We start from the raw sequence: 66,948 nt of genomic DNA, 5'->3' as shown, positions 1-66,948 counted from the left end.
CAGAATCCTCGCAAGTTTTTATAATAGATTATTAGATGGCTAGTTTCAAAAGAAAAAAAAATGGTTTTTTACATGCTGCGGTTCTGCCATTGTAAAAGGGGGGGGGGAAGTAGGGATGAGAAACCGTTAAAAAGCAGATGGCTCCTTATCACAACCTCTGGCATGCTCAAGGTCATACCAGCAAGAGAATCAGAGGACCAAGAACTAAGGGCAATGTGGGGGGGGGGGGGGAAGTAAGAAAAACAGCTTTTGGCGCACTTTTGATCAGTCTTAGCAATGCTTTGGATCTGTACACTTATTCTCAATAAATGAACTTTCTTTTGAATCAATATTGGTTGCAAGGAAAGTTGCTGGATTTGGGATCAACAGGTGGCAGCTCGTTACATTTTGCTAAGACTCCAAGTGTAGACTTCCACCAGGGAGATTGCCCTGCGGGGAGTCCAAAGCCTCACGTTGACCGGGACCAACCGAGCAGCGGGATGGTTGACGATGTAATTGAGGAAGAAGAAGAGAGACCGGTCCCCCCTCCATTGGAAGTGAAGGTGATAACCTAGGAGGAGCCGGTGCAATCATCGCGCCAAGCCCGAGCAGGGGCGAAGGCAACGGCGACAAGGGGACGAGGCCCTTTGATGAAAGATCGCATGGGGAAATTGGAAGGGCAGATGGGGTCCCTATCCGATGATGTGCGAGCGCTTAAAGCAGTGATGGATCAACTGCTTGGAGGGGGATTTACGCCCCCCACGCGAGAAAGCAGCTCACAAGAGGACTCGGAAAGCGAAGAGATGGGGGTGAGTCCCATTAAAATTTGGGTGGAACTAAGGGTGGTGAGGACGAAGCGAAGGGCAGAGATGCGGGTGCTGATAGACTCTGGCTGCTCCCGAAATCTGATTAATCCCACCCTCGCCCGGGGTTTGGGACTGCACTTAAAGAGACTCAAAACCCCTGTGATTTTTACCCAGCTGGACGGATCCCCAGTGGGGGGAGTAACGTACTGAAGAGCTCGAGCTAACCATGGGGGACCATAAAGAGACCATTAAATTCCTAGTGACTCCCATAGCAGGCAACCCAGTGCTTCTGGGCATGAACCGGTTAAAAAGGAAGAACCCAGAAGTGAACTGGGAAGAAAAGATCTTGCGTTTCCCAAAGGAGGGGGGAGTGCAAGTTGAAGGAGTTACCAAAACGTTGTCAGATGAAGAGATGGGCGCTGTGAGTAGGGAAAAGGCAGGGGAGGCTGCAACTCAGATTCCCAAGCAATACCTCGACCTGCAGGAGGTGTTTAGCGAAAGGGAGTCAGATCAGCTACCCCCCCATCGTGCCTGTGACTGTGCCATAGAGATTGAGCCGGGGGCTAAATTTCCAAGGAAGAAAATGTATCCAATGACACCCAAAGAGTTGGAAGCCTTGCGGGAGTTCATTAATAAGAATCTAAAGAGGGGCTTTATTGTACCTACGCATTCTCAAATTGCTGCACCGGTGTTATTTAGGGAAAAGAAGGATGGCTCCCTACGTTTGTGCACAGATTATAGAGGGCTAAATGCCATTTCTGCTGACAACCGGTACCCACTCCCTTTGATGAAAGACCTGTTGGCCCATTTATCCAAAGGGAAAATTTTCACAAAACTGGATTTAAGGGAGGTGTACTTCAGGGTGCGAATCCGGGAAGGAGATCAATGGAAATCTGCCTTTAACACGCCCCTGGGGTGTTTCCGTTATGAAATAATGCCGTTCGGATTAAAAGGAGCGGTGGGGGTGTTTATGCAACTTATAAATGAGGTGTTACAAGAGCATTTATACCAGGGGGTGTTGGTTTATCTGGACGATATCCTGATTTACACTGAGACCATGGAGCAACATGTACAATCGGTCAGGAAGGTACTAAAAAAGCTACTGGAGGCTCAATTGTATGCCAAGCTCTCCAAATGTGAATTTCATAAACAGCAAATTGACTATTTGGGGTATAGAATTTCGCATCAGGGAATTGAAATGGACCTGGTCAAGGTGAGGGACGTCACAGGTTGGGAGGCTCCCAAAACCAGGCGTCAGCTTCAAAGTTTCCTGGGCTTTGCTAACTTCTATCGGCAATTCATACCCAACTTTGCCCAAGTAGCACTCCCACTCACTGATTTGTTGAAAATCAAGGGCAAGGACAAAGCGAAGGCATCAAAACCTGGAGCCCCCCGGCATGGACTAAGGAGTGCCAGGAAGCTTTTCAAAGTTTAAAGCGTCTGTTTACAGCTGAACCGATCTTAAAGCACCCTGATCCAGAACAGCCGTTTGTCATACAGACAGATGCTTCGGATGTGGCAGTGGGAGCTGTGTTGTTACAGAAGGGGGCAGGGGGGGAGCTGTTTCCATGTGCATACATATCCCGGAAATTTTCAGAAACTGAGAGACGCTGGTTGGTGTGGGAAAAGGAAGCGTTTGCAGTGCGCTGGGCGTTAGTTTGCTGGAGGCACTTGTTAGAGGGATCACCCCATCCCTTTGAAATTTGGACTGATCACAAGAATTTAGAAGCTTTGACTGCACTGAGGAAGCTGTCACCCAAGCAAATGAGATGGGCACAATATTTCCATCGATTTAACTTCTCCCTGAAGTACATTCTGTGAGGTTTGCCCCGTTCGACAGAGAAACTCTCGTGACACGTGTGGTTCACAAAGAAGGTTTACTCATGCGTAACGTAGTAGTCACAAGCAAAGCCAGGACTGGCTTGGTACAATTGCATCACTTGTTATATTCCCCCCTTCCCGCGCTTTTTTCCCGCCCCGCGATCACGTTGCTGCTGCGGATTATTGGCCCCCCCAATAATCCCCCTTGATTGTCCATGATGGCAGGTTCGGTCAGGGTCCATTGTCCTTGATGGGCAGTCCCCCCCGGCTTGGGTTGGTCCCTCCCCGTTACGTGCAAGCCCGAGGGTTCTGTGCTGCGCGCGATCTTGTTTCGCTGCCTGCGGCCCCGTTCATTGTTGGCTCGCGCCGTTATCAGTGTAGAGTTAAAAGCTTCCGCTGCGGTTTTCCTGTTTGGCTGGGCGCAGGTGGCCCGTTAATTAGCGGCGCTTTCAGTTCCTCTTTTCCTTGCTAGCTACCGCCGGTGGAGTTCGCTGGCTACGAGCTTCCCCGAAGCCCCGTGCTGACCGAACCTGACACATTCCTGGGGGAAAAAATTTTCTGGCAGACGCCCTGTCTCGATTGCCTCAACACAACAGCAAGCGAGAGGAAGTAGTCGCTCCTGTAATTCCATGTACCCAAACAGCCCTAAGGGTGGTCACTAGAGCTCAGAAAAAGAGGGGTGAAGAACAACCAGAAGGAGAATTATTGAAAAAATTAAATGCCCAGATTGCTCAGGATGATTGGTTTAAAAGCAACAGCCAATTACTAGTGAACAAACAAGGGGCATGGTGGTGGCAAGATAAGCTGTATGTCCCTGCAGACGCTAGAAAGTGGGTCTTGCAAAGAAGTCATGACAGCAGAACAGCTGGGTACTTTGGTTTTGTGAAGACATTACATCTACTCAGGCGACAATTTTGGTGGCCGACAATGAGAAAAGATGTAGGGGAATATGTAGCTACATGCCCCACGTGTGCAATGGCGAAAAAAAGAGGGGGCAAACCAATGGGGCTTCTACAGACAGTAGCAAATCCAGGGGCTCCTTGGAAGCAAGTTTCCATGGACTTTATTGTAGACCTGCCTGAAAGCAACAAAAAGACAGTTATTTGGGTAGTTACAGACCTTTTTTCCAAACAAGCACATTTTGTGGCATGCCAATCCCTTCCATCAGCACCCAAACTGGCCAAGTTATTTATACAACACGTCTACCGAGCTCATGGTGTCCCAGAACGAATAATTTCAGATCGCGGGGTCCAGTTTACTGCCAAGTTCTGGAGGGCATTCCTAAAACTACTGGGGGCATCGCAAGGCTTGAGTTCAGGGTACCACCCCCAGATGGCGGGATCATGTGAACGTCTGAACTCAGTGTTAGAACAATATTTGAGATGTTTCATTAACTACCAACAAGACAATTGGGATGAGCTGTTACCGTTTGCTGAAGTAGCTTATAATAATGCAGTGCACCAAAGCACTGGCCTCACCCCTTTTAAAATAGCTACAGGACAGGACTTTGTACCAATCCCAGAACTACCTAACCAATCCACTCAAGTCACTTCAGTTGATGAATGGGTCCAACAAATGACACAAGTGTGGCCTCAGATTGCTGCGTCGTTAAAGGAGGCCAAAGCAACGTACAAGAAATTTGCAGATGCTAAGAGTGTCAGGTTCGGTCAGCACGGGACTTCGGGGAAGCTCGCAGCCAGACCACACGAACTCCACCGGCGGCAGCTAGCAAGGAAAAGAGGAACTGAAAGCGCCGCTAATTCATGGGCCACCTGCGCCCAGCCAAACAGGAAAACCGCAGCGGAAGCTTTAACTATACACTGATAACGGCGCGAGCCAACAATGAACGGGGCCGCAGGCAGCGAAACAAGATCGCCGCGCAGCACAGAACCCTCGGGCTTGCACGTAACGGGGGGGGCCAACCCAAGCCGGAGGGGACTGCCAATCAAGGACAATGGACCCTGACCGAACCTGCCATCATGGACAATCAAGAGGGATTATTGGGGGGCCGATAATCCGCAGCGGTAACGCGATCGCGGGGCGGAAAAAAGCGCGGGAAGGGGGGAATATAACGAGTGATGCAATTGTACCAAGCCAGTCCTGGCTTTGCTTGTGACTGCTACGTTACGCATGAGTAAACCTCTTTTGTGAGCCACACGTGTCACGAGAGTTTCTCTGTCGAACGGGGCAAACCTTACAAAGAGAGCCCCAGAAAAAGAATGGAAAGTAGGAGATAAGGTTCTTTTATCTACCAAGCATCTTAAATCATTACAACCTTCCAGAAAGCTCGCTCCAAAGTTCGTGGGGCCTTTTATTATAGATAAAGTAATTAATCCAGTTTCACTACGATTACAGATGCCTGCTACCTTTAAAAGAATCCATCCAGTGTTCCACTGTGACCTGCTTAAACCCTATAAAGAGTCATCTCAGTGGCATCCCTCCCTAGCACCGCCTAAACCAATGATGGTTGAAGGAGAACAACTTTTTGAAGTTAAAGAGATACTGGACAGTAGAAAGCATGGGGGGGGTGTTCAATTTTTAATTCAGTGGAAACATTTTCCCAAATCAATGGCTGAATGGGTTGATAAGAAACATGTAAAGGCTCCACATTTAGTTAAAAAATTTTATGAGCCTTAACATTTAGAAGGGTTATTGTATTATGTTTTTCTTTGCTTTTTCTTTTTTAGAGTGAAGAAGAGGAATCATCCGACTGACATCCTCTTTTGTGGAGGGGCAGTATGTCAGAATCCTCGCAAGTTTTTATAATAGATTATTAGATGGCTAGTTTCAAAAGAAAAGAAAATTGTTTTTTACATGCTGCGGTTCTGTCATTGTAAAAGGGGGGGGGGGGGAAGTAGGGATGAGAAACCATTAAAAAGCAGATGGCTCCTTATCACAACCTCTGGCATGCTCAAGGTCATACCAGCAAGAGAATCAGAGGACCAAGAACTAAGGGCAATGTAGGGGGGGGGAAGTAAGAAAAACAGCTTTTGGCGCACTTTTGATCAGTCTTAGCAATGCTTTGGATCTGTACACTTATTCTCAATAAATGAACTTTCTTTTGAATCAATGTTGGTTGCAAGGAAAGTTGCTGGATTTGGGATCAACAGGTGGCAGCTCGTTACACAGTCTCACTGAAGTCCACAAGAACCAGTTCTCTCTGTTCCCAGCTTGGAGTTATTTTCTGTGAGTTATCAATTATATCTAAAGCTTCAGGAAACTGATACCAGTGTCTCCCCCTGAGTTCTTCTGCAGCTCCAAGACTCTCAATCTGTAGAAAAAATCTCCTGTGGCCAGATCTGGTTTCTTGTACCAAAGCAACTATCATCAATTGGAGTCACCAACCTTGCTCTTCCCACAACACCCATTCACTGCATTACATTGCTGCCTAACAGAAGAATTAATAAAAGAGTCTGAACAAATAAAGAGATCCCTATAATCAATTCAAATCTCACTTGCCTGATCATTTTTTTTTTCTTCCGTCGATGTGGACTATAGAATAAGACTTTTTCATAGAATTATCTTCTCTTCACAGAGCCAGTAAAATGGATACATAGCCTTTTTTTTTTAAGTTATCTCCATGGGAACCATAGTAAAACTAGCAATCCTAAAAAGGAATTATTTTATATCCTATTTCTGAGACATAGAAAGCAGTCCTTAAGAAAACATCACTGTAATTTGTCAGTGTCAACCCAATTTTAATTTGATTATGTGTTGCTTTTTACTGTATTGCATTTTAATTGTATTTATTGATTGGCCAATGACTGTCATAAAATTTGTTGCCGTTACTAACAGTTATGAGGTTGGAAACTGGCAGAGGCACTGAAATTGAAAAGTAAAATTCAAGGAAAGTGGAAGGTAGCCTTCAAGATTCAGAGGAAATAAGGCAAAAAGTCTCCCATCTACAGGAGGGGACAGTTTCAATCCACTTGGACTGAACTGGCAGATCAATCTTCTAATGCGGTGTTTCTCATCCTTCGCAACTTTAAGCTGTATGGACTTCAACTCCCAGACTTCCCCAGCCAGAATGTCTTTATTCATTAGAACAGTGTTTCTCAACCTTGGCAACTTTAAGTTGTATGGACTTCAACTCCCAGACTTCCCCAGCCACTGGCTGGGGAAGTCTGGGAGTTGAAGTCCATACAGCTTAAAGTTGCCAAGGTTGAGAAACACTGTTCTAATAAATAAAGACATTTTCAAGGAGGCTAGGAGCACCTTACGTGCATCTGTCAACAACACTGTTGTTCCACTATTCCACTGTACACACATACAGCCTTAAATATTAGAAGCTTCCATGCTCCATCCTAGCACAGCTGGCATCTGCTAGTTCTGGTTGTAAGATAAAAGCTTCTGGGGAGCAATGCTCCTAAAGAAACAAGGAGCATTTAAATGATGGACCTGCATGAATAAACTGATCTTCAGTTTTTCCTTCTAAAGTTTTTCTAACTTACTTTTCTAAAGGTTTCTTATTTTTCTAAATTGAGTATTTCCATAAGCAGATTGTTCACAAGGAAGCCTGGCATAGCTTTCTATTTTTAATACGAGTTTACCAAAATCGGCAAATATATTCATTCACACATGGACTAGCAAAACTTCTGTAAGAGCTAAACCAGGCTGACTGTGGGAGAAGACAAAAAGAGATTGGTACATCCAGCCAGCCAGAAGGCATTGAATGTTTGGTGCTTAAAAGTTTATTTCACCTCTGCCCCAAGCAGTGATAGGCACGGCACTGGCTCTTCAGGAATATGAGATTTTTGAAATGTATCTTTGTTGATGCTAAACTGAACAGGAGAAAAACCATCACAGTAGAAGCAAATGTAAGAGATGAGGCGCTATGGGGTGCAGAAGGGGGATTTTGATGGAAATTATGTAAAAATATTTTTGGATTATAATTCTTTATATGGGAGTATTCCATATCCGAAACTTAAGTTTCTCTTAACATAAAATCAAATATATGCAGGAAAGAACATGACGCTAAACCAGAGTAATTGCTTTTCCTCCAAGGAACCATGTAAAAATCATGAGCTCCAAGTTCAGAAGGCAGATTGAGGTAGAGTTCCTGCCAATGGAAAAACAGCTTGTTCTCAAACTGACAGACCTCCCATGTTGCAAATTGTGCCACTGAAGTTGTAAAACACCTGAGCCAGGAAAAAAAAAACTGGTTTGGCTACCTAAGGAGGAGCATGTCACAGAAGTGCGTCAGCACAAAATCAGAGTGGAATCAGTAGGATGACCTTTTTGCCATGTGTCTGCTCCTAGCATGCTGAAGAGCTAAATGAGAAAACTGTCTGGCTTCTCCCAGCTTGAGTTTTCTGTGCTATCAATAATAATGAAGCAGCAGATATCTTATTGCGCAAGGAGGAATCATGTGCAAACCAGCACTTAAAGACAGCCAAGAAAGGTATAATATAGTGTCCTTCTTCAGAAGCAAGGGATCCACAGATCAAAACTATTCAAGAATCATTTACTATATAGAATCACAGAGTTGGAAGGGAATATTCATTCTTTTGGGCCTTGCTAAGTGCAGGATCCACTACAGCATCTTTGACAGATGACCATCCAACCTCTGTTTGAAGACCTCCAGTGAAGAAGAAGCCACTATTTCAAGTGACAGCCTACTATACATTGTTGTGGATTGCGTCTGATGAAGGAGCACCACACTGAGGAGAACGGACCAGGTTTCTTGCAATGATCATTGGGTGGCTGCTTTAAAGAAAAAGGAACCCCAAACAATGGGAAGGCAAAGATTTTTACAAAAGTTGAGGGCTACAAGGCAGGAAATCCTAAGGATCTGATTGGGTGGCAACTTTGGGGGAAGCTAGGCAGGTCCTTGTCCATGTGTGTGTGAGTGCCTTCAAGTCAGTGTTGACTCCTGGCAGCTGCCTGGACAGTTCTTCTAGTTTTCTTGGCAAGGTTTCAGAAGTGGTTGGCCATTGCCTCCTTCCTAGGGCTAATAGAGACTGACTGGCCCAAGGACACCCAGCTGGCTTTGTGCTTAAGGCAGGACTAGAACTCATGGTCTCCCAGTTTCTAGCCTGGTGCCTTAACTGCTACACCAAACTGGCTCTCCTCCTTGTCCATGTACCTGGGGTTATTTCTCTTGTTAGGCAAAGTGGCCCTTTCGGGAGGGCAGCAGAGCTGGGGAAGTCCATTGTTAGAGGAGATGGAATGTGGAGGTCATCAGGCTGATTGAGCAGGCTGGGGATTCTCTGTGTGGCCCTTCCTTGGTTAGGGCTGCCCTTCTTCTGTACTGTGAGCTGGTGAGCCAGGCTTCCCTTCTTTGATTTAGATGGGATTGCAGGGGGCTTTGTCTGGGGGCAGGGAGGGTCATTTGGGGTCTGATAGGATTAGGCAAAGACAGGGGTTTGACCTTGGTCATGTCCAAAAGACAGGGAGGAAAAAGGGTGCAGCCTCCATTTAATTTGTTAGTTTTATTTTCTCCACACCTTCATCATTATTACCTTCGATTCCCTCTTCTTCCTCAGTTATAGAGCAACTTGGAAAGAGGAAAGTTCCATGGAAGTCTGAAGGATCCATTTCTCTTTCACACCTCCATAATATATATAGATAGAGTTTATTGTGAGATATAGCTTAGATCAATGTTTCTCAACCTTGGCAACTGTAAGATGTGTGGACTTCAAGAATTTAACAAGTGTGGACTTCAACTCCCAGAATTCCCCAGCCAGCAATGCTGGCTGGAGAATTCTGGGAGTTGAAGTCCACACTTGTTAAAGTTGCCAAGGTTGAGAAGCATTGACCTAGACCATTTTTCTCAACACCTCTTACTTTAGAAAAAGAACACCTCTGGGCATGGTCCAAGAGACGTTTCCCTTAACAGTAGAGTATTCACAGCCTCCAATATCCCCATTTCAAGGCAGGATTGACCCTTATTGCCTGTTATTTAAAATACGAACCATTACATTTTGCACTCTGAATGTCTTGGTTCCTCTGGCATGCACTGATCTTAAAAAATCGAGAAGACCTGTGTCAAAAGAAGTAGTTCCATAGACTGTGAATTTATTTTCTGTGTGCCTGGAGATTACAACTAGGGCTACGGGAAACTGACAGTGGCCTTGGTTCCAAATCCTTTGCTCAGATAACAACGTGCGTGCGGATAGCCACGCATGCAAATAATATAAGCATGCATCAAGCAAAATCTATAATATTAAGAAACAGCACAACATAGAGAGAGAACATGCTTACAGGAGAAAAAACAGGTTGAAACTGGAAGGCGTACTTTAGAGGACTCTTTTTACATGAATCAGGCAGAGAGGCAAGAGGGGTTTTTTTTGTCTTCCACTTAACAAACCGAGTAAAAATAGCTCACCTAACGCTTGCCTTTCTAAATCACAGAGAACAGGTACTTGGGAGACTCGAGGAGAATCACTGGAATGCAACAGATTTTCTACAATATCTGTATTACTGTATGCCTGTTTGTTTGTTGTTTTGGCTTGTTAATCCAAGGGGAATCCATCCAGGTAACCATATTTCTTTGAGTTCTGACTAAAGGGTCTTGCTAGAAAGAAACAAATATCATGTTACACTATTCGTAATTGCTGCAAGATGGCCTGATCGTGAATGTGAGAAGCCTGCATAAGAAACAGGCTACTTTTCCTTATGCAATTGTGAGTAGAGCCTTAACAAATAGGTGCCCTTAGCCATCCTTGGTTGATCTCAGAAGCTAAACAGGATCAGCCCTGTTTAATACCTGGATGGGGGGCCAGCTGTGAATTCCAGGCCTGTTGGCTAAAGCAGTGTTCCTCAACCTTGGCCACTTTAAGATATGTGGACTTCAACTCCCAGAATTCCCCAGCCAGCCATGGGAATTCTGGGAGTTGAAGTCCACATATCTTAAAGTGGCCAAGGTTGAAGAACACTGGGCTAAACTAACACACAGAGACCCCAAAAAATCTTCCTGGATGAAGGCAGTGGCAAGACTCTTCCATAACTCATCCACAAAAGCAGCGCAGATGGTGTCACCAAGAGCCACTCTAAAATTGACAGTGTCTTAATGGGAAAAGAGATTACTGAAGGAAGGATATCTCTCAAGCTGTCCATTTTACACGTCCTCTTTTAATGTTGGGTACAATAATTACAAGGATAAGATATGCACATCTGTTCCTACCTATTCCTAGCGCTAGTTCAGGTTCAGAGAAGAAGCGAAGGTACTTGGGTAAACATGAACTTTACAGCATTTTCAATGGGGAACCACATGATTCACTTAATGACCATGTGATTCGCTTAACGACCACGTGCATGTTTGTAAACACATCGTTTTTGCTCGCTCTGCTCTCAAGGATTAACATGGCTGCTCCGTGAAAAGTTGTACCCAAATTCAATATTTGAGGAATATTGAGGAATTAAAAAAAAAAAACATTTATGTCAGGTCTGTTGAACATTGCACTAAAACAGAGAAGGCCTTGGGATTTGTTAGATACTTAAGTCCTCAACATAACCTCAATTATGGTGAATTAGCAGCTTCGAAAGACAGCTGGATCATCACTCCCTGCTGGCTTTCCCTTGCTGGGGTTTAGGAACTGAGACATTCTTCATTCTCAGCTCACGTCTCCTTTTTCACCATTAGAGGGAGCCATTGGCTTAGGAATGAGATAGCTGGTCATTGTGGAAATACCAACCTCAATTTCTAAGTGAATTTGGCCAGTGCTATTGCTACCCAGATACTCCTCACATGAACAAAAGAGAAGATGCACAAATATAAACCCAAATCAAAATGGCTGCTGTTTGAATTGTTAAGAGTTCAGTATGAGGCAAAGGAAGAAAGAAATTACATAGGTAGTCCTCACTTAACGACCACAATTGGGACTGGAATTTAGGTTGGTAAGTGATGCGTTAAACAAATCATCACATGACTGGACCCAATTTTACAACCTTTTTTTGCAGTGGTCGTTAAGCAAATCACCATGGTTGCTAAGTAAATCACGTGGTCATTAAGTGAATCGTGTGGTTCCCCATTGATTTTGCTTGCTGGAAAACGGCTGGGAAGGTCACAAATGGCAATCACGTGAACTCAGGATGCTGCAACCATCATAAGTGCAAGCCGGTTGCCAAGCACCCAGATCGCAATCATGTGGCCGCGGGGGGGTTGCAACAGTCATAAGTGTGAGAACCAGTCGTAAGTCACTTTTTTAGCTTCATTGTAACTTCAAACAGTCACTAAATGAATGGTCGTTAAGCAAGGACTACCTGTATCAGTGAAAAATAAGTAGACAAAAAACAAGGATGTTGTTGTTTTGCAAAAGTGAGGCAAAATTTGCCCTATGGTTAAATAGGTCCAGAATGGGAATGTAAAATCCCCAATGCAATATAAAATTTGCTTTTACACAAAGAAGGTATATCACAAAGGAGAGAAGCTGGAATCCTCTTTTTATTCTGTTTAAAATAGCTTCAGCTTTATGTATATGAGTTATGCATGCATGCTACACAAAATATTCCCAGCTTTTGATTTTCAGGTCCCAGTTAGCCATTTTGTTTGAATGGAGATTTCTTTGAAAAGGCATAGTGAGGGGACACTCGCCTTTTAAAAATCCTCTAAGATGCTACTGTTAAATGGCTTCTCTTAATTTTTTTTCCCTAGTTATTCCTCCTTCCTGGATTGGTCACTCAGTCATCACACAGGAATCTGCATAAAGTCCTGATGCTAAACAATCTGCTGGATTTGGCCATGTCATGACGTCACCAATGGTAATTTAAAATAAGGCTAAATCAATATCCAGTTGCTTTTATGAAGTGGCCCAAAAACAGGAAAACAAGTGTTTTAAAGGAGCAGTTGGTGCTCCCAAAAGTGTTCACAAAAGCAGCAAGTTGATTTGGCTATCCTTGGTTGATCTTACAGTCATAATGTTCATTCATTCCTAACATGAGGAATGTTTGTCCAGTAAATCTCAAGAACTTCAAACAGCTTTTGACCAAAAAGCCATTTCATCCATTGTGCTATCATTGATTTGTAACTGTCAACATTTATTAAGACACATGGCTGAATGCTCACAATTAGCCTGAATGTCCAAGTGACTTCAACCTTCCACAGTCCTGGATATCTCCCAGTGTCCTTAATAATTCATAGTGTCCTGAATAAATGTTGACATTTAATTATTTATTGAATGCAGGTTGTAGTTCTTGACAGTTATCAGAAAGCCTCTTAGACATCGAGCCAGTGGGCTTGGTTTGGACATTTACCAACATGTCTTGACAAGTGATAACATTCAACAGTAAATAATGATAATAAAATGAACCATGAAAGAGACACTTTCTCTGCCTTCTTTTATAATTATGCCCTTCATATATTTTGCAAGTGGGGGGGGGTCATTGCAGCAGGGAAAGGCAACCCTTCAGATTTCAATCCCAGATGCCCAAAGCCTGACCTATTAGTGGATTCAACTAGGCATTTCTGATCCCCTGGGAGCATTTTCCGTGCATCGATTTACAAGCTGTATCACTTTATTGCTAAGTGTAGGAAGAGAAAAATAAAGGAATGGAGGGAATCTTAAAAAAAGAAAATGAAAAACCTAATGAACTGATGAATTCAAGGGAAGGGTAAAATCCACAAAAACAGAAAGAACAGAACATTTTATCTTTATACATTTATTTTCTGATTTTTTCCCCTCATCTGTCTCTCTCTGTCTTTCCAGCTGTCCATAGCACAATTGGAGAGGGACACTCAAGATCAGCCAATCCCCAAAGGCCAGGGGAGGGACTAGTCCTTGCCTCCTTTTCAACTCATGGTAAGTTGCAAAGATCCCAGGGATTTGCTGGGATCTACATTTCTAGCCATTGATCAGGAAATAACTGAGTGGGAAAGAGGGAGGAGGAGGAGGAGGAGGGGAAAAAAGGAGGAGGAGGAAGGAAAGAAGTAGCAGGAGATATCTTGACATCTCAACATCCAGGAGACAAGAAAGAGGAAAAGAGGAACCTTACAAGTGAGAAGGAACAAGCCAACCATTATTTTAAAAAAAGATGCGGAGATGCCCAGCTGCAATGTGGTAAGTTGTTCCTTGGCAAGGTGGTGTCAAGGGCAGCGCGTGATGCCTCAGAGGTTGACAGCAGCTTGCAGAGCACGATTGGACTTGATGTATCACCCCAATAGGCCAAAGTTGAGAATCTAGATATACTCATAATGTGATAACAAGGTATAAATTTAATAAATTTTACCTTGTTATAAATTTTAATAAAAAAATAAAAAATAAAGCAGTTTGGAGCTAGGAAAGGAACAGTGCTAAAGGAATGAAGAGAAAATATCAATCTGAGTAGACAGAAGGACCAGATGATAGGACTGAAACAATATGAGGTAGAAGTCAAAAGAAATCTACCTTTATGAGAGTGGTAGAAGAACAAATAATCGATGGAAGACAGAGCCTAAGGAGCCGAATATATAAAATATATCAGTATGAAAATAATACATCTTCTTATTTGAGGAATAGGGTGGCTCCTCTGATTGGGGACTTGTGGCTCCTGGAGTGGCCCCAGTGACAGGGATCCCTGGTTTTAATGTTGTGTGTTGCTTAATTTTAACGGATTTAATTAGTCATTTATTGCTAATAGGTTTTGTAGGGTCTAGTTTATTTATTTTTTCTATTGTGAAGTGGGCACCCATTCGGTATTCCACTATTCCCTTAGAGTTACCTAGATTTTTAATGTGTCTATTTGTATGTTTGTCTATTCTAATTCAATTTATATTTTTATTACTATTTTGTGCTTAGTTTTAAGTACGATATAAAGATTAATATTATTATCACATAATAATAATAACAACAACATTTAAAGAGAGATATTCCTGAGTTAATTATGTAATTGGGAAGGAGACAGAGAAATACAAGGAAGGAAGGAAGGAAGGAAGGAAGGAAGGAAGGAAGGAAGGAAGGAAGGAAGGAAGGAAGGAAGGAAGGAAGGAAGGAAGGAAGGAAGGAAGGAAGGAAGGAGGGAAACCAAGCAAGCAAGCTGAATAGAGAAAGCAACAGTGAGTTACATTTCATCCTGGCTTACAAATATTAACACAAATTTGTATCCATTGCATTGCCATTGACACCTTCGCACCTTAGTTTGTTTTCATCATCTATATTCCGCTGCTGTGAGCTGCTGTGTCATATAAGACCTCTTGAAAAGGAAAACTGTTCTTGAAATTGTCCTTGACTATTATCTGGATCACTGTTTCTCAACCTTGGCAACTTGAAGATGTGTGGACTTCAACTCCCAGAATTCCCCAGCCAGCATGGCTGGCTGAGGAATTCTGGGAGTTGAAGTCCACACATCTTCAAGCTGCCAAGGTTGAGAAACAGTGATCTAGAGACTTCAGTTATGGCAGCATGGTGTTCAGGTTGCCAGACAACCCTGCTAATATTATCAATCTTGTTGTTACTTAATTTCCTAGCACAATACAAGGTGACTTATTTATGTCAATTGCATGATAAATTTTATTGCATCTTTTTGGTGTCTACTCATCACTCATTCTACTAATGTTGATATATGCTTTTCAGGTGCTAGTTCCTGCCTTTAACTCCCCCACCCCCAAGAGTTTAGTGCTTCTGTACTCAAAGTCCTGCTTTCTCCTACATGAATCTCTCCAAATATTGGGATTGTCCACAGAAGCCCTTTTCCATCCTCCTCCAGTGTCTGAAGTGTGGCAGATGGCAATTATCTCTCTTCTGTTTTGATACTCACCCGTGGCATGGTCTCTCCCTGAAATTTTACCTGGCATTGGTTTCTGGATGCTCATTTCTTTTTCATTGCCCAGGCCATTAAGTTGATTAAAAAATTTTTTTTCAGGGCTGAGATTTCTCTGGTGCTGCAATTTTCATGCACTGTGTATTAGCCAGACTCTATTTAAATTGCCAGCAGTTCTGATTAAACAGAATGATAAGAAATGCAATGACAACAACAGTCACGGACACCAGCATTTTGTACTCTAATCTTTGTCCTACTTTATTCAGACTAATGATCTTGATGCCAGCTACAATTATAAATACAGGCAGAAGATTAGGAACCTTTCAGGGGAGAGATCCCATGGGAAGTAAAGCTTGATGTACTTCTGTAGCTAGAGGCTAAAAACAGTTACTTCCTTGCCCAGGTTCAGGTATCTAAGCTAACATGTGGCTCTCAGATGCCAGATTTGATTCTCAGTTGTGACTAACTAGAATACTGAGTCATTGTTTATTCCATTTGATAAGAATCACACAATCAGGGACTAGAAAACTTAGGTGATGGACTTGATCTCATGTTAGATTCAGTTGCTGTGAAGACAGCATTTTCTTCCTCAAGTTTGTAGGATTGAACTCCTGGATGACCGGAAGTTGCTGAAAGTATTTGTGGCTCTGCTTATTTGCTTAAGTCCTCTGGATTTATTTGCATTCTGAATACATATTCAAGTGCATTGTTCATCTATGCAAAGGGCTATGAAGGGCTGATAGGTGGATAATGATGCTGGGTGTGGTCAAGAGAATTAGTAGAATTGAATTGGTTGGCATATTGATGCTCCCTGAAGAAGAGTTCACCAAAATTCCACACCAATAGAACATTTAGAGTTCTGATTTGTCAAGCCAATGTTCCAAAACAGCTAAAATTTGCTTGCTTTCAACATAAAACACATCTCTGCAGTTTAAATTTTCTTGAAATCGGCTTATGGATCTATTCATTAGCAATATATGTCTTGGTGTTTTTACTAAAATCAAGTTTCAGAGTTTAGGATCAGTAGATGGCTACTCAAGAGTCCAGTTTCCTTAAATTTTATTTCCAATTCTTTGATTCTTACAAGCTATTTCAGACCAGTTGTTTTTGAATATCAACAGGTCCACTGATCCTTAGATATGCATTTACCCACTGATCACAAATACTGTTAGTATGACAGTTATTGAGAATTGGACTAGGATCACAGAGATATTTTAGTTTTATTTTCCACTCTATCATCACTCAGCCTGACTTTCCGTCATGATCACTGAAAAGATTAAATGATACTGTGCAACCTCTAAATTTGAAGGCAGAATTCCACTGAATACCTGCTTCTAGGAAATGGTTTGTCATGGTCTGTCAACTTCTAACTGCCCTAGCCGCTGTGAGAAACATGATCCTGGACTACTTAGAACTTTGACTTGATCACGTAGGGTCTTCTGATCCTTAGGATGGCACATATGACTAAGATCTTTCAAGGAACAAAGCAACATATATTTAATTAATACATAAATAAACATGCAATAGACAAATATTTGTATTGACCAATAAGGTGAAGGACCTTGATTACAGAGGTGTTTATTCTACCACCGGAAGACCTGAAAGGCCAGGTTGGGGACATATCATCCTGGAGAAGGGCTATCTATGTGGTAGTTAAGATTGCTCCACCGTCCATTTTTTTTAATGGATGGTGATGTCATATGCTAATGCACCAAGGTAATTTAGAATTTGTCCTTGCTCTGGTAAGGTTTTTAGACTGACTTTTGTCTGTGATAGATATTTAATTTATTTGTCTATTTGTTTATTATTGGATTGATACCCTCACAGAGAAGAATAGATAATCAGGAAAATAGTTGTCAGACAACCATCTGCTATTTTTGTTTGTTCAGTTACATTTCACCTGGCTAATAATCTCTTGCTAAAGTTCAATATAATTGTTACAAGCCATCAGACCAGACATTTCAAGTATTCCAAGGAGCCAAAAGGACGTTCTTGAAATACTTCCCATTGAGTATAGTCTCATTTGCTTCCCAAGATTTTAGTCAAAAATATTTTCATTGAACACATCTAATAACCTTTGCTTACCCTAATCACAAATTTTGCTACCCTTGACTCCAAGCTGATCTTTCTGATAATTCATGAATTCTCAGCTGGGCTAGTTCTAGAAATGCATATATTTACTGGAAATTTAATATTTTCTCTGGCCTGTCAGAAATGTTGTAGACATCGGAATGGTTCAATGGGATTTGAAATAAATGAGGCGAGTCAAGGGAGTAGACTTTAGCTGGGCTACTGTCAGGACATTTCCTGCTCCTAAGTTAAAAGTGCCCTCCACTCATCCTTGAATCAGTAGAAGACAATACCAGCATAATCTTTGCTGATCCCTATCCTGCCTCTATTTTCTCTGTTCTGCTTGTGGCCAGTTGGTGATGCCCTCCTGATGCATCTGCAGGATTGGTTTAAGCAAAGTGATTGGTTCAACCTTCAGGGTTTGCTGCCCTCCTTCTGAATGTCACCAATAGGCGGGAAAACATCCACTAAGCACAACAACAATTCTGGGAAGAGACATGTTTTCATGTTTAAGCTTTTACACCCTTTCTCTCAACAGATAAAGGCTAAGCACTGAATGGTGACCAGATTCACAAAGGTATCTGAGTTGCACAAATACTTACACAATCCCATCGCCATCCAAAGCACACAGATATAGACTTCCTTTAGCACTAGGGGCAAAGGAGCCATTTGCCCTACCATTAGCAAAACGTGGCAACCACCTCAGGCGGCAGATGCTGGTATGTATGGGTTAGGACAGAAGTGGCAGTCTCCCTGATGATTATTCTTGAGATTCATTCTCTGATCATATACAGAGACCTCTGTGTGCCACCCATCTCCTATGTGCTCTCTGGGGTAGCCTGATGCCCTCAGGCACGTGAGAGGATACTGTCCTGTCTCTAGTGTAAAATAAGATTCAACTGTCTGTGGGGCGAAAGAGATGCCATCTTCTTCTTCTCAGCCAGTGAAATGGCTTTGGCAAGCCCAAACAGAGTCGTTCTTAGAGCTCAACATGGGTTTCATGAGGGAAGTGAAACTCAAGCTCCTCCCTCAAAGCATCTCCAAATAGGTCTTACTGGACCAGGAATCAGGATGCCATACTGGAATCACTGATGAAATTTGTTGTCATAAATTGCAAGGTGATGGCCACTGGTTTAGATGACTTTAAAATGGGATTAGACAAATTCACAGAGATCTGTTAATAGTTGTTGGAGAGCAAACAACAGAGAGTGGCTGTGACTTTTCTCCCATTTTTTGTTCGTTTGTTTGTTTGCTTTGCTATTCTCATGAACAAAGCCAGTTCCCCAAAAATATATTACCAGATCCAAGAATAATATAATCAGTGGTATAGGCCATATTGAAGCCACAAGAAATTAAGCTCCATGCAAGGGAGCCTTTACTTATTTGCCCTCACAAAGCAGATATGAAATATCACACCAGCATCTCTTGTGCTTCTCATAGCCTTGGTAAACACAGTGGTATGACAGGGCAGAGTACAGTCACCCGCTCCGTTAGGTATTTGGCTCAATTTTAGGACCATCAATCCAGGTAGTAAACTGGGGTGCCATGCTTAGGGGGCAGCACTATGGCCAAGTGTATGTATCACCTTCACACAAGCAGTAGTGATTGTACAGGCACTGTAGCCGTGTGGCTCTACCAATCAGTCATTGCTCCGAGGAAAACAAGCAGCAAGACACTGCAGATGAAATGCAATAGTTACTTATGCAGTAAGCAAACTTGCCTGATCCAAAAAGCTAAGAATGGTTGGTTCTGCTTACTACTTGGATAGGAGTCCCACCAGGAAATAGTAGGACATCAAAAATCATTCTGGAAGAAACAAAAGCAAATTACTTCTGTACTCTTGCCAAAAAGGCTACATGAATGGGTCCATGTAGTCACCAAGAGTCCATCTCAACTCAAGGGAGACTTCACCTTCATTCAAAATCCAGTGCTAGCAAATTGATCTATGTTTCTAAAATACCCTTGATTTGATTTTGGGAAAAGCATGTTTAACTCTTGATGTAATGCCACATAAGGGAACCAAACATCTCTTCCAAATGCTAATTCATCTTAATCACTATCATCCAGGAAAGCACTGACCAATATAAAAAAGATGGGGATTTCTAAAATGTAGTGGGTTTCATTCAATTGTTTTCCAGAGGACAGGAATTCTAATGTGAGAAATACATACATTTTCACAGGTCCCAGACTGCAAATGGTTCAGATGTGCAAATCATGAATTGCAAAAACCACTGAAAGGCATCTTGAGCAAGAGAGAGAGAGATGGCTGGCCAGGATCCTGTCTGCCTGCACTAACCTTGTAGTTGTCCCCTCTAGTCTACTAAGTCTTCCTGCTATTACTATTAAAGACACCTCTGTCCTGAACTGATGGTATTCTTCCTATTTCTGGGCTTTGGAGAAGAACCCGTTGGCCACCAATGACACCTAGGATCCTGGACTTGGTTCAGCTGCAAGAGACTTTTTGATACTTTTATGCTGACACACAAAACTCCTCTTGCAAGATATCTTGAACTGTGTTCCTGCCTTTTTCTTTTGGCCTTTTTGCCCTAAAGCTAAAGACAACCACGCATGTCCCCAGGAGAGACCATCTAGGAAGGCTTCAAAAGTAATGAGTGCTCTAGTATTCCCTTGATGAAATGGCTATCTGAACTGATATTTTTGACCCATTAATAAGTTGCCCCAAGAAAATGTATAGCCAGTTTTTTAAATGTTTATAATATAAGTTCTTATCAAAAGTGCAGACACTAAGGCTCCATCTAAAAAGGATGCTTTTTGCCCCAGAACAATGGTGCTTCTTCATATGCAAACATATGGAAATATAATAGATAAGCTGCCTAAAACTTTTATCCTAAGACATCTTTTAAATTGGTGACCACCTAGTAATTTTGCTTGCTTGGGGAAACCCAGTATTGGGGGGGCAGAGATTGATATGGAGTTCCTTGGATGAATCTGTTATGGTCTTTTCCCTGAATGATGAAATCCCCAAACCTTTTTGACTACAGAGGTTCACAGACTAAATGCAGCAACAAATTAAAGCAGTAGAGCCAGTTGCCTGCAGAGTGCCGGGCTCATAATAATGTCAGGAGCATGCAGAAAGCCAGACCACTCTAACCAAAGTTCTTGAATGTGATGGGACAGACAGTCCTGTCTTGCACCTCCTTCTGCCTTTGGGTGGTGTCGCTGTGTTGCAAGTTGTATTGATGCAAGAGTCCAGGCCTAGCCTTCTTCCAGATTCAGTTTTTCCTCCATAAACGCTAGGAGTTAAATCTCTAAGTTCATGCAACTTTTTCTGGGCAAGAATATTCTTTTTCCTCTTCCTCTTTTAGACTGGAGCTTCTTTTAAGGAAAAAATAATAACTGTAGCTGAGTCTTACTGCCTCTATTTTGCTTGCTATTTCTTTAAAAAAAAAAAAAAAGTAGAAAATCGTGCCACAGAATTTTGGCAATCACCTGTCCAATTTCAGCGGAGCATCCTTGGGGTGAGGGATTTTGGGGGAAAAAACCCTAAAGGATGTAGATGGCCAGTGAGCCACAAATGCCCTCCTCTACCTTAGGTGACAAGTGGATCCAGCTTGCTCCAATGTACGTATGTTTAGATGCACGTGCGTGAAAATGGAGGCACTGCAGCTGTCAGATATGTTTTCAACAGCGGGACAGCAATTCCAGTCTATGGTCCTTTCCTCAAAAGGAAAAATATCATCTTGCTCCTTAAATCTGTGCAGAGTGGATTATTGCATGGTAAATGAACTTAGTTGGTAAATGCAAGTATAACAGTGCAGGAAGTAAGGGATGTCAGGAGATCCCCCTTGGATAAAAGTCATGGAGGAGATGCTGGAAGCGTCTTCTTATTTCCCTCATTTCTTAGTCAAGCACTGCCCTCTCGCCTGGGGTGGGGAACTGCTGCTTCCATTTCTCTGATGGGGGGCTGAAACACACAGCATACAGTACAAGAGGTATGTAGCTCAGTGCACATCAGCTGCTTGGCAAGGGGCTACAGACTTGACAGGGGTCAGACGTTGGACATCTAGGACTGGCACAAGAACAGGAGTTGGTGCTGCCAATTGTCTGGCTCCCAACAATTCCAAAGCAAATTAATCCCCACTTAAGAAATTGGATGTGGTCCTCTGTTGTTGTTTTTTTTTAAGCTTTTATGGTTAAGACAGACAATAAAAGAAATAGAAAGAAAAGAGAAGAGAGAGAAAGAGATTTCTCTCTCTTGTTTCTTTTTCTCATATATATGAAGGGTTTACAAAATATAAAAATTACTTGAGAATTTACAAGATGTTAAAAGAAAAAAGAAAAAACATTCCACCATTATTCTTACAAGGAATATTGAGCAAAAATGAAATCCGTAGATTTGTTTAGCGCTTTAAGAGCTAAGGTTAAAATCAGAAATTGGCAAAAACAGTCAAGATCGTCAGAAGTTTCAGACAAATTAATAAGAATATAATATAAATTAGCAAGAAATTCTAACTAATCTGAAGCAGTACCTCTATGGCCAATCAAACAAAATGTAGTGTTTTAAAAACTTATGTTAAAAGAAACCCAAACTTTGTATGTGGCAGAAGTCTGTATGTGAAATTATAGTCCACATACAGTTTCCAAATTAAGTTAAAGTTAGTATCAAACTTGTTTTTTAGATATGAAGTTACTTTTGACATTGATGCATACTCCCAAAGGTTAATCTGCCATCTTCTTATGGTGGAACTGAACAGTAGGAGGTATAGAGTACCCTACAGTTGTTATATATAAAGCCAACTCAGTATATTTAGTTGGAATACAAGGCTTGGTGATATTGTATTTAGCAGAAAAATACCTATCAAGAATGGAAAGCCAATATTTTAAATTTGTTTCTTGCTCTGATGAATCATATTTCACAATTGCTGAGCTTTGTGACATTGCCACCAGATATAAGAATGATCCAAGTGGATTATTACATTTCCAGTGGATTCTTGAATACGTATTACCCTTTTGGCAATCAACACTGCAGTAATATTCCAACAAAAAAAATCTTATACCAGTTTTCTTTGAGTGTAATATTCACAGTAAATTTGGTATTTGTCTTCCAGTGATATTCCCATTGTTGTATATCAATTGTCCTGTTGAATTTTTCTGCATCCATTTAATCATGCGGTCTTTCAGTTACTCAGTTTCTGAATCATATTTCACCAGCAACTTATACAGAAGCCCTAACAGATGTTCTAAGTTTTGTGCTATCTGCATTTCAAATTCAGCCCTATCCCTTTATTTTTTTAGCTTCTTTGGCATACTACTTATTTCAAGATACTGAAACCAATGAGTTGTTTCTGACCATTCCAAGAAAAGAGTCTCAAAATATTTCATCTTTGTTTTATCAAAGGTTAAATCTTGCAGTCTAAATGAAGTATTGTCTCTCCACTGATCAAACTGTATAGCATGTTCACCTTCATGAAATTAAATATTTTATATTGAAGCAAGAGGCAATATACTTGGGTTGATTCTTTTTTTATATTTATTCCACTGTTTTAATAAGCAATTTGTAATTGAATGGTTTTTTATGCCCTGGACATTTCTACGGGTATCACAACAGAGATGTGTAAGATGGGCGGCTATATAAATATGATAAATAAGATTTATGCAGGTCTTCTGAGAATCTTGCTCCTTCCATAGAAGTAAACCAACCATAAGATGATATTATCTGATCAGTGATCCAGGTTAAAGAGCCATCTTAACAGTATACAGTAGCCTACAATTTGGTACAGGCAATCCAATTTTAAGTTTGATCCTTGATCATTTATTTGACCAAATGAAATTACTTATTTGGCTTTGCCATTCACTCATCATTTTTTCTTCATTTCTTATTATGATTGTTTGGAATTATTTAAAAAATTGATTCCTGGTAAGATTGTCATTTTTACTGCCAATATTCTTCCCAGCCAAGATAACTTTTTCTATCTTAAAATATCAGCCATTATATGTTGCCATATCTGTAAGTAAGAAATAAGTCTTCATTGTTTCTTCTCCAATTACATGATTGATATAACGCAGATATTAAACCCTGTTGTTGTTTCAAATGCTGTTTTTCCCCCTTCAGTTAGATTCCATATAGACATCTGTGTCTTACTCATCTACTGATACTACAGTGTACTGTTCTATAAGCTGATTCTAAGGAATCCTTTAGGTAAATGTCTGTGAATTCAACATCATCAGCAGATAATTTTCATTTATGCTCTTGTTTTGCTAAGTAGATTTCTGAAATTTTACTCTCTTGTCATACCTTCCTTGCCAATGGTCCTAATTCTAATCAAAACAGAGAAGAAAATCTTGTCTTGTCCCTTTCATAATAGCACATTTTTATGGCAAAAACCCATTTTCTTAGTTCTTTGTTCATTACAAATACTCTTTTTCCTCAGAGGAAACTTGAACTGCACTTCATCTTCTTCGAGATCATGAATATGAATGGAATATATCAAATGTATCAAAAGCTTTCTCCAGATCAAGAAAAATCATAACTGCTTTCTTATTTTTTGATGAATGTTGTCAGTGACATTCAAAATATATTTGATATTATCTCTCATGTGTCAGACAATCCAGTCTGATCAGGGTGAATTATGCTGATTAAAAGATTAGTTAACCTCTTTGCAAGAATACCCATAAAAAGCTTGTTATCTACCTTCAATAAGAAGATATGCCTATGAGACTCTGGATGGGCTGGGTCATTCCCTCCTTATAAATCAAAGAAATGAATGCCTCTTGTCATGAAGAAAGAAGTACTTGACTTCACTGTATCTCATCCATTACCTGACTTAATGGTTTTGTCAACATTTCTTTGAAATTCCAGTCCTGCAGATTTATTCAATCTTAACTTCTGCCTTACTTTCTTTATTTCACCTTCTGTACATGTCTTGTTATTTATTTATTTAAAAGACTTATATGGCCACCCATCTTAAGAACTCTGGGTAGCTCACAACGGCAATAAAAGCAAAAAGCAATACGGCAATAAAAGCAAACAGCAATAGAAACAATAAAAGTGAAAAACCTGGTGCCTCAACCATCCTTCTCCAAGGTGTTCAACAATACCATCCCTGGGCTCCAACCTGACCCTACCTCAATGCTTGGGGTATGAGGAAGCTCTTCACAGCCTCCTGGAAGGCTAAAAGAGTGGAGACCTGCCAGATCCTGGGGGGAAGGGTGTTGCTATGGAAAAGGCATACTTCCTAGGTCCCACTAGATGGCAACTTGTAAGGGAAGGGACAGGAGCATGCCCACTGTATCTGACCTGGTGGAAGAGGCAAATACCCTCAGGGAGAGGCAGTCCTGCAAATAACCAGGTCCTATGCCATGTAGGGCTTTAAAGGTGATAACCAGCACCTTGAACAGCACCCAGAAAGAGATTGGGAACAAGTGTAACTCATGCAACAGCAGTGTGATATGGGTGAACTGAGGGGTGCTGAACACTGTGCCTGCCCCACATTTTGGACCAGTTAATTGAAGTGATAATGACCCCCCTATTCTTTTTTTTTTTTTAATGTAATTTGTGGAAGCAGGATCATCAGAGGGAGTCTGTGCAGAGAACACCAGAACTTCAGCAGAATGAGCAGGAAGGGACATTCACTGACCTTTTGAAGGAAGACCCCTTCCCCATTAAGATCAATCACTCCAGAGTTAACATAGCTGCAGCACTGATTTGAGGAAGTGAACCCTGCTGTATATTCAGAAAGCTCACGATGTATGAACTGAGAGTTCCCTAAAATAGCTGCTTGTCTTCTTTGTTGTCTTTGTTGGAGATTAAGGGCCAAAACAGATATAATTGTCACATAGTATGGAATGGAGTCAGAGAATGAAAGGAAAGCCACTCTGCTATCTGGCATCATTTTCCATATCCCTGCTGTGTGGAAAAATAATGCACATTTTGCTATCGTCCCTAATGGATGATAATGCCAGTGTTGACGCAGTGGGATCAAAGAGGGTCCCAAGATCAGTTGCTATTCAGTCTTGTCCATTAAAATGAGCAAAAAGGGAAATTGTTGACAGGATAATATCACTTGGCTTCAAATAAGAGGTTACAAAAGAGTAAATAAATTTGTAAGACTCTTAATCAGGTTAATTAGGGCAAAGAAAAATAGCTAAAAGGGCAGGGGAGCATGCCAGGAAAAAAGCAAGAACGGTGTCATGGGGCACAGAATAATTTTAGAAATGTAGAAGAAGTCATTTCACAATTCATATAGAAGGTAGGCTGTATGAATAGGATGACATTGTGCTGGCCAGAAAGAAAAAGATGCGGGGCTCTGCCTTTTCTCAACCACTTTCAACTGCTGAAAACCCTATTGTCTGGTGGTTTGTTTTTTTTAATCTGCCCAAGGGCCATCTCTCAAAAGCAGCAATTTGTTTCTGAAAAGAGAGGTTGGGATTCAAGTCTGTCTAGAAGCCTCACCTGTTAATCTGGAAATCACGCACTGAAGGTTTGCTGGCTCCCGATCAGAAAAATGTACATCAACCATTGTTCCTTGGTTATCTGAGCACACCTACTTGTTCCCAATTACTGTTAAACCCTTACTGATCTCCATCCTTTCAATTCCTATTTCACAAGGTTTGAGTCTAATTTGCATGTTACATTTCCTGGTGTGAGATTTTGGAAAAGCCTGTTTTTGCACTTATATTACTTTTAGAGTAAAGGGTACAAATGTTCTTACCACACATGAGTTGCCTTGTAAATGTAATGCATCTCAGCCAACGGTGCCATGCAACATCAGCTTAAAGCTACAATATAGGATGGAGACTCTAAATAGGATAACTTAATTCATTTGAGTCAGGCTCAACATCTGATGACTGTATGGCCACAGCCTTGCAGTTTTCTTGGCAGAAGTAGTTTGTTGTTGCTTTATTCTGGGATGTTTGTTTGACTTCCCAATCTGTTCTACAGCCAAGTACTACAGTTCAAGTACTGACCTGGCTTGACTCTGCTTAGCTTCTGGGCCTAGCTAAGGACCAGCAGGAGCTACTACCAAATATGGGGCTGCTGATGTAGAACACTATGAGTACAGTAAGCATTCTTCTGTAGTCCTCAAGCTTTTTAGAGTAATGTTTGAATGGGATCTATTTCCTTGGGGATCCTGGTTGTATATTCCTGGAAGAATACTAATTCAATTCCCATAAACTGATCCATTAGTATGTGTAGGACATATGTAGGATATATTAGTATATCCTACAGAAGAGAAGCTACTGCAGATTCTGAATCTTCTCCAGTTTAGGAGAGCTGGCTGCTCTATCACCTTCTGACCTTGAAAAGAGGGGTTTTCCTGGGCTTCAATGATGTATCCAGAGGCAATTTAAAACTTCCAGCAGGGCATGGTTGTGATTTGCTTCCCACTTCTGTGGATTAATAACAGATTAAAATGGCTTTAAAGATCAACTCGGGGTTTATCCGCACAGGGAAGTAAGCTTTCTCTGTATTAATTTGGAGGAGGATTTGGTATAGGCACTCAACCCCCTACGTAAAGCAAAATTGTAAAATGATGTGGGCTTCCAAACGCAGAGGGAAGGGAGAGGGAGCGAAAGAAAGGGCACAGCCAGATGGTCATGCTGAAATGCTTTCATCCACTCTGTCCTCCAGCTAAAAAGTTTGCTAGCGTAATTGTGCTGTTCTCATTGCTGAGCCCTATTTTGTCCCAGTTGGGATGCCAAGGAATGGTGCTACCTTACTGCTTTAAGGAAAGACAAGTTAAGGAAAGGGATTGACAGATTCCCTTGGCTTTGTTTCCCCTCTCACCGAGTGTCACGACCAGCAGGAAGCCCAACCATCATTGTGTGGTATGCTGAGGCTGGGCAAAGACGCTTAGAAGAGGTGGCTTGGCCACCTGTTAGTGGTGCAAGTGTCCAGAAGCATTCACAGGATCCAGCACTTTTATTAAAAAGCAGCATTGTGCTGTGGTGATGCAAACCCCTTCGGTACATCCATGCAACATCACAACACATTATTATGCAGATGGATGTCCCCACAGAAGACAGGTATCCAGTCTGTTCTGTGTCCGAAGACAAAATGGATGGGTGGGGTAGTGACTGGTGACCGGACAGGAGCGGTCATGCTTGTGGCTCCCTAAAGTGGCCAATAGGAGCTGCTGGGCAAATTCCAACTCCTGACCACCTCATCAGTGAAGTGTGTTAGATTGTCTCCATGGCAAAAACTATGTTGGGAAAAGAGGGCAAACACTATTTTCAAACTAGAACAGGTAAAGTCAACTTGAAGCTGCTTCAGCTGTGGACTGGGGTTGAGATGAAAGGAACATCAGGAGGGCATGACATAAAAATGGTTACTTATTGATATATCAAATTTATGTTCATGCTCCACTTAGGAGAATAAGGGACAGCAGAGTGGAAACTCCAATACTATCACACTATTCAAGAAAGGAAGAAGTATTTAAAAGACACTCCCCCAATTAAGTGTTTAATCTGTCACAGATCCACCTATTCACACATGTATATATTCACTCCCCAGACATGCCTGACTAGGACTACAGCCTTAAAGAGTCACAGCTGAAAATGTGACTTGACTCCATTGAAAAAAAAAACACCAGGGATACAGGATATGAAAGCCTTTCTTGCAAAATCAGTAGGACTACAGTGTCTATCCAAAAGACCTATTACAATGGAAAATATTTTTACTGACTCAAAAAAGGGCCCCTAATTAATCAGTGAGCAGATATTTATATACAGGTAGTCCCCAGTTTAAGAATGAGTTCTATTCCCAAGGTCTGTCCTTAAGTCGAATTTGTACATAATACTGTATAAGTAGTATTGTGTAATGAACTCAAACCCTTGTGTATTTAACTCAAATCATTGGGTATTTAACTCAAATTTTGCTACCATAGGCTCCATTCTTAACTATGGGTCATCCTTAAACTGGGTGTCCTTAACCCAGAGACCACCTGTATTTACACACAAACACATCTAAGCCTGAGCTCACTTACTCTGTAACTAAGTAGGCTGAGAGTAAATACTTTGATCCAATCCTGGGAAGGGATTTGAACCAGGTCCTATCTAACCACAGCACAACTGTATCTAGTAGTTACTGTATCTTACTGGCTCTGATTCATTTAGCAGTTAATCAGCAGCATCTTGGAAGGGTGGGGGGGTTGAGGGACAACATCCCTTTCACACCTTGATATGTGGATGTTGTATCTCACTCCAAGTCTCTGTGTGCCTGAGACCATCTCTTGTATTCAGCCCAGTCCCCACCTTTCCCTACGCAGCTCTAACTCTGGGATCCAGCACGGATCTCAACAGTGTCCTCTATGCAGCTGATCAAGAGCAGCTGGTCTCTGGCACCAGCAACTAGGTTTTGCTCCAGGTTTCTGGCCCCAATTATTAATCAGACCAAGAGCATGTCATTACGAGTTGGGCAGATGTTTACTCCCTCTCTTTCACACACATGCACAACGCAGATGCACCAGGCAGATAAAATGCATTTCAATCAGCTTGAATTATAGAGCGGGAGAAATCCATAAAATCCCAGCTTTTAGGATAGCTCTCTTGTCTCTAGATTTTATATCTAGAATACAAAAAGAGACACATGTATAGTCAGAAAGATGTACATGTACTATAGCTCAGATTGCTTGTCTACCAGTTATTTATTAAAATTGTTTCCTTTGGAAGTTAGGGGGAAAAAAACTACCATCCCCTCTGAAATTAAAATAAACAGACCCTGCAAAAAAGTAATAAATATAGAATGAGACATAATATCAGACAAGCAAACCAGCTGCAGTGAAGGCCAAAAATGGGAAGGGGGAAGGAAAGGGAATATGAACCCCTGGAAGTAGTTTATTCTGTATTACTGTATGACATAATTAATGTCAGATCCCAGGCTCTGAGCACAGCAATTCTTACCCTAAATAAAGCAGATCTTCAGAAAGGACCAGAGTTAACAGGGGACAACATATAGACAATTATTTTTGCCGTAGAGGTCTCCCCCAAGCAATAATTGATATCAATAATATCATATTTAAGAAACAAAGAGCAAAATCCAGCTTAACATAAGTAGCTTAAAATCCCATGGAACCAAAAAGATTGCAATATGCTTCCAAGGTGATTTCACAGATAAATAGCTATATACATTTTCATTAAGATCCAGCCAACTGTAAGTACCTGAAATCAGTGGCACATGATTCAATCTTATTGGGTCTTAATGAAAATATATACAGCTGTGTGACTGAAACACAATTAAAAGGAATGGAGAGACTGTGGCACATCATTTTAGGCTATAATGCATGCATTATTCAGCATGCATTATGCTATCTGGTACAAAGATTCCTTCTTCCAGATGGAGAGGTCTTAGTGCTACCAGACAAAAGATATTACTAATCCAGATTTCCCTTCTTAATGGGATTTCTAAAGTAGCAAAAAAACAAACAATCAAAAAAAAAAGCAAGGCCAAGATAGTCACAAACAAGAGATGCTGATGTCTGGATGTTCCACAAAGTTCAGTGAATGTCTGCAATCAAAGCCTCATCTGAAGGATTTTCCATTTCTCATGGATGTTGGACATGGAGAAGGAAGTCCTAAAATGTTAAAACATATCAAGGTTCAGATGTTCTGGGAAATACTTGGTTGTGCTATCTGCCTAGTTGTGCTACCTAGGAAGTTTAGATAGGCAGTGAACTATTACCCTATTTTCACTAGCTCCACAGAAAACAAGCTAGACATGGAAGAAAAGCAAGAAGGGTTGGGCCCTTAGATACTCTGTAGAGTCTATATGTCATCTGGATTCAGCTTGTTTTGGCCAAGTGTAATCTCCATCTCATGACTGAAGTTCTTGCAACACATCAATAGAACATTTTGTCTTTGAGTTGCCCAGAGAAAAGCAGGCAACCAGGATGTCTTACAAAAAGCAGACATTTGCATATACACTCTTATATGCATCACTTTTGAAAGTACTACAGACTTTAGTTTACATAATTATCTGGTTATGAGTTTATGGATATTAATAAAGTTGTGCCATCAAGTCAGTTGTGACTCCTGGTGATTGCCTGGACAGTTTTTGGGAGTGGTTTGCCATTGCTGCCTTCTTCCTGGGACTGAGAAAGAGAGACTGACTCAACGTTCCCCAGTTGGCTTTGTGCCTAAGGTAGGACTCTTGGTTTCTAGCATGGTGACCTTAACCACCACACCAAGCTGACTCTTAACTGCCACAAAAAATTTTAAAAACTCAAATTCAGTTTCCAGATGATCTGCCCGCTTTTTCAAGGAACCGAAAGCTACTTTGGGAGATCCAAAGGGTTAAGCACCCAAAGCTTTGAGTTTTGATCCCGGTATTGCAGGAAGGTATTCTTGTTTTTTAAAAAAAACACTAGACGAAAGAGAATTTTAAGTTCTCATCTGACAGATATTAATGGTCCAAATTTACCTTGGACAGCCTCAAATGCTCAGCATATCTGGGGAAGACTTCTTGCCATTTGTAGATGGAGGGACTGTGATTAGAGGTTCTCTTTGTCTTTTTTTCTCTCACACTCTTGCACGTAGGCACACCTGGGGCAAAACGCTCATCTGTTCAGGACTCAATCAGATTTCTGACAGATGTGCGTTTGTTCTTTATCTCCTTGGGAGTAAACAATGAACAAAAAATGTAGGCGTTACAATATTCTACCCCAGAGCTCTGAATGTTGGCCAATTACAGAAAGGGGGGATCACGTCCTTCTGATCTCAGCCGAGGCAGCAGTGGGAGAAACGGGAATCTGAAGAAAGAAAGATATCAGACAAAAAAACGGGGGGGGGGCTGCAAGACAAGGTGATTTGATTTAAGCCCCAGGGGAATCCTTTTCCTGGAGTGTGAAAAATGGCAGGGACAGTTGGATATTATAGGCCACTTCTGTTGAGCTGTGAATGATTTCATCAGATGTGTCACTACCCATTTTCTGCAAACTCAGTGGTTTAGATCCAGAGGAACCTTGCACATCTGGACAAATTCATCCAATTTCCCTGTTCTGCTACAATCTATGCCACTGTTCCCCATTCTACCTGATTCTGGAATAATTCCCAAGAGGCTGTGTAGGGCAGCAATGAGGGAGAAACCCCTTAAGCTTAACCTTTGTGATCTTCTCCAGATCTTCGCTCCTAAAAACAAGTTTCCAACCATTACTTTAAGTCCATAACATCTGAACTGAATGTGGTGTCTGGGTGAACCTTAGAGGAACTGCCTAAATGAATGGCAGTTTCTCAACCTTGGCAACTTTAAGATGCGTGGACTTCAACTCCCAGAATTCCCCAGTGCTAAATTGCTAAAAAAAGAAAACTGGCCTAAATGCATTCCACTTTCAACCTCCTCAGTTAAGCTCAAATACATGAACAAGACTAATATGACCCTTAGAAAACATTCCTCAACCTTGGATGGGGATAGAAAAAGAAAATCCTACATGTTGTCAAGAAATGCTATGCTGTAGATGAGGTTTGCTTAATACTTTGCAGCTCACATTTTCAGAAGAGAGTATTTGAATTAGGAAAACTCAAGTTTTGAGTTTTGAGTTAGGATGAAGGCCCTGTCCAAACATATATGCATGCAGGCAAAAGGGCACCTTCTCTAAAAATCCATGTCCCATTTCTGTGTGTAGTTTGCATAATACAAGCTCAAAAATTCCTTTATCCTGAAAGCACATAAACAAGAGAGTGCTGCTGTGTCTACAGTACTTCCAGCTGCTGCTCTGCTAGTCAAACCCAGCCTAATGTCTTCCAGTTGTGTTGGGAATACAACTCCCAGTATCCCCAGATAAAAAGATAGCAGTGGTTGCACTCACAATGTGTCTGGAGCAGTGTTTCTCAACCTTGGCAACTTTAAGATGGGTGGACTTCAACTCCCAGAATTCCCCAGCCAGCCTGGCTGGCTGGGGAATTCTGGGAGTTGAAGTCCACCCATCTTAAAGTTGCCAAGGTTGAGAAACACTAGTCTGGAGTGTTGCAATGTGTTGCAATTCAGCTCAACTCTAAAATAGTGCACATACTGCATATACAAATTTCAAGAATGTAGGCTTCCTGCAAAAGTCATTCCTCTCTGACGTCAAATAAATCACGGAAAGAGAGTGGGCCATACTCCTCAATCCTACCCAAGCTCTCTTCTCTGCCCATTCCATCCTGACCTTCACACGTTGGGTATGAAGGTCTGAAAGATTTCCAGTCCTCTCCAGCTCTTCTGCACACTAACACTGAACTGTGCTCTAGCTGATAGCTTTTTTGATAAAATCAGAACATTTCAGTGCATTTGAGGTCTTCAGCCATTAACTCAGGTTCCACCAGCTCTTAAAAATAGTTTTTTATTATTTCAGTGCTATAATGGGGGCATGAATAACTCCAATTATGCTAATTATAACATATTCTCAAGGTTGAATTGGTCCTGCTGTGAAATATGACTCCATAAGCTGGCCATATCTATATCTTAATCTCCAGCTAGTCTTTCCCAGCTATCATTACCTTAATCAATCAGGTCCTCCTATTCCTGCTGGATAGGTTTATCACATCTTACATCAGTTTGTCTTTACGTGTGCAAATTAAAAGGCACAATGTGTTTCCTTCTTGCCAATCAAGCAGTTCTTTGTGTCTCAGGCCAAAGGGCCATGATGGCCTTAAGGGTTAGAAACTTGCGTGCATGTGTGTTTCCCTTTTCTTTTTCAATTAAAATCCAGTAACTCTGCAAGAAACGCACACAGCTTTGAGTGTACATCTATTTACTTTTATCAGGAGCTTGATTATATACAGAGAACAAATAGCAAAAGGAGGAAGGGAGGGAGGAAGAGTGAGAGAGACAGAAGTTGAGTTGGGAGACAGAAATCTTGCCCAAGATTACATATTGACTTTGCTGTGAACTTCCAGTTATTGAAGCACCAAGCCCAGCACTGAGTGCATCTGGAAGCAAAAATTTCCTATGTGTAAGTTGCTGCCTGCAAGCAAAGACAGGGACAGGATGCTTGGTTGAGCAAAAGCTGAAAGTTATAACATAATGGAGGTCTTGGAAGTCTTTTCCTCAAGTCATGTAAAGGTCATCTTCAGGGGCCATTTCATCATTCCAACAGTGGTCCAGGAATCAGAAGGATACTCTGATACACAGAAATATACTTAGTCACAGTATTAACAAGCAAATCTGCTGTCTGTCTGTCTGTCTGTCTGTCTGTCTATCCACCCACCCATCCATCCATCCATCCATCCATCCATCCATCCTTCCATCCATCCATCCAACTATCAATCAAGAGGCATGTTACCTAAGCAATTTAAAAACAGATCACATCCATATTGATATGGATGTTGCTAGCTAATAATCCAACAAGACTACACGGCTACCTGACAGTTCATTAACAGATTAATATTATTAAGAGATGGTCTCCTAACAATTATAAACTGCTTTTTAAACATTCTCATCAGTGTGGAGGAAAGAATGCATGCTTTACCTGAAGATGAGATAATGCATTTTCTTTTCTCTTATATTTATGCACTTTTCCCCCCATTACATACATTAAGGCAGTTACAAGTGGTCTCTATAGCAAGTGGATTTGATACTAAGGAGAAAGGGGAGCATCACTCATTTGAGAAAGGGAGAGAGAGAGCCTTGGTGCTTACATGGACACATCCATATCTTCTTGGCAGTGATATAGAAGTGGTTTGCCACTGTCTAGTTCAGTGTTTCTCACCCTTGGCAACTTTAAGACCTAGGACTTCAACTCCCAGAATTCCCTAGCCAGCAAGGCTGGCTGGGGAATTCTGGGAATTGAAGTCCGCAGGTCTTAAAGTTGCCAAGGGTGAGAAACACTGGTCTAGTCCCAATACATTTTTTGACTTCCCACCGTAGCCTACAATCCTGGAATTTCCTGATAATCGCACATACATTCATGCCATCTATGTGCACGACACTTGATAAGGCAGCCACAAGCTGTTTTCAGGGAATTTAAGGAAGATGAAATCAGGGACGGAGGGAAAATCCACATTCACCTGAAAGGGATTTTTACCCTGCCCTTCCTCAGAATCTCAAATCAGCATACTTCCTTTTAATCAACAAAAGACTACCTTAGGTTCAAAGAGTATGAATGGCCCAATTTAAAACTGAACTTTATGGCTAAGTAGGGGTTTTATTCTCAATCTCTACAGTCTTAGTCTATGCTAATCTACTCTGTGTTATCCATACTTTTTTGTAGGACAATAGTTCCCAATCTCTGGTCTGGGGAGATTTCAATCTGACCATCTGGTTGGGTGGGGGGAGATATTTGTAACTTTCAGGAAATAAATATTCCAAAACAGGGAGTGGCTTGCAGGGTTCAGAATGATATTGGAATGACTTTCCTTGCTCAGAACAGAGTTTTATGAAGCCAAAATAGAGGTGCATAGATCCACACACATACAAATCTCATGAGATCACCAAATATCTCAAGACTTACATCTGGTGAGATTTGACCTTCTCATCACAGTTCAGCCATTTTCAAAAACTCAAAATTAACTTATTTCTGGGATCTCAGAGACATCTAAGAGGAGTTCCCTGTGCCATGGTACTCCCAAGTGATACGTGGCTTATATAGCGGCTCTCAAAAAACTTTCAAGGACAAATTAATATCTGCCTAAAGTAAAAAAAGTTAGGTTCCTGTATTGCAGGGGCTGAATTCTACGGAGTTGTTCAAATGTTTCACAGAAACGGGAGGGTTAAGGAAAGATAGTAAGGCAGCCTCAAAGAGGTCAGAGAGGCAGTTCCGTGCAAGGGAGGCAGTCAGGGAACAAGATGGAACTGATGATATTTGGACGCATAGTCAGAATATGAGAAGCAAAGGTCATGCAGTCACAGGGGAGCATTGGGATAAGAAGAATAGAGGTGTATGAGGGCAGAGCAAGAGCTGGATATCAAATGAAATACAACACTACACTCTAGAATTTTTTTTTTTAATTGAATCCAACCTACCTCAACAGTACAACCTCTCTGTTCTCGAGAAAGAGAAAGGAGCTTTTTAGGAAGATCAAGTAAGCCATTTTCTCTAACTGTACTCAGGAGTTCTCCTAAATTTTTATTGACTTGCAGCCTTAGTTCCGTAGGTCCCAATCAATAGGTAAAACAAAATGTTTTTAGGAGATGCCCACACGTCACAGCAGCCACTGTATTCAGGAAAGAGATTTGCTGTTGTGGGACTGAACAAGGCGGGGATGTATTTTTTACTATTTTGCCTGCCGTCTAATAAACTCTTTATTCAAAGTTGTATTGATTACCACATCAAGAAGCAACACCATTTTAATAGAATTGCAAGATAATACAAAATAAAGCACTGGATTGTAAGGTTGCAGTCAAAGTGAATAATCAGAGTACAAGCTGGCCAAAAGGCCACATTTTAATGCCCGTACTATATGCAATTTGACAATTTATGGTGTTTGTCATGCTAATTTCCATACTCCAGAAAATGTTGTCATCCTAACTGTAACAGATTTATCTTAGAAGGTTTAAATATTACTAAAAAATAATTAACAACTTTATTTTAAAAATGCTATCACATCATTATCATTTTCATTGGAATTCTGCCAATAATTCATCATAGAAGTGGAACAGGACAGAGAGAGTTGCTTCCCTCAATGGGCTTCTCTGCTTCCCTTTGATAATTTCTCTATCTTCTGAAGGAAATCATCTCGGTTTTCCTCCTTCCTGTTGCATTCTTCTTCCCCTCAGGGTGTTGAATGTGGCTTTGGCTGGTTTCTTTGCCCTGAAGGATTAACAATTCATTTTGAAAGACTGTTGGCTGGAAGACTTTGAAGGCCTCACTCTTGAGGAAGAAGCCAATCCTATTGATGGGTCTGGCCACACCCTGGGCTTCCAGATAAATAAGCAAAATGTCCCTCACTTAACTCAGGCCATCCTTTCTAGACTCATACGGTTGTGACTGCAACAGGAGCCAGGTAAAAGGCATTCCTGGGGGGCTTGAAAGCTTTCTGTAGCTGATGCCATCTTCTCAAGAAGGGGGGGAAAGCTTACTAGGAGAAATCAAGAAATGCCAGGTGCACCAGAGAGCCTTGTACAGTAGAAGAGGGAGGTGAAAAAGGGTAAGAAATCTACTTCCTGCCAAAATTATCTTGGTATTCTTTTACAAAAGAAAGCACAGGGTGAAATGGAGTGAAAGCAATGTAGGAGCTGCCTTTTTCAGAGTTAAACCATTGGTTCACTGAACTCAGAAATACTGAATTCTCTACTCATTGGTGCAAAACAGCTCTCCAGGGATGTAGGCAGATGGTCCCAATGCTATCTGGAGATGCTGGGGTTTGAACCCGGAACTTAACTGAATATAAAGGACATGCTCCACCACAAAGGTATGTTCTCTGCGTTAGGGGAATGGTGTTTCTGGACAAATCAGCTCTCTGGATACAATGGAAAACCTACTGGAGTAAATGGTAGTATAAGGGATCGGAATTGTAAAGTTGGAAGGGGCCATCCCATCCAACCTCCTGGTCAGTGCAGGAATATGAATTAATGCATCCTGGAGTGATGGCTGTCTAGCTTCTGTTTGATCATATCCATGAAAGGAAGTCCACCATCTCTTGGAGTAATTAATTCTGTTAGGAAGTTTGTTTCTTTGTTTGAACATTTAATGTTAGAAGAGAAACAGCTCCCTTTCCAAATGTTATTTTTTTCCCCATGAAGGATGCTTGCACTCTTAAGAATTGGGACAGGTTTTTGCAGGGGAAACTTTCATCATCTCAACAGCATGCCAGAAAAAAAATAATAACTTCCCCAAATTATATTCTATAGCTGTTTAGCTCGCTCGCTCTCACTCTCTCTCTCTCTCTGTGTGTGTGTGTGTGTGTGTGTGTGTGTGTGTGTTTGTGTATGTTGTGCCTTCAAGTCAGTGTTGACTCTGGTGACTGTCTGGAAAAGTCCCTGCAGTTTTCTTGGCTTAGTTTTTCGGAAGTGGTTTGCCATTGCCTCTTTCCTAGGGCTAAGAGAAAGTGACTGGCCCAAGGTCACCCAGCTGGCTTTGTACCTACGGCAGGACTAGAATTCACAGTCTCCCAGTTTCTAGCCTGCTGCCTTAACTGCTATACCAAGTTGGTAGAGAAGCTTTCTCAGAGAGAAAAAATAGGAATCTTCTTTTTTTTCCCCCAGAAGGTAATTCAGCTGAATAAAAATGGAAAGTGAGAAGAGGTTTAAAGTCATTTTCACTGAAGCTATAAGTCAGCATGTAGTGGTTAATTTGGCAGCATGGCGGAGGGAGCAGGGAGGTGCCTTTGTCTTTAACAGCTAGAGAAATGTGGAGCTTTTCAGGTATGGATGGGAAGGGATGGTGAATGCACTATTTTCTGAATGTTTGCTTTTTTCAACTGTTGTTAGAAAGTAGTTGAAGGTATAAATTAAAGATAGCCAAGCCGTTCGGTTAGAGAAAAATAAAACTGAATAGAAGGATAATATCTTTAGAAGAACTGGTAAGCAAGCTTGCAAGTTCAGCAAAATCGTTCAAGAACGTAAATGTTAAGCAAAGAAGACTTGGGGGTGAGGGTGGGGAGTTGAGGAGAGAAAAATATTTTATTCTTGGAGATAATGAATCCTCAACACATCATTTGTGACAGTCCTAAAACAGAATGAAGAACATGTTGGGAAGACTTTTGCTTTGATCCTACATCACTAACTCTCAATGATTTACGGGGATTTATCCTCAGGCCAACATGCAGAAAATTGCAGCCTTAATGAGGTCAGCACATGATAGCCATAGACAAATACACACACACACACACTCCAAATTTGTCTTTAGTGCTAACTGGGACTCACAAGAGTGAAAATTAATAAAAACAAGACTGTTGTTATATTAGCAAAGCTAGCGATTGATTTTAAGGGATACACTGACGGAAGAATCAATAGAAGCCCAAATGGGAAATGACTGAGAGTGTACTGATTCTCCAGTAGGCAACCACCCCCATTAAGTAGTAGAAAATCAGCCTTTTGATTCCTATTCCACCTCCCAGTGCCCTAAACAGGTGAAAAAAGATTGCTAAAACAAGGTGAGTTGCGTCCTCCTGAAAAGAAATAGGATAAGCCTGAACATTGTGGCATCTTGACTTGATCTGTGTGTCCTCCAAAAGAGATTTAAAATTGCAAGTATCTGGCTGCTGGAGACAAAAATCCCCAAATCACAATATTATAGCATAATATTTGCGGTAGAAGCATTTTAAAAATCACAACGCAATCAGGACTTTTCACAGAGGCTCGTTTGCCAGTTTAAAATACATTTATATATGACATCTTTGTATGAGGTCCAATTAAAAGTAGCTTTGTCTGTTCAGGTTCCAGAACTGTAATCTCATTTTGTGCCATAGGTCCACTCTTGTACATGGCAGAGCGCACTATGTGCTGTCCCCTCTATACCTAATAGTTCCATTCTGCCCTGAGGCTCATAATAGTGTAGGTTTCTATATAGGTTTGACTTCTGTCCCCCTCTCTTGTTAGAAATGAGTTAAGGATTGAAATTACCATAAACCATAACAAAATTCTGCAAACTTTGAGACGCTGAAAGAAAGCAGGCTCTCACTCTGTTAAAAAAAACTGTCTACAGCAGTGTTTCTCAACCTCGACAACTTTAAGAGGTGTGGATGCTGGCTGGGGAATTCTGGGAGTTGAAGTCCACACCTCTTAAAGTTGTCGAGGTTGAGAAACACTGGTCTACAGTTTGAGAACCTGCAGTAAATGCTCCATCTAAGACTAGAAGTGTTCTATAAGCTGAGTAAATAACTTTTGAGATGGGTGAGCAGTACTCTAGTTACTGAATAAGTAAGCCGACTATACATTTCTAAAGGGTATGTTCAGTGACTCTAAAACGTTGAGTGAAAAATCCTCTCCGTTTGGTTTAGCTTCCCACCATTCCTTTGAAAAACCAAGGAGGGAAGGATTGAAGTAAATGAAGAACCTTTTTTTTTTTTTAGGAATTAGTACCATACAAAAACTGATCGCATCCTTGGTCTCCTCTTTCCAATTCCAGGTGGACAAAAACTTAAAAGGAACTTCTGCACCATAGTATCTCTTGTTAACACCTCCCCATATCAGCTTGTTTGGTGCAGTACCCAAGCCGGGCCATCAATTCCCTCTAGTCAACCTCAGCTGGGCCAGGCCAAAGCCCCGTACTTCAGAGATGGGGGTGGCCAAAGTCATCCGCCACTTCAGTGTCGGGGGCGGGACAGGAGAACTCCAAGAAGATGAGTCAGTGGAATCCCCCAAGAGCTGCCACAATGGCAAGCTCGTCACCATCCAGCCACGCAGTCGTTTTGTGAGGAAGGATGGCCGCTGCAATGTGCAGTTTATTAACATGAGTGAAAAGGGTCAGCGGTATCTCACTGATCTCTTCACCACATGTGTGGATATCCGCTGGCGCTGGATGTTTGTCATCTTCTGCCTTTCTTTTGTGCTTTCCTGGCTTCTCTTTGGCTTCACCTTCTGGCTCATTGCTGCACTTCATGGAGACCTTGCACCTGACCATCCACCCAACTCAAGGCCTTGCTTCTCCGAGGTCACCAGTTTCATGGCCGCCTTCCTCTTCTCCTTGGAGACACAGACGTCCATTGGATATGGCTTCCGTAGCGTGACAGAGGAATGTCCATCTGCTGTCCTGGCTGTGGTCCTGCAGTGCATTCTGGGATGCATCATTGATGCCTTCATCATTGGTGCAATTATGGCCAAGATAGCCAAGCCAAAGAAACGCAACGAGACCCTTGTTTTTAGCGAGACTGCTGTGGTGGCCATGCGTGATGGAAAGCTCTGCCTTATGTGGCGTGTGGCTAACCTGCGGAAGAGCCATCTGGTAGAGGCCCATGTCCGTGCCCAGCTACTGCAGGTAAGGAAAAGCTTATGGCTAGCAGAGAGGAAGGCAGTGAGACATCTGGGGGAATTTTAAAATATATTCTTCTAGAATTACTAAAGTAGTACCTGGATAGATACATAGGAAAGGATGAAAAAAATCTAGATTGGGAAGAGAGTGGGAGAGCAAGTTGGATATCCTCCTAGGGAAAAAATGTAGAGGGGATATGTCTGGCTGGAAGATTGAGAGCAACAGCAACAAATACTAATTTATGAATGGATGCATTGCAGGATGGACAAATAGAGGGGTTCAAGGAGTGAGAAACTGAATTATGATGGATCTGGAAGAAATGATGAATACAAGGTTGGTTTCTGAGTGGCATACAGCATATTCATAAATACAGATAGGCTGTTTAAACTCTCCACACCAGATGAAAATCATGTAATGAAACCTTGGAGTGATCTAGACTGTACACAGAGAGAGTCAACAACTGCAGTGGCATTTTTTCTAATCATAGTCACAGAAATCGCCATTGGCTCCATAGAATGGATTTTATACCCTGTGCTGTATAAATAAATACAGTTTAATATATAATCTCTCCTTCTTCCCTTGTCTCCTTTTCACACAGCCTCGTGTGACCCCTGAAGGCGAGTACATTCCCCTGGACCACAGTGATGTTAATGTGGGCTTTGACAGTGGCACTGACCGCATTTTTCTGGTGTCACCTGTGACAATTGTGCATGAGATTGATGCTGAAAGCCCTCTGTATGAGTATGGTCCTATGGAGCTGGCAAAAGCTGACTTTGAACTGGTGGTCATTTTGGAAGGTATGGTAGAAGCTACAGCAATGACCACTCAATGCCGTAGCTCCTATCTGCCAAGTGAACTGCGCTGGGGACACCGCTTTGAACCTGTACTCTTTGAACGGCATGGTCACTACGAGGTTGATTACCAGCACTTCCATCGTACATATGAGGTGCCTGGAACCCCAGCATGCAGTGCCAAGGAGCTAAGCCAACGTAAATACAGGGTCTCACCTGTTGGAACCACTGCTGCTCGTTCTTCCTTCTGCTATGAGAATGAAGTAGCACTGGCCACTTGTCATGAAGAAGAAGAGGAGGAAGAAGAAGAAAGGCAGGAAAATCAGAGGGTGAATGTGGAGAATGAAATGGCCACTAACACGTGACGTGATCCATGTCCCTGAACTGAGGAGAGCTGAGGAAGGGTGGGGTAGCACCATCACCAGACTTTCCATAGTTGGGCTGTTGAAATAATTGGCCAAAGGGTCATATTTTCATACTTTGACTGTCTGTCCCCCCAAAGCCAAAGGTCTCAGCTTGATCATTCCTAGAAGAAATACCATGGAACAAACAGAAGGCTTCGTTTGTCTCTGAAGAGGGTTAAGGGGTTATAGATATATGTGTATGTGAGGGGGAAGGGGAAATTTAAACACAAGGGAAACCTGAGAGAAAGAATACCTATTTCATGGGCCTCAAAACAGTCCATGTATAATCTGATGTTTATGGTAATGTGAATTAAGATTACAGTAGTTAGATGGGAATCTGTTGGATCATCTATATGTTTATTGTACGGAGCTTGAAAGCTGTATCAGAGGATGCTTGAGGATGTTCTTCTGATGGCTGCCCCACCGCAGCTGTCTTACGTATGAAGCTCCATGAAGCACATGGAGAAAAAGCATTCTGTGAACAGTGGAAGTGATGGGTCAGTGGAACTCTACAGAATCGGAATATGTCTGGTCTGTAATGAAAATGCAGCAGAGGGAGGCTGTTCTCCAGAGTTTAGAGGGGTGCATTTCTTTTTAGGTGCACTGAGATAGAAATGTTATATCCACAGTGCAATAGCCTAAACATAAACACCCCTTTCTCAAGCCCAGATGAGAAAACCTTTTCTAATAGTCCTGAAAAAGTAACTGGAAATTCTTAACAAGCACACATGCTGGGAGGTTTATTATTGTGGTAATCATATTGTGATAATATTTGAAATAAAGGGAATCTTTCTTTATAAGAACGGATAATGTAGTGTACTGCATACAGTGCATGCAGAATAATCAATAACAAAAGCAAGTGTTTGCTTTAAAAAATGCAATGCAACCTGTTATGGCCACATGAGTTTTTCAGACCTGTGGAATACATATATATAAACTTTCAAATCAATATGGATATGAATTGCAGCCTACTCTAAAAATTAATTTTTAAAAGGAGAGGAAGGCAAACAAGAGAACTACAGATTTATAGTCAAATCTGTTGTATTCTGCTCTCTTCCCCATGGATCTATGCTGGATATGAATGATAACAAAAATAGTCAATATTCCATCTTCTGCTAATGTATTCCCATTCATTTCAGTGAGACACAAGAAAACGTCTTAAACAGTCGTGGCCCTTGGATCAAAACTTTTTCTCTCCTGCTTTGGTCAGCTCAGTGCCCATCATCCATCTACTTGCTCTATGGCCAACTCTGAGGAATGGATGGGGAGGAAGGATGGATGGATTGGGGAGGAAGGAAAGAAAGTAAGATTATCCCAGCACCACATTAAAAATCTCAGTCTAAACATCTGCTCCCCAAAGCTTGATGCATATCAGAGCTATGAAAAATCCTGACACAAACAGCTGCTACCCAAGCTGGTGGATGGTAGCAACATAGGCTGAAGGTCAGAGAGGTGAGAGCTGAGATTGGATTTGCAGCTGGGAGCTCAGATTAATATGACACAGTTCCATCACTAATCTTGTTTTATGCCAGTGACATGGGGGGAGGGGGTAGATGCAAACAGATTGGGCTGTAGCCACTTCACAGTTTTTACTCCTCTCCTATCAGCCTGGACCTCAAAGCACTGACACACAGTCTTCATTTGGGTGCCAATAATGTGACAGGATGTCAAGAACTCCTCATCAGCCAATATAAGCAGATGACAAATTCAAGTGATAAGGCATTCTCCTTAAGCCTAAAATATCCTCTCATGGGTCTCTAATCTCTGGGCCTAGGGCACATTTTAGACTGAAATGTGAAGGTTACCCCCAGATTGGGGCAGAGGTCAAATATGCATTATTTTGTCATCATTCTCTACTAAGTGACCTAACGTCTACCTGTGGCTACTCCCATTCTGCTGATGTCCTCTATCTTGACCAGCCAACCTTTGGCTAAGATCTCATCCCAATTTTGCTTCTAGTGTTTCTAGTCACATAATAATAGCTATCTGTACTTCATTCACCTTTAACATCACAGCTTATTCCCTTCCTTCTTCCCTAGGGAGGAATACTTGGTGTACCTTGAAGGGCAAAATCTGGAGATCCAATGATAGAAATATAAGTTGTCAGTCATCATCATCATCATCATCATCTTATCATATGTTCATGTGTATGGGGAAGGATCCTACCTGTATTTTTTTTCTGATGCCTCAGATTTGGGCTACCTCTTACACCAATAACTGGCTATTAATTATATGATCCAACATATTTCTTTATTACATCTAGAACTTACCTTTCCTTTAAGGAGTTCAAGGCTCATCTCTCCTCATTCCACCACACACTTTATTATCACATCAACCTTGTAAGGTTGGCTGAAAGAAAGCAAGCAGCCCAAACTCTTTAAGGAAGCTTAATAACCAAATAGGGATTTGAACCCAGGTCTCCTCAGTTATACTCTGATTTGATCCATGTACTAGTATCAGTTCTAAATTTCTTAGGGAAACTTTTGTCCCAGTTCTTTTGTCCATCATACAAGAAGGGATCTGGTTCATTTCTTGACCAAAGCCATGTCCCGCTCTAACTTGTGACAACTCTGAAACCTATGCTGTGTAAACGCTACTTTAAATGTCACAAATGAAAATACACAAGACTAGCTTAACCTTTGAATAAAAGGGGCATTTGTACTGGGCAGCTGATAGCCACTCTCTTGAGGTTCACATGTAGGGGATGAAGGGATGGAGCTGGGAAACAGAAGAGTGCCAACTAAAAGATGAAGCCTCCTGAAGCCCAATGGAGGAAGAATGGTGCCCAGTCAACCTAGGGGTAAGTTGGGGAAAAGTAGAAGTGAAAATGGCAACAATTAAAGCCAACCAGAAAGCACTCAGTCCCCTTGATTCCCAGCCCCTAACTTACTTTGGGGACCCAGAGAAAAAAGTAACACTAACACTTCCAATCAAACCCTAAAAACTGATACCCATCACTACACAGAGGCTGTGAACAGCCAATTTCTTGCATCTCTGCTGCTCATGTTCTCCCGAGTGTTCATGTTCTCCAAGCCACTTTACTTCTTTGCTCCAACAACCTCCCATATAACAATATTAGGGTTGTCTAGCATTTATGCAAAGGTGAAAGTGAACTTCGTCCAGTTTGCAAAGGGGAAGTGGCGAAATGTATTGATCAGGCCCTTGTCCAGCCCAAACACCTAGCACCTGGGAGCACCAAAGGAAGGTAAAGCCTTATGGGAGCTCTTCTTCTCCTCTTTTAATCTTTCAGGTAAACTGAGTTTGAAGAATGCTTGTGAACGAACTGAGGAAAGATACAGATGCTTAAGAAAAAGGATACAGCAAACTGTATCTCAGCTCCAAGAAGCTTCATGAACACTTGAAAACAATTAAGGTTTACTGGAAATGGGCCGTGGAAACAAGCAGGGATTTGCTCTGTCTCTGTTCTGTGTTAGCACTAAATCCATCACTGGCCAACTGATCAGCATCCACACAGAGTAATTTGTTTGAAATAGGTGATTCATAAATGACCCCTCATCCTGGCCTGCCTCAGGCTCAAAAGTCAACACTCACACACTCTGCTATCTTAGAGAGCCAGTTCTTTCTCAGCAATATCAGTGCCCCTATGACAACCACCCACAGCAGTCTATTGTCACCTCATTCATTCCTTTGAGGGAATTCTGGCAGAAGGAATGGAGACTTCAAGAGAGATGATCCAATCCCACTCTCTACTGTCCATTACTGGAATTGCAAGCCTGCAACAGCACTGCCTTTGGGTTTCTTTTTTAGATATGACAGACTCTTGTAAAGCTAACTCAGTCCTGTGACATCTGAACAAGTAAGAAACATTGTACACTACACATCCAAGCATTTTGTTGTAGACTTGTTCAGTTACTTCTAACACTTTGTGACCCAACAGATATTTCACCCAGACTGTAAGTCGGTAACTGCTTCTTTGAATTCTTTAAGTTTATCCAGGCATTAAAGAAATGTATGAAATGTGATCCTGAGTTACAACTGCATATATCCCTGTGACTGGGGCATCTCACTTTTACAGTTCACGAGGAACGTTAGATCCACTCCTGTGCTGCATAAATTCAAAGCATCATTAGATGGCAGCAAAGAGTTGCAGAATTCTGTATCCCTTTGCTGCCTTCTAATGATTGTCTGGATTTTTGCTGCCAGATATAATAAAGATACCTAAAAGCATATGGTTCAGTGTAGAGTTCCCTACTCTAGGTGTATTGGACTTCAGCTCCCAGGATGTCCATATAACACTTTCTGAGGGGCCAAGCATCAGATTAGCGTCTGTATCTTTGCCATCCTAATACAACAGGTAAGATTAAGAGTGACTGCTAAAGCCTTACCTGGCAAACTATTTTCCTTGTAATCCTAAAAAGGGCTGCTCAGAAGGATTGTTACCAAATTCTTATTTGGGAGAGGTGGTTTCTCTTAAATGAAACAAATACATGTAAACCAATAAACAATTCTCCCTATCTGGCATTCAACTTCTTCTAAGTGGCAATTAAGTACCTAAGTGAGATAACAGACAATTTTCTGCTGGCTTTACAAAGATTGCTGCACCTACTAATTAGTAAGAGGTCCTTAAGTGAATTACCAGGTAAGGATACAAGAAACAGCCTGCTCCTCCCTTCCTTGTCTGCTTCTGAGGCCAGCAAAATAACTTTCTACCAGCACAGCCAAATGGCTGTGTTAAAGGGCAAACCTTCCATCAGCAGAAAAGATGCCAGCAAGAAATGTTCTGCCCTGATAACCAAGCCCTATTCTGCACTAGCTACAAAGCCAGCAAATGGGGCCACCCTTAGTTTTAACACAGGAGGAGTCAAAGAAAGCCCTGGCTTTGCTTCCCCAATTGCTCTCCCTAATATGTGGGGATGATGTGGGACAAGTGGAGGCAGGTACTTGGAATGGCAGTTTAGCCACCAACCAAATGGTCAGACGACAGGAGCAGAAGGTCTCCGCGACACTCACCTGTCAAATGAGCTATTTCGGAACATGGGTCTAGCGCTGTTCTGAAATAGAGCTAAACCCATGTCCGAAAGCAGGCCGTGTCACAGATCACAGGCCTGCTGAGCAATGCAGGGTGACACAAGGGAGGGAGCAAGTGATAATGAGCAAGCTCTGTCCTTGACTGATCCTGCAAGGGGATAGCAGCTCTGGCTGCAATGGCCACGACCAGCAGCCTCCAGAAAGAGCCTGTGAAGTAGACAAAACATGGTGCTCCTTCCCCAACAGTGATAGTTCTTTTTGGTGAAAACAGCAGCAACCCTACACAGGTAATCCTCGCTTAACAATGGTAATTGGGATCAGGAACGCCGTTACTATATGATGCGGTCGTAAAGCACAATGTCACATGACTTACTACGGCAGGTGCAGCAGTTCCAGTGGCCGTCTTTAGGCGAATCCCGCGCAGTCGCAGAGTCCCACAGTCACGTGGTTGCCATTTGCAACCTCCTGCTGGCTTCGCCTGTCAGAAGCCAGCAGTGAAGGTCGCAAATGGCGATCATGTGACTGTGGGACACTGCAATGTCGTAACTGTGAGCCAGTTGCCAAGCACCCAAATCGCAACCATGTGACTGTGGGGATGCTGCGACGACTGTAACTACAAGGAACAGTCGTAAGTCCCCTCATTCAGCACCGTTGTAACTTTGAACGGCCGCTGAACAAATGGTCGCTGAATGAGGACTACCTGTAACGCGCTCACTGGGAGCAGAACCAACAACTGGAAGTGCCTGTCTCTTTCTCGGGGGTGAAACTCAACTTTGTACTTTGTGTTCAATTTGGTAAACACACGTCTAGCGCTCGCACTCAACCTGGGTATAAAAGTGATGACATGTGCTCAGTCGTGTCCACGGCAACCGTTGTGTCCAGAGAAAAGGAAAAGCGCTATTTTAAAACCAGAACAGCTAAAGATGGTTTTAAGGCATCTCAGCCAAAGGTGGGGATGAGATAAAGGCAATGTCACACCGATGTGGCATCTAAAAGTAGTTCCCTGGTGAGTGGTCACGGAGACATGAGCTCGATGTCTCTGGCAGGCCTACTATACCTGGCCTGCAAATTTCCAGCTGACCACAAGATGGCAGCAAGGAGACAGCTCTAACTCAATGTTTTTCAACCTGGGCAACTTTAAGAGGTGTGGATTTCAACTCCCAGAATTCCCCAGCCGGCATATTCTGGGAACTGAACTCCACGCACCTTAGTGGCCCAGGGTGGAAAACCCTGCCCTTTGCCGCATCTCCTGATGAGCAGGATTTTTGCAGCCCGTATACGGTAGGCAGACTCCATTGGGTTGCTTTTGGTTCACTCATCCTGATTGACAGTTACGCAAGGAAGGCGGAACTCGAAAGGTGACGCTTAGATGTTCGGAGTTCATAAACGTACAAATCTTAGACACCGCCAACCTCTGGACTAGATTGGAAAATCATTTGTCTTTCCTGGACAGAAACAAAACTCAGAATAGCTTAGAATAACTGGAAACGAAATACAGTAGCAACAGCAGGAGTTGGTGCAGTTTGGATCGGAATGAAAAAAATCCTTCCGCAGTCAATTGAATAATTTCTCTATACATTTGCTATATCTTTGTTGAGACGCGCACAGAATGGAACGGCTCAAAGTACAGCGTCGACTGCAAAGCCACGAAAATGATCGGGTGGGCCATTGTAAGATTTTATTGCAATACTCCGCTGTCAATATCGTGCCGAGGATGCCTATTGGCTGCTACGAGTGTACATGTAAATTAGGAGGACGTCCTCCCATTTCTATTGGCTCCTTCTCCTAGCTGTCAGGTGGTTGCTCTCCATATTCTTCTTTCCTATTGGCTACGCTTTTCATGAGGGGAGGAATGTTCCTTTCAGTATAGAACCAGGCTGCCGAAGGAAGGCATAGCTGTTGAAGCCCCGAAGAAAGGAGACAAGGAGAAACTGGGGTTCCCTTTGGCCCTGTTTGGGGGCACTCTGGTCGTCATGGAGGACGGTATCTATGGTAGGGCCCCCTAAGACTTTTCCATTGGGAAGCTTAAATAGGGGAGGGAAATGGGCAGATAGTGCCATTACGAGACCCGCCCAGTAACTACAATGGGAAAAAGAGTGGGTGGACTGAGCCATTCAGTACCAGTTGCATAGGGGGCGGGGCCGATCCTTACAAAGAGGGGTGAGGCTGGAGTAAACCATGCGAAATAAAAGGGGGATGCATGGATGGGCCATTCCCTCGTAAGGAAAGGGGGGGGGAATCAAGATTTTATCCATTTAATGACAGTCATCTGACGCGTTCCATCCACTAAGATATACCATTACGCGAATCGGGTAGGGGGTGGAATTTTTAGGCTGTACCATGACGGGGAGGGGAGAGGTTGGAATGCACCATTGTCTAGGAAAGCTGTGACTTCCAGTTAGGTAAAATGGGAGTCTATTCAAGCGGCTCTGGAAAGAGGCCGGGGGGATATTGCCGACCTATTGAGAGAATTGATGAGACAAGCCGCTTCGGCCTGATGGCTGGAAGCGAGGCTCTAAAAAACACCGTTACAATTTAAATAGGAGGCTTGTACTATCCCTCGGGGAAGGGAAGGGGCAATTGTGTGTGGTTGGACCCAACCATGCTGCGAGGGGAAGGGGGGGAATTGTCTAAATAAGTCATAGACTCTCATCCTGTAGGGGTTTTTTTCCCCACATGTTACCCCTGCTAATAATGCTACACCTTGTTAGTTTATTAATATTATTTAATTTAAATGTTTGCGAGCTATCATGGGAGCCCAGTTCTTGGTTTAAAAAGGTGTCTAGGCATAATTTGTTACAATCATTATTAATAAGGCGAATTAGCATTTATATTATGTTTCAGAGTATTCCAGATTTTTATTGCCTCGGGGTTCCTTATGTTTGTAATAAAATTAATTAAAGAACACCCTTTTCCTCTTTGGTATGAATGAAAGTTTTTATAGCCCAGAAAGATTTTGGTCATTATCCCCACCCCCCACCCCGCCGCATTGCTTTTACCAAAAAAAAAAAAAAAGCATAAGAATTACTCAGAGGACCTATGCCCACACCTGCAAGCTGTCTTCCATATAATTTACTGTTTTGGGTGTGCCTCTGAGCTGGAAGGTGGACATCCTAGAGGAAGTGGCTTGTGCAAAGTTTTTTTTATTATTTTATATCTCTTGAAGGGCTTTCCTTCAAGAAGCCCAATGCAACATAGCTGATTCTCTGCTCCTCATCCCATTTCCTGCTTGTAACAACCCTGTGACATAGGCTGTGCTGTTGTTAGTGCCTCAAAGGCACCGTTGAGCATCTGGGCTGTGCAAAGATCAACGTTCAGTTTCTTGACAACTCGGTCCCTCTTACACACACTTCGTAAATGAATGTGAAATAACCACTTCAAAGCTTGCATCTGCTAACAAGATTGGAATTGTATTAAGTCGGTCGTAAGTCCTTGTGGGAAGGAGGAGTGCGCTGTAAACATAACACGGACGATGAAAGAGTGATAATAAGCATTTATACAACATTGAAGATCAGCATTGTATGGACTTGTCAGTCCCAAAGCAGAGAGGATAGATTCCGACTGAATGGTAGGAAAGATTGTGGCTGGAGCGGTTAATGAAACCAATGATCTAACAAGGCCGGGGGCTCCCCTTTGCTGGATGTGTTTAGACAATGGCTAAACAGCCATCTGTCAGGTACGCTTTCATTTGGATCTGGTTATAGACCAGTGTTTCTCAACCTCAACAATTTTAAGATGTGTGGACCACCTCCCCATGCTGGCTGGGGAATTCTGGGAGGTGAAGTCCACACATCTTAAGGTTCCTGAGGTTGAGAAACACTAGAGAGTTGGGGAGATGACCCTAAGGGAAATAGGCAAGATTATTCTATAAGCTAATAGGGTTGAACCATTCCTTAAGCCCTGGGAAGCAAGATAGCATTGGGAAGAGACTCTGGCAGGCTCCTCCCTCGTTCTCTGGGATATAAAAGGGAGAAGAGGTAAAACACAGCCAGGCTTGCAAGTTTCTGTTATTATAGCCTATCTCTATAAAGAATAGTTGTAGACTTTCTGTGGAATCTGTTTCTGATCTAGTCTACCTTGAAGGGCTGATCCTGCCTGAGCAGGGAGTCGAAGTCTAATACACATATGTCCCCTTGTGATTATGCAACCCTGTCGTAAGTTGCTGAAATGGAGGCATGAAGATGCATGTCAGCTTTTTGGAGAAGGTGCCTCTGGCTTTCTCTGATTTGGTGCCCTCTTCCTGGCTATGGTTTCTATTGCCGAATGATCAAAATGACAAGAAGAGTATATTCTTCAATCCACTTTCTTCCTTCCATCGCAGTGCCTCCAGACCTGACACCAGAGGAGAGGCTAGAGTTGGAGAACATCCGGCGACGGAAACAGGAGCTCCTGGTGGAAATCCAACGCTTGCGAGATGAACTCAGTGAAGCCATGAATGAGGTGGAGGGGCTGGAGGCCAATGAAGGAAGGTGAGGGATTCCCTTCTCCCTAGAGAGACTTCAGTATTGTCTGGTGACTGCTTCCTTATCATTACATCATGGTTTCAAGAGAGGTCTTTCTCAGACTGTTCCAGTCTTCTCCAAACACATTGAGTCCCTGAGTCATCTCAGAATATGCCAGTTCTAATTATCTACTGTTTCCTTGACTTCTGAGATTTTCCTCCCATATATAATACATGAAATGCAGCCTAAAGTATTTTTGAAATCTCTAAAATCTGAGTGCCTATGTTTTTTTAAGGATGCCCCTGATTATTGAGCAACAGATTTTATATAAATAGTATTACAAGTAGTCCATGTTTAGTGCCCACAGTTGGGACCAGCAATTTGGTTGTTAAGTGAAGCAGTTGCTAAGTAAAACCACGACTGTGCTTACAATCTTACTTCAGCTTTCCCTTTGCTTAACAGACCTGTGACGGTCGTAAATGCAAGGATTGGTCGTAAAGTTACTTTTTCATCACCATTGTAACTGCAAATGGTCACTGTACGAGGCAGTCACTAAACAAGGACTACTTGTATCTTAAGCTTTCTGTTCTTACTTTGGAGATAGAAGGAATGCCTTTGTAAAGACAGTGCCTAGTATAGTATATAGTCATATACAGTTTTAACTGATGGAAGTTGGTTATTCAAATCAAGATCCATGTAAGTCATTGACAAAAAGTTATTTTATTGGATTGCAGCCTTAACTGAAGGGAATACTAGGCTGAACCTCTTCCCTTGCCTTGCAGGAACCATTTGTTGTTTGTGAAGCAGGCAGCTTTCTCTATTATGGCTGGGGGAACTGCATTAAGGGCTACTTGTATTATGTCATGAGAACAATGGGGTATTGTGAGGTGGCATCATTCTTGGGAGAAAGAAAATAAATGATTGCTAGAAAGGAGCTGTTTATTTTAAACAGCACCCACAAAATCTATATTATATGGAGAAGAGAAATCTTCTCCCATTTTGTATCCTCTTCCTTTTAAAAATGTGTTTTTATTTGCATCAGTGCCAAGAACAAGTTAGGATTTGGCTGCTTATGCCCAGGACTATTTAAATCTAACTTTAAACGGTTTGTCCTTCTCCTCGTTTACATTCTTTTTCTAGCTGCTCATTTTACCTTCCTTTTCCATTTATTTAAAATATATATTTTCCATTTTATTTATTTTATTTATTTATTTATTTATTGAATTTTTCAACCACCCATCTCCCCCCAATGGGGGAACTCTGTACATTCACAGTAAAATGTATATTTTAAATAAACAAAAGACAAAGTTCTGGATAAAAAGTGACAGCGAGGGCATGCTTAGGATCTAGTGAAGCCAGAAGCATTTACAGTAGTCCTTGGTTAACGACCACTTGTTCAGTGAACGTTTAAAGTTACAGCAGCACTGAACAAATGGTACTTATGCCTGGGCCCCATTGTCACAAGATCAAAACTTGAGCACTTGGCAGCCTGCCTGCCTGCCTGCACTTATGACCGCAGGGGCACGTCAACTCCCCCCATCCACCTATCTCCCCCCTGCCACCTCTGCCCTTATGACCGCCTTGTACAGCAGCACTTAGCCTTCAGCAGTCTCAGCCAGCCGCCGCCACCATGGGCCTCTACTTCAGACCCAGTGCTGCTGCTGCTGCCACTGAGGAGTGCCACCTCAAGCCCTGCACCGTGGCCAGCCATGCCAGCACCATAGTGCAAAGCCCCCACCATCCTCCACTCTGCCAGCCCTGCTGCACCCAGCTGACCTTCACTGTCTTTTTCCTCCCACTGCTAACAGGCATGTTCAGCCTGGCCCTATGCAGGGCAGTCGCTGGCCGCACCAGGCCTTCTTCCCAAGGCCATGGGTGCTGTTGTCCAAATCATGTGTGTCCTTCTCACAATGCTTGGGAAAGCCGGCGCTGGGGACGAAGGAGGGGCCCAGGGGCAGCAGTGGCTGGCTGAGGCTGCTGAAGGTCCTGGGCCCCTATTTCAGCACCAGCACCGCCACCACCACTGAGTGCCATTGTGCAGAGTGGCCAGAAAGGGAAGAGATGCAGGGGAGATAGGCAGGTGGGGGGAGTTCAAGAGAAGGCAGTCCCTTACCTTGCCAAGGCTCAGGGCTGGGAGGGACCAAGCCAGGAGTGGCTTGGATCAGGTGGGTCTTCACCTAATGACTGGTGAGATTCAGTTAAAGGTGGTAACGGGAATTGCCAGGATTTCCATCCCTAGTGAAAGTCATGTGACATCACGCTTTACGACCGCATCACTTAGCAACGGAAATTCTGGTCCCAATTACCATCGTTAACCAAGGACTACCTGTATGTGTGTTCAAAAGTCTGCGTGAGTTTAAAACGTTGCAGTCCCTTTCTTTAAGAGTCAAAGGTGTGATTCTTTGTCTTGGACAGTAAAACTCTACAGAGAAACCGGAAGATGGGGATGGGGCGTAAGAAGTTCAACATGGATCCCAAAAAAGTAAGTGGGTGATGGGTTTGCATGTTACGATAACTGAAGATTTGTTCAAGGGAAAACAAATGTTTCCCGATGAGACAGGAATTGTTGGGAATGAGAAATCACCGTTTTTTTCCAGACCTGATCAGGGTGGAATTATATAATTGAAGGGCAGGAAACCCATCTCTGAGATTTCAGAGTTAAATGTATTTTGGAGGGTGGGAACATACTTGTACTCAGATTCCTATGCCTGTTCTGCACTTCTTGACTTCATCATCTTTTCCAGGGAATACAGTTCCTGGTGGAAAATGAACTACTGCGCTCCACACCCGAGGACATTGCTCGCTTCCTCTACAAAGGGGAAGGCCTCAACAAGACAGCCATTGGGGACTACCTTGGTGAGAGGTGAGCAAGAGTGGCAGTGATGGGAGGAGCAGACGAGAGTCAGAAAGATGCAGCCCTTGATAACCCAGTGCAGATTAAATTATGGCGCTTCCTGGGACACTGGAAAAGAACATAACACTAAAGTGTGATAGATTAAATTTATTCAGAAGGAGAGTGTGTTGCCAGTGAGAGAAGACCCAGTCTGGACTTTTTAGAGTGAGACCTAAGCAGGTTAAGGAGAAGGTGAACGTGAGGGAAAAAAGTAGGGTAATCCTTTCGTTGATGGGGATGCCAGGAATAACTGTTCCTTCAAAGGGGCAGGATTAACACAAACTCTCTTAACCTTTTATTCAGGGAGGAGTTTAATATTGCTGTGCTCCACGCCTTTGTTGATTTGCATGAATTTACTGACCTCAACCTAGTGCAAGCGCTCAGGTGAGTCTGGAAATCCTCAGCCATCTCCTGTATTAGAGCCCTTGTTTGCTACAGGAGTTTTCCAACCTTTTGGCTGCAGTACCTCCCCTTCCGATGCTGACAGGGGAAGTAATAGCAAGAATTTACTAAGTTTCTCCTGCTAAAGGAAAGCAGAGCTTGCCAGATGGCAACTCATTTGTTCCTGCCTCTCCCAACCCAGGGCCCTCTAGATGGGTGGGCATCAATTCCCACAATCCTTCCTTTAATTTTGTAGGAGGGAAAATGCCACCCTTTGGCATTTGTCCCATTCATTATCCCAAACCAGGATTTGCTCTTGGGTTTTCTACATCACCATACACCATTTCTTAACTATCTCATGATATCTTTCTATACAAGTGGGTGGGGATCCTTTGGCCTTCCAGATTTTGCTAAACTGTAACTCCCAACTGCATAGTGGTGTGTTCGCTATGGCTGGGAACGTTGTAGGTTATCCACCCCAGGTACACAGAATAATGATAATGATAAAGATAATAATTTATTAAATTTATATGCCGCCTGATTCCCAACAACTCTGGGTGGCTTACAATTGTTAAAACATCTAAAAACAAAGGACAGTAGAAGAAAACAAAAACAGAAAAACGGCGCAAGGCAAAAGAACAACGATGGTAGGACAATAAGCCCAGCAGGGAACAGAAAGAAAGAAAGGGGCATCTCTCCGAATGCAGGATGCAGAGCCTAAATTTGAATTTGTTTTCTAATCGTGCAATATTTGTACTTTGAAATGGATTTAGAGATGCTGGCAGGAAAATTGGAGTGGTTGCTCGTTTTGAGGAGCACTTCGGTCTTTGCTAGATATAGGGAGCGCTTAAAATCATATACATAGTGATGAAAGAGGAGAGAAAGACACAGGATGCAAAAGATCCCAGATACGAAATCATCTTGTGTAATGGGATCTGTGCTAGTTTTCAAAATAAAGAATATATCCAATATTTCAGAATAGACAACTGTGTCTTTATTCATGGCTTCCCATTCCCCTTTGCAGGCAGTTCCTGTGGAGTTTTCGATTACCAGGAGAAGCCCAGAAAATTGATCGTATGATGGAAGCCTTTGCCCAGCGGTACTGCCTGTGCAACCCAGGGGTCTTTCAGTCTACAGGTAGAGCATTTCCTGAGAAAGAGAATGGGGGTCTCTTTAGATGTGAACTACAGACTTTCTCTGGGTTAACGAAGAATGCTGGCAGTACTTGGGTTAGATTCTGAATGTTGAGTACAAGGACGTTTCTGCCATTTATTCCCTTCATTCTTAAACTGGGGACTACCTGTAGTTATAGCTGTTCTTTGAGTCACAGTACCTGTTTGTCGGAATCATAAGAGCTAAGTATTCTAAAAACTACTTGTTAGGAATAGCTTGTGTAGAATAAGGTGAGACTATGAGACTATATTACATATATGAAGGTGATAGGAGTGTTATGTTTGAATATTTCCTTTTCTTTTTTAAAAAAATTACCTAAGCACATTAGAAAAAAGCTTAGCCTAGTGTTCTTTCCCTGAAGTGTTTATGTTGCTTCATGCAGGAAGTATTTCTAAAATATTTTCTCTTGTCGCCTGTTAGGCCTTCAAGTTAGTCCAGACAAGAAGCACAACTATGAGTACTAGCTCTGTTTTTTATTATAAGGTTACATTAACATAATCTTGCAAGTCTGAAAGTATTTCTCCCCTCCTTTACTTTTACTCTCCAGAAAACTAGGGAGGGTTCTTTCTGAAATGCTTCCCATGTCCCTTCGGCTTCTATGGGCTGAGGTATCTTTTGCATGGCGGTTCTCTAGGCTGTGGCTCTTCCTCCTGTCTCCTAAGGTCTTTCCCACATACCATTACATAGCAGCCTGAAATGATCCTGTCCAAATGCTCTCGCCTCCTGTGTAATAAGCATACTCTTAGCACTCAGAGCAGCCCAAAAGATGCAGGAATCACAAAACAATGAGCCGCAGTTTATTCACTACTCTGCAATTCCATAGTTTACGTTCCATCAGGTATTTTTCCTATAGTAACGATTTAATTCTCTGATGAGGATTTATAACCAGAAAAGCCTATACATCACATCTATTCAGATGCATAGAAATAAACACTGAAATACTTTCTTATTGGTTTCCCCTTCCTCCCCCAGATACGTGTTACGTCCTCTCTTTCGCAGTGATCATGCTCAACACCAGCCTTCACAATCCCAATGTCCGAGACAAGCCCACAGTTGAGAGGTTCATCACTATGAACCGTGGTATCAATGACGGGGGGGACTTGCCGGAGGAGTTGCTGCGGGTGAGGAACTAGCCAAGTGAATGCAAGGCCTGTTTTTCAGCTAGATGGATTCTGTGTGCTATTGCTGTGACTGCAATTTCTTGCACATTCATTTTAAATATTTTGCTTTTGTTTGTAAGTGCATTTTCTGTATTATTTTGTCCTCTCCATTGTATATTCAACCAAGCATGGTATCAGTGCTGTGGAAACTCAAACATGCCATCTTTTATCCTTGCCAAGATGGAAAAGGGTGTGGTCTGCCTATAACTCCTCTCCTTCCTCCCCTCCCCCTAGAATCTGTATGACAGCATCCGTAATGAGCCCTTCAAGATCCCAGAGGACGATGGGAACGACTTGACACACACATTTTTTAACCCTGATCGCGAGGGCTGGCTCCTCAAGCTGGGTGAGAGGCGCGCCCCCTGTTTCCCCTTAAACACTATGGCCTTTTCTCCTGTCCCCCATTACCCTTCCCCCGCCCTCTCCCACCACCACTACCCCACGATCTTTGCACGTCTCTGCACTCTCCTCTCTTCCCCCCCACCTGTTGTGTCATTTAAAGCATGACCTCTCTCTTCATCAGATCAAAGGGATCCTCCTGAAATCCACCCTGATGTCCCTCCCTTTCCCATTAACCAAAGATATATATAACCCATGGGGATCCATTGAACTGCAGAGATCTTCCTTTTCTCCCCACCTCCCGGTTCCACACTGAGGTGGATCTTCTCTGACAGATGATGAGAGGGGTCTGCTGGGATTTTTGTGGATTGCCTTTAAAAGCAGGCAAGTAACTGAAACCCCAGTGTCAGGCCACTGAAAGCCCTATCTCTGGCGTCTGACGTTTCGCCATTATTGCTTGTACCTTTTCAAACCTATTGGATGCATCTGTAAGTTGGGGGGTCGGGGGGTTAAAACAATGAAATTTTCCAGGATGCTGAGACTTAAATCTGGATTCATATTCAGATTGTGCAATCCTTACTTTTCCACTCTTCTAAACAGATTTAGGACAATAAGCAGGATTACTACCAATGTAACCTCTGTCATAAAACAATTCCATTAGTGTAGATAAAAACACGCATTGTAGGATAATTCTGTACTCTCAGGCTGCTTTGTAAGCCAGAGGGAAAGAATTCCTTCCTGGACAAGGAGATGCGGCTCTATGATGTCATTGTTATCTTGAAGCAAAGTGGGATAGTACTCTTGACAAGAGTCAGGCATGAAGTAGGTAGGCTTTGGGACCCTCAGGGAATCTTCCTGTCAATCCAAAGTAGGCCAGAAGCATATGATCCCAAGCAGGCAAAGCTCACACAGTGACCAGGAATGTAAACTCAGAACCAGCCAGAAGAAATCCATAGGTGTGTCCTTATGCCAGAAATAGTAGCTTGGACTGAGGAACAATCCTGGAGTCAAAGATTTTATAAATCCTTGGGATCGGCTGTTTTAAGTGACTGGGCAAGCTGGCAATGTGGTCTGAGAGGTGCTTGGGAACCTTAACATTCAGTCTTCCTTGGAAACACGTGGTGGCAAGGTGGGAGTCTGATCACTGAGTCCTGGTTCCTTACAAGGAGCCTGAGGTGAGAGTCGTAGCAGTGCCTTATCTTGCTGTTCCATGATCTGGTTAGAACTTCAGTGAGGGCAGACATTCCAGTGTGTCCTTTTGCTCTCACGGCAAATCTTAGACCTCAGAGCAGAGAACAAGGTGAGGGTAGAAGGATACAAACGGAGGTGCTTTCACACTTGCTGGTTAAAGAAACCAAGCTATGGCCACTAAGTTCTTCCTCCAAGGATGTGGCTGTTTCCTGTCACATCACCCTTTCCTGCACTCTTGAGTTTGATAGAGCACCACTACAATGTAGCGTTTGCTGTAGGCAAAATATTATTACAGGCCTTTGGTTGCCAAACTCTGACGTAGAGCAAGGCAGATGGACAGTAAAGGGAAGAGGAAGGATCGTGTGGCCCAAACGACATGTCTTCAAGGTGGAGGAGATGAGAGAAAAATAGCACTATTTGAGCAAGGGAAAAAAATACAGCTTAGCCCAGTCACTTTCCTCACAGAGGAATTAAATGAACAGTTAATGAATTTTGAAGAGCCGTGCTTGGAATCTGAATTCCTGGCTTGACTGGGATGCAGCTGGCTGGACAGGCCACAGCCCTTGATGATGTCATACACCTACCTGTAGAGACCAGGGATTGGCAAACTTTTACTACAATCAGTTTTGCCTCCCTGTGGAGGCTAGTATGTAGCAAAATTGGTTGTATCATGGTTTGCAAATGTCACCTAAACTTCTAGAGATAGGATTTCCTGTAATTTGTCAAAGGCTTAGAAGGCTTTATCATTTAGCAAAGTTATGCCTGTCCCTTTTATACCCATCCCCATAAAATTTAACACCTTCCTCCCTCTGCCTGTCCCATTCCCCAGTCCCTTTGCCCCCAAATGCCTATGTCTGTGTTGGAGGATTTTTGATTTGACCATGTACTTCTACCTTATGTTGATGTAACTTGTTCTCCTTTCTCTCTCTTCCTCTCTCTCTCTCTCTCTCTTTTTCTCTTCCTCTCTCTTTCTCACACCCATTTTCTCTATCCTGACTCCCTGGTCCCTACCTTTTTTTCTCTCTCTTTGCTCCCCTCTTTCCCCACCACTGCTACCCTGCCCCCCTCTCTCCTCCACCATCCCACGGCGCGGACTACATTTGTTCTACTGTCTGAATACTGCCCCCAAACCAGGAGGTAGGTGAGAGGAGGGGGCCTTTTGCTTTGCAGCTGAAAGCTGGTTTGCCTGGGGCATTTTGGAGTGGAAAGGGGTCGGGGTTGGGGGTTAGGGCATGGAGGGGTTGGAAATGTTGTAATACTGGATGTGACTGGGTTCAGTCGGTACAAGGTGAATGTGGAGGAGATGTAAGGAGCTAGCATTCTCTTCATCCCCAGAATGGTACACGTCTTGATGCAGGGGCGAGCACCCATTTTCTGTTGAGAATTATATCATTCCCTCGATGATCATCTGTTTGGGACCATTTGCTCATTAGAGGGCGGGGCTGCAGCAAAAGCAGTGGGTGGGGGCACCCATTCTCTCTTTTTGACATCCCCTGTCCCCCTCTCTTTCTGACACTTTCCCTTCTCTCTCAATCTGTTCCCCCCCCTCCCATTGCAGCAAGCTACCAGGTAATAGACACAGCTGTTGACAGAGGTCTGAATTGATCATGCTTACAGCTTTAGGGCAGGGCTGCATACAGTGAGGCTGTGGTGCCACTGGAAGGGAAGGGTAAACAATTGGGGGACTTTTTTTAATGGATTGGGAGGCTGAGCAAGTTTCATGGGGGGGGATGAGAAAGTTTCATCTCCCAAAGGCTTTGCACTAACTCCCCTACCTATTTTGCTATTTTCAGCCCTATTACCACCATATTTTAACAGTGGAGTTGTAGGTATTTTGAGAGGTACGCATGTAGATTGTGGATTGTCCACAATCTACATGTCATAAATAGTCCACCTGTCTTAATAGATTACTCTTTAGAAAACAGGCTTACCCTTTTTTCCCATATTAAAGCAAGCGAGAGAGAGAGAAGGTGCCTGCAACAGAGCATAGATTCCTTGTACTTTATAATACTCATGCAGAGTGCGAGATGCAATCTCTTTATTGAGAGGCAACATGTTACTGAATGTCAGCCTTCAAGCTGTCCTTCTTAGCTTCCCAGAAGTATCTGCCTGGCAATTGTCGGAAGCAGCAGAAGACTGGGTTACATGGATTTTTGGTGTGTTCTTAAGTTCCTGGAAGAGTATTTTTGGATCTCATAGCTTTGTCCATTTCCACAAGAGAGGCTAATACTCTCTTTGAAGTTAACTTACTGTAAGGAATTGGGGACCGCAAAAACAAGAAGAGTTGGAATCCTTATCCAGTGATAAGCCAGACCTGCACCCATGCATCCGTACGGATTAGCTTTGCCTCAAGCTGGGAATGACTGTTGGCTTTGCAAATGCAGCTGGCAACAGATCTGAACTTGTATCTTGCTTCAAGCCTATAGCAGTTGCTTGCTTTGCATGCTGAAAGCCCTCCTTTTTCTGAAAATGGGGGTTGAGTTTTATTCAGAAGAATTGAGCGCTTATGCAAAAGCTGCTTCCCTTTGGAGTTGAGAACTTTGTTCGGAGAGGCATTGGAAGCTAGACGTTTCTCCCAGACTCCTCCACAGTGACCTTGCTTAAAGGAGATTTGCTCCTGAGACACAGCTATGCTTTGTTGGAACAGCTTGTCTGAAGTGAGGAGTGTATTTGCTTTGGAGTGTCAATTTATGCTCAATGGTAGCCCTGATACTTAGTTGCTAAAACACATGTGCAGATTGATGACAAATTAAAGCTACCGCCACTATTACAAGCTTCAGGACAGCCTTACAAACGTCTGCATAGAACGGATCTGGAATTGTATCCATTCTCATTTTTGCATTAAAAAAAACAGGGGACAGTAATTGGAAAACCTTAATGCTCATAAAATAAATCCACTGTTGGAAAAGGTACTATTTTGCAAACTCCTGGAATCATTTCCAGCTGTGTTTAATTACTTTGATTCATTTTGTGCTCTTTTCGTCTTGTTCTTCCTTTCTCCCCCCCCCCCGCCCCCTTTTTGGTCTTACGTTGTTTCTGAACTCTTTGTTGCATTGGCTTTCTTCATAAGCATGGCTTCCTGCCCCAAAGTATGAAGGTAGAGAAAGATTAGCGACCAAACTACAAATACACTGAAAATAAGGACTGATTCCCCTTCTTGTTTTCAGGAGGACGGGTGAAGACATGGAAGCGACGCTGGTTCATCTTGACTGACAACTGCCTCTATTACTTTGAATACACCACAGTTAGTACAGTTTCCCTCTCCCACCCATCCTGCACTCCCCCTATTAGCAACTGGGAATCTAGGAGTCCTAGGGTTTGCAATTGAGGGCCCACAATGGCCCACGTTGGGCAGGAAGGATCTTGACAACAGTATGGTAATCCAGGAAAAGTATCCCAACTTGAAGTAGAAAAGCTGCTTAAGAAAGAGTACTTTTTTCAAGACGTGTGGGCAGAAAGAGGGCAGGGTACAACAAACTGCTCCCCTAAGCTCTGCAAGATCAACGGCCAGTCCACAACTGCTACCCCCATGTTTTGTACGGTTGTAACCAAAATCAAAAGTAACCCAAATGCAGGATCACCAGTGCTATTCCAAGTCCTACGACCAAGTGCTAAAATAAATGAGTACATAGAACAGTGTTTCTCAACCCTGGCAACTTTAAGATACGTGGACGTCGACTCCCCAAAGATATGTGGGAGTTGACGTCCACATATCTTAAAGTTGCCAAGGTTGAGAAACACTGACGTAGAAGGTAGGAAGAGACTGCCACCTGGTCTGTTACATTGGTGAAGAGCTAATTTCTTTGGGTTAAAACTCTAATTCTGCTTTGTTAAATCTATATCATCTGAACTCATCAGATATGATTATCCACACCCTTGATTTTACCTTCACAACTGCCTTGCGAGGGAATTCAGGCTAAGAAATAAGCATTTAGTGAGTTTCATGGGGGAGTGGGGGATGTGTCCAACACTCAAACTGTTTCATCACAACAGTACTCCTTCCTCAAACTCCAGAAAGGGTCTATCTAACACAGTCTTTCCCAAACGTCTGCCTTCCAGATACATTGAGAGTTCACCTCTGAGAATTTCCAGTTAGCCATTAGCTTACTGGTTAAAACTTCTGGGAACTCTAATCCCAAATGAGGGAAGACTCATTAAGCCTTGCCCTCCAAGAGATTTCCTGGAACAGATGCTTTCATTACCCTCAGCCCCACCTACCCAGATTGTTGGGCCTGCCCTGTTTCATTCATATTTTTAAAATCCATTTCTAGGACAAAGAACCAAGAGGCATCATCCCACTGGAAAACCTAAGCATCCGGGAAGTAGAAGACCCACGGAAACCAGTAAGTGGTGTCGCATTATGATCACTTACAGCGTTGCCAGAGTGACTGCTCGCTGGACGTGATTCGTGGTCGGCCTTGATCGTCCGTCCTCGGACCAACTTTCCGCAGCTCATGCTTGGACAGGCAGGCAAATGCAGCAAGCCTTAAAGGCACTGGTTGGGCAGAGAGTTGGCAAAAGCTTTTTAAAAAAAATTCTGGCCACTTTCAACAGAGATAATTTGCGTGCTTAATTTACCTCTGTAGCCTTTTATATTAACAATCTCATTTCTGCTGGATTTCTAAGGGGTTTTTACAGCTATCTAGTAATGTTTGAACTGAAGATTTTTTTCCCCCCCATTTCCAGAGAGGCATCACAGGCTCTGGCATCTTAACAGTCAGCAAAGCGCTTATATTATGCCTGTTAAACTTTTTGTTGTTTTTTCTTTTGTTTTTATTCCGTGCTTTTTGATTTTATCGTAAGCTGCTCTTCGCCGTCATAAAAGAAAACTATAGCGATTGAACTGAACAAAGATTGAAATCTTACGCAGGTCTACCTGGGAGTAAGGACTATTGGACTCAGTCTTACTCTGAATAGAAATCATAAGACTGCAGAATCACTGTACAAGTAAACCCTCGCTTGACTAATAGTGGGGAAGGATATTACATCTGACTGGAATTTTATGCATGCACAAAATAGCAAATAGGATTTTACACATGTCCAGAAGCAAACAGATTTTGTCTGTCGCATCCTAAGTCTGCTAACTGAGGTCTGTTAAATCAAAGGCTTATTATATATGAAAGAGTAATAAAACTAAAGAGATATTACCTGATGCATATTTCTGGAAAGAGAATTCCAGAATCAAGATGCTACCACCAAAGAGATCCTATGGCCAGTTATTAGTTGACAAGCCTGTATAGACTGATGCAACCTTGACTTCCTTGAAATTATGGGGTTAACATTAGTCAGGTCCAGGCACTGAAAAAAATAATTGATAGGTTGGGTGAGGGGCTGGATTCTATCGCAACTTCCCCCCAGGTTTGCTGACCTAATGCCGTCAGCAGACGTTCCTCTGCCTTGCAATCCACTTTTCCTGTTTTCCCTTCTCTGTACTCTCAGATCTTCTGGAAGGCATTTTCATAAGCCCTTTGCAAAAGCCTCTCCTTTTAAAGGGTTTCTCTTCCTTTCATCACTGTTTTATTTTATTTTTTTTAGAATTGTTTTGAACTCTACATTCCCAATAACAAGGGCCAGCTAATCAAGGCCTGCAAGACTGAAGCGGATGGACGTGTGGTTGAAGGGAATCATATGGTCTACCGCATCTCGGCGCCTACACAGGAAGAAAAGGATGAGTGGATTAAATCTATCAAGTGAGGATAAGACATTATTTCTTTTGCAGAAATCCTGATTCCCAGTTCTAGCTCCTGAGATACCCTTCCACTTTGAATTTTGAGACTTTATTTAGCAGAAAGCAGCAGTTTTGACTTCTCTGGACATTAACCCAAACTCTAGTGCAGGAAATTCACAATATCTTATGACTTGGCCTCCCCCCAAATCTTGAAATTTCCCTAGAATTTGGCAATCCTACTTTGAGACTTAATAATATTTGGGGGATATTCTAAAAAAAAATGCTAATGCTATTCAATATTGGAAGACATAGGCATTGTTTTAGGGATTTTTTTTCCTGTTTTTTATCTTGTCTGTCCTTCTCAGCTGATACTTGTCATGTAGAGATATTATTAAATTAGAGAGATTTTTTTCTGTCCAGGAAACTTTTGGTTACATAGTTCAGGAATGAAGAAACTGAATTCTTAATATAGTTCTTGGAGATCTGGAAGCCAGACAAAGAGGAAGAAAAAGATGATTTGATAATCTAATAGAAGGGGTACAATTACATAGTGTATTGCTGGGAAGGCTAAATTAAGGGGCCAAGTTTTAATCTTTCCACAGAGCAGAAACTGCTGCTGATTAATAATGGTTAAATGTTTCACTCAGCATTTTGAATAGGACATAAATTCACAGTGGGATTCTCTGAAGACTTAGAGCTAATTAAACAAGAATCTAAAATTGTAGAAGTGCCATTTCTCTGCAGTCGCAAAGAGAGGCCAGTAGGTGGGTAGGGCAACATCTATGATCAAAAATCACAAAAATCAAAATATTATAGCCCATAAAGCTTAGATATGTCCAATTTGCTGCCTTTAAAAATGACTTAGTAAATCACCTGTTGTAATCCTTAGTCAAAACTTTCTCATCTTAATCTGTTGGCCTGAGAGGCTGAATTTCCTCACTGCACTGTAATCTTTTAGCTTCCCTAAAGAGCATGCCTTTTGTTGTGACCTGAATATGTAAACAAATATGTATAGATATACCCTTTACTTCCTCTCCTCCCTGTTCCACTTTCTCCGCTTCCTTGTTAAGCACATGTTTATGGCACTGATGTGATCCAATTTAGTTGAATTCAGTATGTGCGTATCACACAACGGATGGAGCTAGTAGGTCCAGAGTTAACTGGGTTCAGACAATACGCTAAGCTCAGCTAAAAGGTTGGCTCAGTATGTTGTGGGAGCCCAACCACTCTCTTAGCACCCTTTGTGAAGAAAAGCCATAAGATGGTATATTTTCAGGTCATAGCTTGTCATATGAACACAGAAATTCTCTTAGATCAAACTAGTTTTAGAGTGCAGCGTGTTATATGAACACAGCCATTAACTTAATGGCTAAGCAGGATTTGGAATTTGTTCTTCCAAATCTACCTACCCCCCAGGTTTAAGTGGGGGCAAAGCAGAACACAAGAAATCCCGTTCCCTCTTTGTACCTGGCTTCTGGCTTAACGTTCCATATCACTCTTTTTCTCAGGGCTGCTGTAAGCGTGGATCCTTTTTACGAGATGTTGGCTGCCCGCAAGAAACGGATCTCGGTGAAGCAGAAACAGGAGCAGGCATGAGGTGGGGATTCTCTAGTCCCCCTCCTTTCCCCTTGCTGTACGTCCTCCTGTATCCTCTCTTGGACCTGCTGACAAGCCCACCTGGGTTGAACTCCATGAAACCACCCATTCCTATTGTGGGACCACCACACTACTTGGCCAGTCTGATGGCATGTCAGCCTCCCCACTGCCCCACTCGTCTCTCCAGAGCTTTCTCTAGCCCTGTTGGGCTTTGCCAGTGGGGCTTGAGCCTGGGAACTGCCACAGGGTGGCAATTTCAGGGAATGGATGCATCGTTTGTGTTTTGGGGCAGCTTCTCCAGTGAGTTATCTTCAGCCTTCATCAGACAGAGGCAGATGGTTTTGAAGCATCTCAGCTAACTCACCCCACCGTGACTCGGGGGCAACAAACTTTGATCACGTTAAAGGAACATTTCCTACTTGATTGGACTTTTTGTTCTGCTTCCCAACATAACAGCTGGTCTGCATGTCTGAGAAGAAAAAAATGGAAAGCCCCCTTCAGACTATTAGCAGTTTAGAGTGTGGGGAAGCCCATGTTTCCACTCATCGGCTACAGAAAAACAGCACCTTGCAACCTAAACCAAGCACATCAGGGAGTAAGCTAGCATGTCTTTCGAACTGCTAGTTTTTCTGTGTTTCAGGATCATTCAAGTCATTTAATTTCCCCAAGCTGCTTCCTGATGCCGATGGTCACGGGAGCATTTTTCACATGCTTTTTCCTGTAGGCTGCCCCTTGGAGCTTATTGCCAAACCAGCTACACTGTGCATCCAAGAAAGCAGTATTCTGGGCCTGGCGCACTACGTAATGTTTGTATCTACCCTGTTCCCCATTATTCAGTCTTACAAAAGGAAGCAAATACACCAACACCCAGCAGGGGGCAGCAGAGAGCCAGACGGCCAAAGCACGCACACTGACACAACATGGAACACTATCGGTTGCCTCCAGCAGGAATGGCTGACACATTTGTAACTGACAGCTGTTAATTCTTCATGTTTCGGCAGAGAGGTCATGACCCCCAAATTCCCTTTCCTGCCACCTCCCAGAAACTGAATCCCTCCCCCCAGTTATTTGTGGAGTCATTAGAGCATTGCCTCTACAACCAGTTCTCCCCCCCCCCGCCCTTTCTTCCCTGAAGTGTAGCAGCAACATACTTGGGGCTTCCTTCTGAAGTTAATCCAATGTATTTTTGGTGGCTTAGCGAGGAATTCAATTAAGCGGACTGCCACCGTCATGTTATAACATGATCATTAGGACATTCCCTTGTTCCAATAGGCAGGAGTGGGTGATGGCAGTTCTGTTCACGTAGAACTGAAGAAAGAATCGCCTTTCTGCGTTGTCTTTTTCAGATTCAGATTTTTTTTAAGTTCTGGAAACAGAATTCTCTTCAGTCACAATAAGCCGTTATGCAATCGGGATGGTTAAGAGACTCTCTCCCCCATTTTTTCCAGAACCCGTCGATACTTGCACATTCAGGTTATAAGATCAGAGAACAATAAGTAAGGAAAAGAGAACGATCTTACACATTGAAAGAAGAATTAGTCCCTGTACCTCCTATCCGGATAGCTCTAATGCCTGCAGACAGGTCCCCAGCACTCCCAGTCCACACACTGCCTTTTTGTGTGTGTGCGAAGAAATTCGGAGATAGCTGTGTTAAGTTCCACTTGTCATACTTTTCACTTTCAAGAACCTGCCCCTTAAGATTTAAGAAGTGTGCTCTTCCTGGTGGTGACCTCACCTCACTGGACAGGCCTTTTGAGGCCCTCTCCTACTCAAGTGAGTGGGATAT

At 42.6% G+C, this 66,948-nt stretch overlaps 2 protein-coding genes and 1 long non-coding RNA gene across 4 annotated transcripts; 2 read left to right on the top strand and 1 right to left on the bottom strand.

Moving 5' to 3' along the window:
- The first annotated feature begins 13,367 nt into the window (after positions 1-13,367).
- On the top strand, positions 13,368-42,235 carry KCNJ14 (potassium inwardly rectifying channel subfamily J member 14). 2 transcript variants are annotated; one of them, XM_007439963.3, is made up of 3 exons: positions 13,368-13,603; positions 39,293-40,141; positions 40,734-42,235. In XM_007439963.3, exons 2-3 carry the CDS (start codon positions 39,443-39,445, stop codon positions 41,289-41,291), a joined length of 1,257 nt encoding a protein of 418 aa, XP_007440025.1. In that variant the 5' UTR covers positions 13,368-13,603; positions 39,293-39,442; the 3' UTR covers positions 41,292-42,235. The 2 variants fall into 2 exon arrangements, with proteins under 2 accessions (XP_007440025.1, XP_087998818.1); XM_088142692.1 differs by lacking the exon at positions 13,368-13,603 and having other exon boundaries at positions 34,094-40,141.
- A 5,939-nt stretch (positions 42,236-48,174) lies between these two features.
- On the top strand, positions 48,175-65,214 carry CYTH2 (cytohesin 2). The gene is made up of 12 exons (XM_007439964.4): positions 48,175-48,311; positions 50,641-50,788; positions 53,177-53,243; positions 53,506-53,624; positions 53,958-54,038; positions 55,060-55,172; positions 56,181-56,329; positions 56,603-56,714; positions 61,066-61,142; positions 62,170-62,241; positions 63,434-63,588; positions 65,075-65,214. The coding sequence occupies exons 1-12, from the start codon at positions 48,293-48,295 to the stop codon at positions 65,160-65,162; spliced, it is 1,200 nt and encodes a 399-aa protein (XP_007440026.1). The 5' UTR covers positions 48,175-48,292; the 3' UTR covers positions 65,163-65,214.
- LOC112542163 (uncharacterized) lies at positions 57,630-63,440 on the bottom strand. Its single transcript, XR_003086001.2, has 3 exons — positions 63,047-63,440; positions 62,271-62,393; positions 57,630-58,482 (listed from the first exon to the last, which is right to left on the bottom strand). It is a non-coding gene; the product is annotated as an uncharacterized LOC112542163 (long non-coding RNA).
- Positions 65,215-66,948: the final 1,734 nt, after the last annotated feature.

The sequence above is a fragment of the Python bivittatus genome, unplaced genomic scaffold (genome assembly GCF_059951505.1).
Source record: "Python bivittatus isolate LINGU-HERP-01145 unplaced genomic scaffold, Pbiv_v1 ctg000440_np1212, whole genome shotgun sequence".
Lineage (NCBI taxonomy): Eukaryota > Metazoa > Chordata > Lepidosauria > Squamata > Pythonidae > Python > Python bivittatus.
The sequence above is the reverse complement of the archived record's forward strand: the minus strand, read 5'-3'. Positions and strand labels throughout refer to the sequence as shown.

What these genes read in the sequence shown, in the direction of transcription:
- CYTH2 (XM_007439964.4), top strand. An exon ending in TCAACATGGATCCCAAAAAA is followed by an intron (nt 53,244 to 53,505) that starts GTAAGTGGGTGA and finishes CATCTTTTCCAG; the next exon opens with GGAATACAGTTCCTGGTGGA. An exon ending in ATTACTTTGAATACACCACA is followed by an intron (nt 61,143 to 62,169) that starts GTTAGTACAGTT and finishes ATCCATTTCTAG; the next exon opens with GACAAAGAACCAAGAGGCAT.
- KCNJ14 (XM_007439963.3), top strand. Translation starts at nt 39,443, where the DNA reads ATGGGGGTGGCCAAAGTCATCCGCCACTTCAGTGTCGGGGGCGGGACA. An exon ending in TCCGTGCCCAGCTACTGCAG is followed by an intron (nt 40,142 to 40,733) that starts GTAAGGAAAAGC and finishes CTTTTCACACAG; the next exon opens with CCTCGTGTGACCCCTGAAGG.